This window comes from Lampetra fluviatilis, chromosome 16 (assembly GCF_964198595.1).
Source record: "Lampetra fluviatilis chromosome 16, kcLamFluv1.1, whole genome shotgun sequence".
In the NCBI taxonomy this organism is placed as follows: Eukaryota; Metazoa; Chordata; class Hyperoartia; order Petromyzontiformes; family Petromyzontidae; genus Lampetra; species Lampetra fluviatilis.
This window is the reverse complement of record NC_136290.1, coordinates 10139891-10211979: the sequence shown is the minus strand read 5'-3', so window position 1 is coordinate 10211979 and position 72089 is coordinate 10139891. Positions and strand designations below refer to the sequence as shown.

General features: G+C 46.7%; 1 protein-coding gene and 1 long non-coding RNA gene across 2 annotated transcripts; both read left to right on the top strand.

Annotated features, from left to right (window-relative positions):
* Positions 1 to 27198: 27198 nt before the first annotated feature.
* LOC144936442 (F-actin-monooxygenase mical1-like) lies at positions 27199 to 71718 on the top strand. The gene is made up of 23 exons (XM_078863493.1): positions 27199 to 27462; positions 32814 to 33021; positions 35236 to 35343; positions 36693 to 36797; positions 38322 to 38477; positions 39404 to 39504; positions 41542 to 41799; positions 42842 to 42957; positions 43731 to 43857; positions 45762 to 45849; positions 46458 to 46632; positions 47396 to 47598; positions 48553 to 48647; positions 50351 to 50410; positions 51797 to 51922; positions 53633 to 54031; positions 61182 to 61842; positions 62736 to 62818; positions 64497 to 64595; positions 66324 to 66411; positions 68037 to 68136; positions 69724 to 69797; positions 71106 to 71718. Exons 1-23 carry the CDS (start codon positions 27199 to 27201, stop codon positions 71270 to 71272), a joined length of 3861 nt encoding a protein of 1286 aa, XP_078719619.1. The 3' UTR covers positions 71273 to 71718.
* On the top strand, positions 56432 to 57817 carry LOC144936404 (uncharacterized). Its single transcript, XR_013637427.1, has 3 exons — positions 56432 to 56644; positions 57332 to 57479; positions 57784 to 57817. It is a non-coding gene; the product is annotated as an uncharacterized LOC144936404 (long non-coding RNA).
* Positions 71719 to 72089: the final 371 nt, after the last annotated feature.

Genomic DNA, 72089 nt, shown 5'->3' with positions numbered 1-72089 from the left:
TTAACCGTAACAACTCCCACGAGGCCCTCATCCAGCAGTGGATTGACAAGAGGGCTGTGCAGCAACAACAACAACCACCATTCACCACTAAGTAGCGGTGACGTTACCATGGCACTTGTGCCAGTCTACGTGCACTTTAAGGCTGAAGCGTCAAACGCCCGCTGGTAGGAGGCCTCGGGACAGGCCCAGGTGCCATGGCTTGACCGATTGAGATGACCGCTAGATGCACCACCTGTGGCCCCCTTACTACTGCGCCAACTCGCTGTGTTTTATCCGCCCGCCGCTGACGCGCAAGCACGCACTCCGATCGCTATGGGCGGCAGGTCACCACGCAGCGTACCAACGCAAGTGCTCCGGTCGTCGCCCAGGTAGTAGCCCGGATCACAGGTGCACACGAACGAGCCGATGGTGTTGGAGCAGCCTTGCTCGCACCAATGCTGGCCGCTCGTGCACTCATCCAGATCTGGGGACGACGGGGAGGAGGAGGGAGTCACGGCGATGGTGTTGTGAGGTTAAACGAGCGGTGGGACATTGTGGTCGAGGACACGGCCCACGATGTCAACGCAGGTCTTCCTGGGAAAAAATGCTGCTCATCTCAAGGTTTAATTTGGACCGGTTAGGCAGTGTCCTTTATTTAACCTAACAGATCGGGGAGCCAAAATGAGATGCATGATATAATCTTGGCTTTTTTGCAAGAGAGACCTGGGTTATTATCAAGACATTTAACACAGAATGTAAAAAAAAATGTACACCTCTAAACTGAAAAAATAATTGTTTATTAGAAATTTGAAGAAGGTTATGTATAGAAGGTCAATAGCATTGCACGATTTTAAATATATAAGAAATATGTCAATTCTGGAAAGCAAGATCAATTGACTTGGAAAAGAGTGCCAGTGGAAAAAAATTGTACAAACTCAATCAAATTTATGGCAGCTAGAAAACATGAAACCAAAACGCGGTTTATAATCAAAACTATTTACAAAGGTTTCCATGAAGCCTATTAAGCCTTTTTGTTTCAAACTCGACTTTGGTCCGAATTGAAGTTCCACTCACCCTGCTCCAGATTGACTCGTCAAACTGACGTCTTTAGTTCTCAGAGCTGTGGCTCAGCCAAAGCAAGTGCAAGACAACATTTGATGTGATTTAAATCTATATTTTACGTATATATACAGTTTAACGTGTAGACTTTCATTTGATGTGATTTAAATCTATATTTTACATATATATACAGTTTAACATGTAGACTTTCGCGACCAATATTATCCATAAGGTGGGTGCCTGGATTTTGAGCCAGGACCAGGTGATTTCTCCGACCCATGAGCTACACACACGCCAGCCACATGCCATCAGAGGGCTCACCGTTTTCGCACGCGCCTCCCGTGTAGCCCGGCATGCAGGCGCAGGTGTTGTTACTGATGCAAGAGCCGCCGTTTAGACACTCGTTCATGCAGCCGACTGCAGGTCACAGGGACAGAACGAAAACGCTCAAAAATACCACCAAAGGACAAAGATCACTCGTATGAAACTTGATTTGAAGCTTTCCTGACTGCAGGAATTACTCTTTGGTTCTTTCGGTAAATTATTATTTGGTTCTTTCGGTTAAGTCACGTCTAAAGATAAAATAATAAATTAAATTAAATAATAGCATACGACGTTTCGATTGCAAGTTCTAAAATTAAGATCTTTCGGTAAAGTCACGTAGAAAGAAAATAAATTAAATAATAGAGTACGACGTTTCGATTGCAACACAAGCAGTCGTCATCAGGTAGAACTAAATTTGAGAGAGAGACAAAACACAGACACGGAGACACACAGACAGACACACAAGCAGAGAGAGAGACAACACAGAGACACACAGACACACAGAGGTGTCTGTGTGTCTCTGTGTTCTCTTTTTGCTTGTGTGTCTGTCTGTGTGTCTGTCTGTGTGTCTCCGTGTCTGTGTTTGTCTCTCTCTCAAATTTAGTTGACTGCTTGTGTTGCAATCGAAACGTCGTATTCTATTATTTAATTTATTTTCTTTCTACGTGACTTTGCCGAAAGAATAAAAAAGTAACTCGTATGGCCTCACGCAGGCTGTAGGGGCAAGTGCTGTTAGCGAGCACCTATGGAAGCTGGCACGGTACACGAGGGGATGGGTGGCTAGCACCACGCCCGGCCACCTTTGTTTCCTCAGTGGTGATGTTTACACACTGCACCAGGGACTCATTTAAGGCTTAGTCGTCCTAGGGGAGGCCCAGGACCGGTTCAGATAATCGTCACTGGGTGTAAGTAGGCAGGTCATCAGGCTCACCGTGCAGTGCACGAACTCGTGTGCTACCGCTCCTCCCTCGGTCATTGGCGAGATGTTAACTACCTCGCCCGGTATACAAGAGCATGCGGGTTCGATCCCTACCCTGACGCCAGCTGTATATTTGGAGTTTGCGCGTCTCTCTCCCCGTGGTCGCGTGCCATTTTCTCCAGGTCCTCCGGTTTCCCCCTCGACATTTAGAATCGACAAATGCGTCCAGTGTTTTGGGCTGCTATACATTTCCACTTTGTCGGGCTATCACTTGTGGCCCGGCCGCTTGTGAAAAATAGCTACGTAGCTCAGTGGGCCTTAGCTGGTTAACTAAAAAGTAGTCAAGTAGTTAGTCATTTCTAGATTTGAAGTTTTCGTGACTGCAAGGATCCATACTCTTTGTTTTTTTCGGTAAAGTCACGTAGGTGAAAACAAAATAAAATAAAAAGAAGTATAAATAAAATAAAATAAATTTAGTTGTTTTATTTGACTTTGTTTTCACCTACGTGACTTTACCGAAAAAAACAAAGAGTATAGTTAGCAGAGGTGGGACAAAGTCATTGTTATGCAAGTCCAAGTCGAGTCGCAAGTCATCAAATTCATGACTCGAGTCTGACTCGAGTCCAAGTCACATGACTCGAGTCCACATCTCATAGGTGGGACAAAGTCATTGTTATGCAAGTCCAAGTCGAGTCGCAAGTCATCAAATTCATGACTCGAGTCTGACTCGAGTCCAAGTCACATGACTCGAGTCCACACCTCTGATAGTTAGTTATTGTGGAAGTATGCACGTGCAGTACCATACGGCACAATTCTGAAAGATAAAACGTGCTCACATATCGGGCACTCGTCCCCGCTCTCAAACCACCCCACGCAGCACTGGTAGTCAGTGATGCGGGTGATTCTGTACATGATCCTGGATGTCAAGGTCCTGCGTAGATGGAAAAAAAAAAGACACCACACAAATTACGATGTGCCACTTACAAACATTGAGTGGCAATTAACAACAACATTAAGTGACAGTCCTTTATCAAGCCACTGCTGTGGACGAAGGCCTCTGAAATGCGTTTCAGTTATGGAGTTCATTTGATCATACTTCGCACCCACACTGGTCAGTGTGAGAGAGAGGAAGGCAGGTTCGGTTTCAGTTACACGGACAATCCCGCGCGGCCAGTTACCCGGATAGTTTCGGTGGCACCGGCCCGCAGCCACTGACAACAGAATTATTGTTGGGGTGCAGAGGAAGCCAGCCAGCAGACAGCCAGGAAACACGAGGCATAGATTATGTTTAATAGACCTATGATATTTCTATAAAAGAACACCTGATGCAGGCAGCGATGAGAAGGAAACTGGCACTATTTAGGATGGACAACAGCAGGAAAATTAAAAGTGTTGTTGTTCGGAAAAATATAAAGAACTGGAAAGAGAGGAAGACCTCACAGAAACTGGCTTGACGACGGCATAATAAGAGATTCAAGGCCGTAATTATAATATATATTAGGGGGGACACATCCCAATATGGTTAATACGTGTGCACCGATTGCATTCAATAATCAAATCTGCTCAAAATGTCCCCCCCCAAAATATTGCTCTAAAATATTTTTTTAAAATAAAAATTGCGATGCTATGTAAATAATAACAACAATTTTCTAAGCCTTAAATTTCGATTTAAAGCTTTCGTGACTGCAGGGATTCATCTTCTTGGTTCTTTCGGTAAAGTCACGTAGAAGGGAAGTAATAAAATAATAAAAATAAAACATAATAAAACAATTCTCACGACGTTTCGGCCACAACGCAAGCAGCCGTCCTCAGGCGAAGAATGAGAACATTATCAAGCTAGGAGCTTATATAGGTGTAGCGAGGAGGAGCGCCTTAACAAAAGAATGTGCATATGAAGAGGAATTTAGCATACCAATGGGCAATGCATAGGAGGTGGGCGGAGGGGTTTCAAAGTCCCATTATGCCCATGCATTATGCAGGATCAACAGCACCACGGGGGGGCGCAAGGAACAGCGTTAATAAAGGAGAGGAATGTTAATGATATGTAGCTGCATTTGCCAAACAACCACGTAGAAAACCAAAGTGAAAACTACATAAAAAACTAAAATATAAACTGATACTTACTATACTCTACAATAAGCTGAGTTACTAACAACAAATAATAAATTACAATTCTACGTCGTAAGAAGTATATAATATACTTCCATCTAAACTTTATTCTCTTAGCATATACAGTACTATATACTGCCATAGATAAACCCAACATTAAATTATATACTGTATTGCTGTAAACCACCCTATACTTTATACATTTTAATATACCACTATGTATTATTCAACTCACCCTAATGTGTATCGAAATGGTTTATTACGTCCTTCCAATGATTGCTAAGCCTGAATCCATCTTCTCGGTTAAAATTGTCTCTGTGTTTGTATATGTGGATCGCCTCATGAACGAATCTCTCATGATAGCCAGATGGCTTGCAGAGAACCTCCGTCTTGGAGAAGTCAATGTCATGTGAGCCCACTGAGTTGTAACAGTGGTCTGCCACGGCTGAGGTGTTTGTCCTACCGTGTTTTAGATCAGCTTTATGTTCACGAATGCGGTCTGAGACGTGTCGTTTGGTTTCCCCAATGTAACTGCTACCACAGAGGCAACTTAGTTTGTAGACGCCAGGGTACTGTATGTCTGGAATCACATCTTTTACAGACGGTACCAGATCACGGATTTTATGTACTGTGTTGAATCGGACCTGGATCTTGTGTTTAATCAGGATTTTGGAGATCTTTTTTGTGACCCCAGCAATGTAGGGTAAGGTGATGGTCTTGAAAGGCTCCTCAACAGGATCTTTCTTGATGGTTGGAGTGATGGCTTTGCGGATTGTGTAGTCGGAGTAACCATTAGCTTTAAGAGCTTGGAGTACGTGTTTGAGTTCACTGGAAATGTGTTCATGGTCGGAGATGCATTGGGCTCTATGATATAGAGTCTTGATGAGGGAATTCTTCTGGGATGGATGGTGGTGGGAATCCGGTTTTAGATAAGCATCCGTGTGGGTGGCTTTCCTGTAGACAGAGTGGCTCATTGAACCATCAGGTCTCCTTTTGATTAGGACATCCAAAAAGGGTAGCTTGCCATCATTTTCGACTTCCATGGTGAATCTGATGGCTGGGTGTATGGAATTGATGTGGTCGAGAAATTGGTCTAGAGCAGGCCGGCCATGTGGCCAGATGACAAAAGTGTCGTCTACGTATCTCTTCCATAAGGTCGGGCGTAGAGTGGCAGTCTGGATGGCGTCCGTCTCAAATTTCTCCATGAAGATGTTGGCTACAACCGGAGATAGGGGGGAGCCCATTGGGGTGCCCTCAATTTGCTTGTAGAAGGTTCCATTCCAGGTGAAGTATGTATTGGTTAAGCAGTGTCTCACCAGGGGGGGTACCCCAGCATTTAGTCCTTGATGAACCAAGTCTTCAATGATTGCGATGGTGTCAGGCACAGGCACCTTGGTGAACAAGGAAGCAGCTATACAAAAATAAAAAGAGACCCCACCAACAGCCTCGTCTCCAAAACCAACAACATAATTTCTGCTTCAACCGCATTAATTGATCAGACCAAACAGTTCTCGTTGAAACCTTCTGCAGCCAGGCCACCAAGATTGTACGGCTTGCCAAAGATACATAAAGAAGATACACCTCTTCGTCCCATTGTCTCTACTATCAACTCCCCCACTTACAAACTGGCTCGTTTTTTGTCCGAAATCCTACGGCCTTTCACTGGAAAAACCACCTCTGCAGTACTAAACTCTTCTGACCTGGTATCGACAATCAAGGGGATTGCCCTGTCCCCAGACGACCTGCTTGTCAGTTTTGATGTGGTTTCCTTGTTCACCAAGGTGCCTGTGCCTGACACCATCGCAATCATTGAAGACTTGGTTCATCAAGGACTAAATGCTGGGGTACCCCCCCTGGTGAGACACTGCTTAACCAATACATACTTCACCTGGAATGGAACCTTCTACAAGCAAATTGAGGGCACCCCAATGGGCTCCCCCCTATCTCCGGTTGTAGCCAACATCTTCATGGAGAAATTTGAGACGGACGCCATCCAGACTGCCACTCTACGCCCGACCTTATGGAAGAGATACGTAGACGACACTTTTGTCATCTGGCCACATGGCCGGCCTGCTCTAGACCAATTTCTCGACCACATCAATTCCATACACCCAGCCATCAGATTCACCATGGAAGTCGAAAATGATGGCAAGCTACCCTTTTTGGATGTCCTAATCAAAAGGAGACCTGATGGTTCAATGAGCCACTCTGTCTACAGGAAAGCCACCCACACGGATGCTTATCTAAAACCGGATTCCCACCACCATCCATCCCAGAAGAATTCCCTCATCAAGACTCTATATCATAGAGCCCAATGCATCTCCGACCATGAACACATTTCCAGTGAACTCAAACACGTACTCCAAGCTCTTAAAGCTAATGGTTACTCCGACTACACAATCCGCAAAGCCATCACTCCAACCATCAAGAAAGATCCTGTTGAGGAGCCTTTCAAGACCATCACCTTACCCTACATTGCTGGGGTCACAAAAAAGATCTCCAAAATCCTGATTAAACACAAGATCCAGGTCCGATTCAACACAGTACATAAAATCCGTGATCTGGTACCGTCTGTAAAAGATGTGATTCCAGACATACAGTACCCTGGCGTCTACAAACTAAGTTGCCTCTGTGGTAGCAGTTACATTGGGGAAACCAAACGACACGTCTCAGACCGCATTCGTGAACATAAAGCTGATCTAAAACACGGTAGGACAAACACCTCAGCCGTGGCAGACCACTGTTACAACTCAGTGGGCTCACATGACATTGACTTCTCCAAGACGGAGGTTCTCTGCAAGCCATCTGGCTATCATGAGAGATTCGTTCATGAGGCGATCCACATATACAAACACAGAGACAATTTTAACCGAGAAGATGGATTCAGGCTTAGCAATCATTGGAAGGACGTAATAAACCATTTCGATACACATTAGGGTGAGTTGAATAATACATAGTGGTATATTAAAATGTATAAAGTATAGGGTGGTTTACAGCAATACAGTATATAATTTAATGTTGGGTTTATCTATGGCAGTATATAGTACTGTATATGCTAAGAGAATAAAGTTTAGATGGAAGTATATTATATACTTCTTACGACGTAGAATTGTAATTTATTATTTGTTGTTAGTAACTCAGCTTATTGTAGAGTATAGTAAGTATCAGTTTATATTTTAGTTTTTTATGTAGTTTTCACTTTGGTTTTCTACGTGGTTGTTTGGCAAATGCAGCTACATATCATTAACATTCCTCTCCTTTATTAACGCTGTTCCTTGCGCCCCCCCGTGGTGCTGTTGATCCTGCATAATGCATGGGCATAATGGGACTTTGAAACCCCTCCGCCCACCTCCTATGCATTGCCCATTGGTATGCTAAATTCCTCTTCATATGCACATTCTTTTGTTAAGGCGCTCCTCCTCGCTACACCTATATAAGCTCCTAGCTTGATAATGTTCTCATTCTTCGCCTGAGGACGGCTGCTTGCGTTGTGGCCGAAACGTCGTGAGAATTGTTTTATTATGTTTTATTTTTATTATTTTATTACTTCCCTTCTACGTGACTTTACCGAAAGAACCAAGAAGATTTCTAAGCCTTGGCCACAATATCTGGACTTGTCTTCATATAACAATGCATAGATTTCTGTTCATATGATTGTGGTTATGGTTGTACTTTATTAATCCCTCATTTCTGCCATTACATACAATGAAACAAGAAAAGGTAAAATAGAAAAAAAACAGAGCATTGTAATACAATACACTATTAGACACTGTTAAAAATACATACAAAGTCAATCCTATGTGTTAGTGCATTTTTTAAATATTTTACGCAGGAAATTTGTTTTCAAATTTAGATTTATTTTTTCTGGTAGGGGGATCCCAGAGCCCCTGGAAGATTTGCCCCCCCCCCCCCCCAATGTTGATTCCATGGCTACGGCCTTAAAGAGATTGATGCCAGAATAATGTGGCCGCTACTTGAGCATTGCGGCACAAGACAGAGAGGAAAGTGGAAACAACTGACGAAACGTGCAGTGGATACCTCCGGGCTATCTGCCCATGGATCGTGATGATGACGATGAGATATGCATTTCAACTGTATACTGTATATATATATACACTTGGTACTTCAAGTGCAGAGTGTGTGCATAGGTGACCGCGGTGTTCTCCTACCCGGTCGACAAGTAAGACATGATAGTCGTGGTGTTCCGAGAGCAGACTCCTCTCCTGTTTGCACACCCACAGCACACGCACAGCACCCGAAGCAGCTTCATCAAAGTTCAAAGTTCATTTATTAGGTATAGCCCTGTGAGCCATTCGGCTCTTGAATCGGGTGCAACCGCAACAAACAAACAAACAAAAACATGAACAAGAAAACATCTTAAAGCGACTATGTGCAAACAGAAAATCCAAGAAAAGACATCACACACAGCAAGACGCTATCACTACAGCAAGATGCAAAGACAGAGATTCCCACGAGAGCCTACGCAGGCTGTCGTGGGGCAAATGCTGTCAGGAAGCGCCTCCATCAAGGAGGTGGTGCAGCGAGCGACCACGCGTGACACCCTCTGTGTTGTACACATACCAGCAGGAGGCCAAATATTCGCCACGGTTGATTATTCGCGAGCGGGAATCGAACTCATGGAGTCAGAGTTCATTGCGCTAAACCGCTGTAGTCCACTCGCGATGAGGGCACGGGCACATTGAACTACCGTGTTTTTCGATACAGTCATCACTTAGATAGATGCACACGTTACATCATACAGATTTAATGAATCCCAGTGTAATGATATTCATTTACAGCAATTTGTTGATGGATGGTTTCCCCACGTTGTCGGTTATAGCGGTCGTTTGACCATACTTCACCACGCTGGTCAATATGATTTGGAGAAGGCGGGGGAGGGGGGGTGTCCAGGACCGGTTCAGAGATCACTCGATACTGAAGTTTGACTTTACCGGCAAGTCAACCACTGCATCACTGCTCAACTCGTTCTTTTAGTGAAGTTAGCTCTCGACTATTTAACATCGCATTCACGAATCTGTCTGGCCACCTAACACAGTCTATAATAAACTAACAGTCTACAATACAACAACAGTACATGATAAACAGTGTGTAATGCGCCATGTATACCCACAATATACATTTCACGTTACTACGTGGGCACCGATTGCATTCAACTTTGTGTGTACAGCGACTGAGCTATTCAATATAGAGTGAGCACAATGCAGGATATGGTGATGATGGTCATGGTGACACTGGTGATGCTGGTAATGGCGATGACAATGACGACGACGATGACGGTGATAATGGTGATCACGCTGATGATTACGATGGTGATAATGATGGTGGTGATGGTGATAACGCTGACGATTACGATGGTGATGATGGTGGTGGTGATGATGGTGATCACGCTGATGATTACGATGGTGGTGATGATGATGATGGTGATGACGCTGATTCCGATGGCCTCTTACCCATCGGGACGCAGGTGGCATTCCACCACAACACTGCAAAAGAATGCACGTAATCAATGAATTAGCGCCATCACCAACAGCAATGATCTACCCACTGCTGGATGAAGGCTTCCACGAGGCATCGAAATCCCCCACGGTCACGCGAGGCAATATTCCATCGAGTGCTAGAAGCCGAACGGATTTAATTGAAGGATCCCGTTTGGCGATGCTGCGTTAGCGGTGGTGCACAAAGCACTGTTCACAAAATAATGAAAATAAAACTCACATTCGTCGACAACACTGTTGCCTTAAAAGAAAAACAGTATATAATAGGCGACGTTTCGGACAAATGGCCCTTCCTCATAGCGCAGAACTGAAGAAGGGCAGTTTAACACGTAGGCTTTCACGACCAATATTATTCATAATAAACGTTTTTGGGTTCGATCGCGTTATTTATAAATGCATCGTAATCCTCCACCACCCGACACGGCCAATCAGAAAAAAAGTGTCACGTTGACAAAAGACAAATAGTTCACTACTTTAGCCCACCGGTGTGTTGAAGAGTGAATCCACAACATTTAGAAAAATATTTTTTGAAACGTCGCCTATTATATATCTAAAAAAACTTTTTTTTACAAATGTAATGGTAAGTTTATTTATACTCTTAGTTCTTTCGGTAAAGTCACGTAGGTAAAAATGAAATTAAAATTAATAAAAATAAAACAATAAAAATCGTGACGTTCACCTGAAGACGGAAGCTTGTGTTGCCTCCGAAACGTCGTGATTTTTATTGTTTTATTTTTATCAATTTTAATTTCATTTTTACCTACGTGACTTACCGAAAGAACTAAGAGTATGAATCCTTGCAGTCACGAAAGCTTCAAATCTAGAATTAGGTAAGTTTATTTATTTATGTAAACCACACGATTAAACAACGGCAGCCGAGTGCATGATTACAAACCAACGAAAAATAAAACCGCCCATAGCGTAAAACACTCAAAAGCGAACTCACCCGAGACACAAACACACGGAGGCGAACAGACGCAGACTCCTTGACCACGCCATGTGGCTGATTCCTGTCGAGTCTTCTCTCCGCAAATGTTCAAATCGGAGTTCTCCGCGTGCTCTGCCCTACCAAGAAAAATTGTCAGATTTCTTCAAGACCAGAGAGCAATAAGCGTTTGAAAAAAAAGTGGGGTGGGGGGTTGTTGGTGGGGAGGGGGGTAACACACATATAGCTTAGCTACTCGAGAACCAACCACGACCTTCAAATGCGCACAATCACCCGCAACGGCTGGGTGCGTACGGCCCCACCTATGCTGACGGATTTCACAGCTGAATAATGCCCCAACTTTACCTTTAAAAGAAAGAAAAAAAAAAGAACTCGCTAGCGTTTAATGTCCTAAAGCTCGCACGCTTGTCATCCTTCCTCCTCGTGGTCCGGAGTAAAAAAATAAAATAATAAACCTTGCCTACGATTAGAAGGGACGTCACCATCGGCTGCCGTTAACGCCACCGGACATTTCACGCCGATAGACAATTAATGACACCACGGCGGTGATGCAGCGACGCAGTGGTTAGTAACACCGTGGACTTGCAGTGCAGAAGGTGACATTTCCATTAGATCTCAAGTTAACAACAGGAAACGTTTCTTAACCCCTCCCCGTCCCTCTCGCCTCTTTCGAGCCAGCAGTAGAAATGGGAACGCCGCAGTCAGCCTGTTGTCAGGTCGCGTGTGGTGGGGTAAAGTGTGGGCACTGCCACCGCTTCCGAGACGTCGGGCCAGTTTAGAAGAGTAGGCCAAAGTACGCTCGATTGGGGCGGACTGCAGCTCCCTCTGGTGAAAACCGACCACCAAATTATTTGGCGATACTGCGATGCAGCGGTGCACAAGCACAAATCATTTTCTTTAAAAACTCAACAAATTCGTCAATTACTCAATGGCCCTTTTCCACAGATTATAAGAGGCCACCAGGAGTTCCACCAGCAGTGCAGCGAGAAAGGAATTGCAGGGCTGCACCTTTACATGAAACGCTCGTCTGTTAAACGCATTGCTGATACAAATACTCGATAGTACTTCTTATTTTTCAGCCAATCTAAATCCACCTATGACGCCTTCCCACGCCATCTCGGTCATGGGGGTTTTTTTACCATACTTCCCTATGCTTGTCAATGCGGGTTAAAGGGGGCGAGGGGTGGGGGTGATATAGACGGGAACATAGAAGTACAGGACAGCAATGCATTATGATGCCCACAGTGTAATCCCCGCCGTCCTGTGTACAACCTGTTTGTGGGTGGAAGGGAGTTCAGAGCATGGCAGGAACCAGTTCATATCTAATTACGTGCCCACTGATGTCAGCCATGACCGGTTATCAAACTCGGGTGGCCGGGGTCAGAGTGAAGCGCGCTAACCACTGCGCCACCGCTCCACTATAAATGGCGGTAATCAAGCGTAGTTGCTGCTGTCGGCTCATGCGCAAGTGAGCACGGAACGGGTTTTGCAAGAGGCGGCCCATGGCGTCGCATTGTTCGGAACAAACTATGGCCGTGTGTGTCAGCACGGTGCGTAACACATCGGAGACACGACTCTGTCCAGAACGTGAAAAGTCAACACGCGTCGTTGCGTCGAGCGTTGGACATTCGCCGTTTCTTTTTTTTGTCAAGCCACTGCTGGCGGAGGGCTTCGCGCCCCGCGGGCTGTGTGGCGTCATTTGACCAAACTTCACCTCGCCACCAAACTCGAGCACCCATCCAACTTGTGGGACCGCGCTGCCATCACCATCCTGGAAACTCGCCCAGATCTGAACACAGCGGAACAACGGAGTGGAACAACGTGGACGCCCAGAATGAACGTCGACTGGCCCGATACACACACACACACGTCTCCTTCATAAATATAAAATTAAAAGACAAGCCGCAGAAGTGCGATTGTGGCCATGCAACCCAAACTTTGGACCATATCGTAAACCACTGTGGCCTGCGCTCCTTCAACAGAGGAATAGCAAAAACTCCCCCATGAAGCCCTCTGACGGCTCCTGAACATTTTGCCATCAAGAGCAGAACCACGCCGGTCAGTTGGTCTAGGAAGAGGGCCCAAGATCGGTTTTGACCTGACTTGTACCGCCAGTGGTCTTATCCGTGGTTCGATATCAAACCGATGTGGCCGGAATTAATAGCAAGGGCCGCAGTGCGTTAGCCAACGAGTCACCGCTCCACCCCAGTTTCTCCCATTGTGACTCTCGATCCGACGTGAAGTGCTGCTGCACAATGAAGAAGGGCGTGGAGGTGGAGACGGTGTCAACACTGTGTAGTAGGGGCCAGACTGGTGACAAACTCGGGCTGCTATAGAACGCAATTATTCTAAGCAATCAGGGGCGATTCTTCGCTTGGGTGTGGCAATGCCTAGGTCACAAAAGAAAAAAATGGCAATATTTTTCCTCCCCATGTACGCAAGCGTGCTCCATTGTGGCTGCATTGCATAGGACATTGTCTAGAGCAGTCGCCTGTACGTGTATAATAACAAAAGACTACTTCACATAAGAAGAGGCTTTGTGAAAAATGGATATAACCTTTTACATCCGTTTGTCAATCCATACTGGATAAATGCCTGCACAATTATGCCTCGGTCCATGAGAGTTGTTGGATCATATTTCTCCATGCTGGTCAAGGGGCTGCCCTGTTCAGATGTCACCGAAGAGCCTTCCCTCCTTCTCCGGAGGCCGTTAACAAAATGTAACCGATAACTCTGGCGGAATGTTTCCAGCTCGCGGGGGTTCAGGCATTCCTCCTCTTTGTTCAACGAATCCGGTTTCCCGGTAATCTTCTGTCTCAGCCAGCCATCTCGTTTTCTGGCCACCGAGAGCTCGTTAAACTTTATTACTCGTCGCGTGACCAATTTCTCTGCAGGTCGTTTCCAGTTCTAGATCATATCTCCGACACACTTTAACTTTCCGTGAAGATTTTAGTTAACTAAGACCTCTGTGTCTCCAACCTGCACCAGCAACGTAACTTCCTCTTTCAGGTCAATAAAACCCGCAGAGAATGTCTTCAACACCATAATGTAAATTACTTAATTGTTGACATGTCCATTTACTTACGTGGCCTGGTTTCACATCCATAAACCGCTCCTGAGAATACAAATATATCATTCAACCACATCAACTGTGTTGTTTCCATTTGGGGCTGAGTGAGACAAAAGCTGAACTTACCATCCCCAGCTTACTCTGAATCTCTTTCCCGCTTCACGGTCCAAGAAAATATAATATCATTCTAGATTTGAAGCTTTCGCGACTGCAAGGAATCATATTCTTAGGTTAATAAAATAAAAACATTTTATTTTATTTTATTTTCATTAATTTTGATGTTTTACCTACGTGACTTTACCGAAAAAAACCTAAGAATATAATATCATTCTTTAACTGTGTTATTATTTTCACCACCTGCTGTGATGTATCGCTTTTGTTTCCGAACATCGTGACGACTTTTGTCTTTACCACATTTAGTTGTGGCCACGCATTCTCGCTAGCCACCTTAAATATTTTAATTGCATCTGACTGATAACTGATCATTTCCATTAATATCGTATCGACTCCATATCATACATTGTTTATCTTCACTCCAACAATACTAATTCCTTAATCAGAATCAGAATATGTATTTATACTGGAGGAATCCGATAAGCTATAAAGCTCTTTTTCACAGATGTCCAGTCGGGGAGGGTAAGAACGTTACAACAACAAACGATATAAAAACATGACAGCAATGCGAAGTACAAGAAAGGTAAACAAAAAAAACATCCTCCATTTAGCCTTAACAGACCGTAGGGGCAAATGCTGTTAGCGAGTACCTATGAAGGCCGGCACGGCACACGAGGGGGTGGGTGGCCAACACCACGCCCGGCCGCAATTGTCTCCCTAGTGACGATGTTTACGCATCGCACCAGGTACTGATTTGAGGCTGAGTCGACCTAGGGGAGGCTCGGGACCGGTTTAGATAATCGTCACTGGTGTTGACCGTGATGCGGGAATCGAACTCGGGTCGACAGGTTCATAGCGCAGCGCGCTAACCGCTACACTACCGCTTCCCAGAAAGGTAAACAAATCACCCAAACGAGTACAAGCAAAACTAAACCATCCCCATCCTACCAGACAAAGCCCACTGAGGTATCAACTTGTTTTTCAGAAGCGACCTGGCCACAGGTGATAGCTCAACAAAGTGGCGTATGATTTGGAAATGTATGGAAGCAAAATTATCGAAATTATTAGGATTTGCTATGAAACTATAAACTAAAATTATAAATTCATAATATAGGTTTTTGGGTCAGATCGCGTTATTTATAAATGTGTCGTAACCCTCCACCACCCGACACGGCCAATCAGTAAAAAATGTGTCACGTTTTTCAAAGGATAAAATAATTCACTTCTAAATAACGCGATCTGACCCAAAAATCTATATTATGAATAATATTGGTCGCGAAAGCCTACGTGTTAAAATTATAAATCTTTTTTTTTTTACCAGGGAAGGCCCACTGAGCTGTATAGCACTTTTTCAGCAGCGACCTGGTCACAAATGACAGCTCAACGAAGTGGCTAATCAAGTGGACATTTAGAGCAGCCACATACTCTAAACGCCTGCTTCTAAATGTGGAGAAAAAAGCCGGAGGGACCCTGGATAAAAATCCACGTGACCACAGGGAGAACGTGCAACCTCCAAATATACAGCAGGCGTCAGGGTCGGGATCGAACCCCCCACCTCCTGCATACCAGGCGAGGTAGTTAACATCTCACCACCGTGACGCACCCCTCAAATAAATAAACATATCACCCCTATTCTTAGGTTTTTTCGGTAAAGTCACGTAGGTACATTTTTTAAATTAATAAAAGTAAAATAAAAATTAAATAAAAATCACGACGTTTCGGAGGCAACACAAGCTTCCATTTTCAGGTGGAACCGTCACAACACGATTGCTGTATCAAGTAAGAAAAATTCCAAGAAAACAGTCCTTGTATATATACTGGTTGAGGGTGGGAGGAATTTATCTTACTTGATACAACAATCGTGCTGTGACGGTTCCACCTGAAGACGGAAGCTTGTGTTGCCTCCGAAACGACGTGATTTTTATTTTATTTTTATTTTACTTCATTAATTTTATTTTTTACCTACGTGACTTTACCGAAACAACCTAAGAATATGAATCCTTGCAAGTCACGAAAGCTTCAAATATAGAATATCACCCCTGTTGAAGATATCACTCCTGTTCTTCCATCACTTTGCTAATTGCCGGTTAAATTCGAGATTTATCTCAGAGTCCTCCCCCTCGCATTCAAGGTCCTGAGTAATCTCGAACCTCCGTGGATATCTAAACAGCTTTAGGCATGACCGCTGATCCAAAATTATCTAAAAACGTCACAAACTGCGCGGGAGTGAGGTCATCAGCTCGTCCGATTCGTAAGAATTCGTTTCCAGGGCGAACCGTGACAGGTGGTCCATTGTCTCAACGTGTTGCGGAAAATAACGCCATCTCTGACGCGAAACGGTCAATGAGTAACTAGTCCGAGTTGCCTAATGCTTCTTGAGCAATCCATACGTCACATCTCAAAATTGGCTGTCCCGCACAAAGAGTGGTTGTCCACGTTTGCTATGACGAGCCCAGTCCATCCATGAGCAAGCCACTGACCCTGAAAGGAGACAATGAGCCAAGCTGAACATGACGCAGGGTACGAACCCTAAACGAATCACGCTCCCATAGTACATCCTTCTTCAAATGAGTATTGGCAGCCCCGAACCAGCTGTGTGAATTCCATGTTCCCATGGCAGAGACCAGTTTGTCCCGTTTAGATAAAGTGGCCGACCACTTTGTCTAAACAGAGGTCACTGCTCAGCCCCTAATGATCCATTGGTAGTGAGAGGTCATGGATCATTATGCAGAATCAGAATATCTATTCATACCTGAGTAATCCGATGATCTATGAAGCTCTTTTTCACAGATATTAACAGAGGGCTAAAGCTTTGATGCATATTCTATTAAATATCGGACATTTAATTTTTTCGACCCTACTGTTAGGCACTGTCACTGCCTCAAAAATACAATGTTGTCCTGTACTTCTATGCTGCCACGTTCACTGGTCAAACTGACGAGCATGGTGACATATGGGCAAATGACCTCCAAATCCTCCCCCCTACGAGTGTGCAGTTCATCATCTAGCAGTGGATAACAAAGGGCTGCATGTGGACATGCACGAACAACTTTGTCCATCCTATCGATATTACAAACTAGTTCCCATGAAGCGTGACGACAAGAATATCATCACACAAGTAATTTGAGCATCTGATTCATTCCCTCATGAAACATGTTCCCTTGTACGATCCTGTATCAATTATCTGACCCTGTGTCTCACACACACACAGACATACTAAAGTATACTGAATCTCTTCATATATTCACTTCTAAAACATTTAAACACATTTTAAGCATGTTTTAGGTTTCATGGTGTATGAAGTTTTCAATACGTTCACTTAGCCGACCCTGTTCACATATCCGACCCCCCGCACACACAAACAGTATTCTGAGTCTCTCATAAATTCACTTAAATAAAACTCCCCAATGTTTAAAGATAATAGCGTTCACGGTCACAAATATTTGTTCTGTGGGTGTTCACTTGTACGACCATGTCCACTTATCCGCCTTCATTATACACGCAGCAAAATATTCGTAATCTCTTACACAACCTCTCCTTAAGCTGGATGTTAAACTCGAGTGGGTGTCGCAGCACTGCCCTCTACCGCCCTCCACAAACACGCGGTGGCAGCCGTGGCCAAGCACTGAGCCCAGGCTCCTTCCTGCTTAGCTTCTGAGCTCTTGATGACACTTGGCACATTGAGGGACCGTCCAGAAATGACGTCACGCGATTTTGTACGATTTTTGACCCCCCCCGCTCCATCGTCACGCCGCGTCAAAAAAAGTCAGATCCACCCTCAAATATGACGTCACAAAGCTCTGCCCCCCCCCCCCCCCCAAATAAAACATGCTTCAAATCGCTTTAAACTAATGTCATTGTAGTGCGTATTTATTGTGGCACTGCACTCTGATGTTGTAGGAGAAAACATTTATTAAAAAGTCTATTTAATTAAGTAGAACGTGATAATTGATGTTTTACCCTTTTATCTGGCAACAAAACTGACAGATAAAAGGGTAAAAAAAAACAATTATCATATTTTTTCTTCTGGCAAATGAGGTTCCAATGGTGTAAATAGAACGTGTTGTCTATATTTATATAAAGTTGCGCATTTTTATGTGACGTCACATTTCTACAAACCCCCCCCCCCCCCCATCGTCACACATCGTCACAAATGTCTGACCCCCCCCCCCCTAGGTGCGTGACGTCATTTATGGACGGCCCCTAAGGTGATTTGGTCATAAGCGGTCACCTCTCCAATATTCAGCAAGAAGACGCGGCAACAGCTTGAGGAGGCCTTCATCCGGCAGTCGATTAATATCACTGGTCAACAACAACAAAAATGCTGGCCTGGACTTTTGCAGCTGTTCTAGACTAATTTCAGGGTGCTGATTCCAAATCTGATCTCAAATTTGCTTTATCACATCATTTTTATGCTATCGGCATACCTCATTTTCATTGATTTTACCCGAAATTAACTCTGTCACTTATGATTGCAAGTTGTTGCGAGTCAGTGACTGCTTTAGTGTTAAAATATGGTGCTGTATTTTTAGGATAGTGTGTTTATAATATCATTTTATGTAGATATCCACATTTATTTAATATTTTTCTTCTACAGTTTTTATTGAAAATGCAATATTTGATATCACAAAAACCTGATGTGATAGACAAAAACTGATGCCAGATTTGGATCAGCACCCCAAAATTACATTAAAAACCGTTGGAATACCTTATGCCAGAAAAAGTGTGTTGACCAGTTTAATGTCTGATGAGAAAAAAAGGATAGTTGCATATTACCTCAATCGGATGCTGCTCAGCAATTATGCCCCCCCCCCCTTCCGTGACAATTTGGCAGGTCCCCCCTGAAATGAAAGTCACGAGACGCAGCGAGGCTTTTTTCTGAGTTAAACAAGCATACACGAGGGTTCTGTGAAAGGCAATTTGTAGTCGTGGGAGGAGAAGTGGGTGGTTAACCAAAGCAAGGGGCGTATTTATAAAACCCCTACCCAGATATACAAGTGGACCCCGGTCAATACAAACATCTGTACACACGATACGATGAAAACAAATAGTTGATGTTTTACCAGGTAAGGCCCACTGAGCTATATAGCTGTGTTTCAGAAGCGTTCTGGCCACAAATGACAGCTCACCTAAGCGGCTTATCCCGTGGAAATGTTTAGCGCCAAATACTCTAAAGTGTCTAAACACATGTCTCTTGTTGTGGAGGGAAAAACCGGAGGACCCAGAGAAAAATCAATGCCAAATATACAGTTTAACACGTAGGCTTTCGCGACTAATGTAATCGATGGTATAGGTTTTTTTGGGTTAAACCCGCACACCACCCGACACAGCCACGTAAACAGAACATGCCAATTCGTTACTGGTACAGCACACCGGTGTGTTGGAGAGCCAAGCCACAACATTTACAATCTGAGTACGACGTTTTGCCAGTAATTTCACCAGCTTCATCAGAATCCACGACCTCCTGCATACCAGGCGAGGCGGTTGAGAAATGTGACGTCACATCAAAATGCGCAACTTTAAATAAATACAGACAACACGTTCTACTTAATTAAATATACTTTTTAATAAATGTTTTCTCCTACAACATCAGAGTGCAGCGCCACATTAAATACGCACTACAATGACAATAGTTTAAAGCGATTTGCAGCATGTTTAATGTTTTTTTTTTGGGGGGGGGGGGCAGAGCTTTGTGACGTCATATTTGAGGGGGGGGGTCTGACTTTTTGTGACGCCGTGTGACGAGGGGGGGGGGTCAAAAATCGTCCAAAATCGCGTGACGTCATTTATGGACGGTCCCTCACGGCTGCTGCTGCGTTTTCAGCGGCGCACAAACACAAACAGCGAGAAAAACAAACTCAACGCGTTCGTCAACAGTGCCTACAAAGGAAGACACGTGGCGTTTTCAGGGAATAGCCCGTCTTTATGTACTGTACTTTGAAGGGCAATTGCCCGAAACGTCTAGTGTTACGCGGCATTCCCCATTATCGAGAATGGGGTGAATTTTGACTTACAACTTTCGTGACTGAAGGAATTCATATTCTTTGGTTCTTTCGGTAAAGTCACGTAGATAGAAAAAAAACTGAATAAAAATATCACGACGTTTCATTCACTTTCTTTTTCATTCAACATTTTTCCCACCTACGTGACTTTACCGAAAGAATCAAAGCATGAGAATGGAGTTTTTTAGTTCAGTCTTCTCTAAAAAAAATCCACTCCCGACCACGTGGCTACAGTGCCTCCTAGCGCCGCATCGCCGCAATAGCCGGCTCGCACGTGCGCACGCATGAATGAAGACAGTGTGAGTCAGAGGGCGCAACCGGGTACCCGATACCCGTACCCTACCCGATACCCGGCTACCAGTACCCGGCCGGGTACCCGTTTGCGACCCTGGTGCGGTCGGGTATGGGTACGGGTAGGCCGTGAGTGACTGGTGAGTAACCGTTTGTCACTCATTTCCCAACGTCTTGTCTCTTCTCACAATTCAAGTTCCTAGAATCAACCCACTCGCGCCTGCAACATGGCTTAATCCCAGAGGTCGCAAATCAGGTACCAGATACCCGTACCCTACCCGTACCCGGCCGGGTACGGGTAGGGTACGGGTACAGCCGGGTACGGGTACCCGTTTGCGACCCTCGTGCGGCCGGGTACGGGTAAGGAATCAAAACCCGTTTGCGACCTCTGGTGTGAGTGTGTGTGTAGGCGGTGACAAAGTAGCATCAGCGCCCATTGGCTGACCGTGCAAGCAGAGGCTGCTGCTGCTGCTACTGCCGCATCGATGCCCCGTCGAGTTATTTCTGAGCAGCGCACGGAGCAAGAGAGGGAAGGAAGGAGCGAAGTCTGTCTGGAGTTCAGAGAGGCCTGGTGCCAAACCCGGAATTCAGGTAAGGCGTTCGTTTCGCTCTTTACAAGCAAGCGCCAGGCTGTTGTAGAACCTATAAGAGCAGAATACTGTTAAACTTTCTCCTTTGGTTACCATTCTTACATCCTTGAAATCATCTTTTGTAAGATGAAATATACTAAGGTGTTAGCATGCATAGACGGAACATTCATTACACACTGTTTCCCAAGTTGCTGCTTCGGTGAACAGATGCATACAACAGCATTTTTAATACATATTCTACTTCGTTGATGAAAAGTCAGATATCGACGTTTCGGGAGACTGGCCCGTGTAAACAATATACTTTAGTAATAATGGACGGTGTTTTGTCAGTCTGCTGCTGGATGAAGGCTTGCCCAAGCCATGCTTTTTTTTATTACCATACTTCACCTTGCTGGTTAATTGTGCGGGTTGGCATCATTTGCCACTGATGTTAGCCGTGACCCGGTGATTCGAACTCAGATGAAATATACTAAAAGGTGTTAGCATGCATGGCTCAGCGCGCAGTTACTGCACCACCTGCTCGCATATAAACAACGCTTGTTCACTCTGAGACCTCCTTTACCAGTGGCAAAATATAGTGATGGGTTTTTTACCCTTTCAACTGGTACAAAAACTGACACCTTTATACAAGGCATCGTGTTTGCAATAACCACAACACAAGCAGTCAAAATGCAAACAAAAAGAAACAACTCTGATAAAGATAATGATATGCACTGTCCTTGAAGTTGATTGGTCCACACCCGAGACAGCTTTTCTTAGAGCCTAGTCTCCATTGGTGTTGGACCAGATGACGCTTGTGTTGTGGTTATTGCAAACATGATGCCTTGTATAAAGGTGTCAGTTTTTGTACCAGTTGAAAGGGTAAAAACCTATTACTAACGCTTATTCACTTAACGTCCGATGTCTACGTGATTTTAGTCGCCGCAAATTGCCGTGTGACAAATTTACACGTGATCATACGCCACTTTGTTGAGCCATCATCTGTGGCCAGGTGGCTTCTGGAAAAGAGCTGCGTAGTTCAGTGGGCCTTACCTGGTAACATCTTTTTGTTAAAATAATTTTTATCCAGTAAAACAATTTAGGTGTACAGAGCAATTGCGTGTATTTGTAGTGCTGGCGATACGCACCAAGTAAACGTTTCCAGCTGCCAGCGGGGTTCTGATTCGTGGATAAAATAGGAGTGAATATTGCCACGTCAGCTCAGTATCAAATCCTAATAAACTTAAGATAATTAACATAAGAAACCAATTAATCTCTCATTTCTAGCATGTCTGCATCTCACTTACAGTTCACACCTCCATGTGTAAAATGTATCTTATTTCGCTACATCGGTATCTCTCTAGGATTCAATAAGTTGAAGGGGCCCGGCCAACACGACCCTCGTGTATAGGACAGCTTGTGCATCTCCTCGTCATGCACTCGTGTTAGTGGCGTAACTCGGGCGGGACAGCCAGAAGGTGCCTTGCCACCACCACCCTCCCGTGGCGAAAGCTACGAGTTGGGGGGGGGGGTAGGGGGCAGAGGTCGCAAACAGGTTTTGATTCCTTACCCGTACCCGGCCGCACCAGGGTCGCAAACGGGTACCCGTACCCGGCCGTACCCTGGTACCTGATTGCGACCTCTGGGATGAAGCCATGTTGCAGGCGCGGGTGGGTTGATTCTAGGAACTTGAATTATGAGAAGAGACAAGACGTTGGGAAATGAGTGACAAACAGTTACTCACCAGTGACTCACGGCCTACCCGTACCCGGCCGCACCAGTGTCGCAAACGGGTACCCGTACCCGGCCGGGTACGGGTAGCCGGGTATCGGGTAGGGTACGGGTATCGGGTACCCGGTTGCGACCTTTGGTAGGGGGCCCTTGACAACCACCACGAGATTGGTGTTCTACAGCCAGTGTAAAAGAAAAACGACGCGTCGTTAAAACGCGGTTTACATAATTTTATTGCCGTGCAAAATGCTTTCATTTACAACGCGCGTTTTATTTCCCGTTCAAATCAAATATTGGGGCTCCACCTTGACCGATTAGCGCACCCCCCTGGGGCTCACAATGCAGTTGCCCCACTGACTGATCCATCGGGGCTACGCAGTGACCTGCTTCCTCTTTTATACAGGTGGCCTTAGTTTGGTTCACGTGATTTGCATTGTTCCGCGATACTAAATCTGAGAATACTCTTTGTTTTTTTCGGTAAAGTCACGTAGGTTAAAAGAAAACAAATACATTAAATCACGACGTTTCGGAGGCAACACAAGCTTCCGTCTTCAAGTGAAACCGTCACAGCATAATTGCTGTATCAAGTAATTTTGCTGTGACGGTTTCATCTGAAGACGGAAGCTTGTGTTGCCTCCGAAACGTCGTGATTTAATTTATTTGTTTCTTTTAACCTACGTGACTTTACCGAAAAAAACAAAGAGTATGAATCCTTGCAGTCACGAAAGCTTCAAATCTAGAATTAAATCTGAGACGTTTCCACCACCTAATGCAAACAAACCTTCGCTTCACCTTTCTCGAGGTTCATAAAAGTTACGGCGGTGCTGCCTTAAGCGGCACGTGACCTCGTTTCGCCTCGCCTGTTGCGGCGCCACTCTTCTCTTACACTGGTCAACACACTTTTTCTGGCATGAGGTATTCCAACGGTTTCAAGGTAATTTTTGGGTGTTTTTGAGATATAAAATATTGCATTTTCAATAAAAACTGCAGAAGAAAAATATTAAATAAATGTGGATATCTACATAAAATGATATTATAAACACACTATCCTAAAAATACAGCACCATATTTTAACACTAAAGCAGTCGCTGACTCGCAACAACTTGCAATCATAAGTGACAGAGGTAATGTCGGGTAAAATCAATGAAAATGGTGTATGCCAATAGCATAAAAATGAGATGTGATAGAGAAAATCCGAGATCAGATTTGGAATCAGCACCCTGAAATTAGTCTAAAACAGCTGCAAAAGTCCAGCCTAGAAAAAAAAGTTTTTTTTTTGTTGACCAGTGTTATAGACACACCCAACACTCTCAGCAATCTCATCTCTCTCCAATGTCATGTGTTCTCTTGCGTCTCTATCTGAATACTTATCGTTTTATCGCGCGCTCGTATTTATGTTCGCTGAATAACTCTCTCTTCCCTCTCTACTCTCTCAAACAGGACAGGACTTGATATTTACGTCATATTATTTCGGTTTGGGGCCAACAGCTCAGTATATCGGCAAAATCTGGTCCTTGACACAAACACACATTTTGATCCCCACTAGATTCAGTCTTTACCCAAACAACCTCAATGAACACAGCTTGGCAACACGGAACACGAGGAGTAGATTGCTGGTTGAACCCCCGCCCCCCTCCATTCTCGCTCCCAAAGACAAATACTCCCCATGAACCCGTTCACAGATTGTTCGGCCAAGTTCCGTTGGCGAGCATAGAAGTACAGAACAATAATGGACATTTCCTGTAACTGGCCTCTAATGCCCACCACGTAGCTCCTCCGCACACCGCTGACGTCCTCTTCCATGCACGGCGATCACCCCGTGCAAACACCGCCCACGTTCAGAGTCGCTTATCACCTCCCTGAGAACGGATAAGATCGGGTGCATTCAGAGAGCTTTGGTCACTGGCGTGACAATGTTGCGTGCGGGTGATCTATTTTAACTTTTGGTGCAAGTGCTGTTAGCGAGCAGCACCTATGAAGGCCGGCACGGCACACGAGGAGGTGGGTGGCCAACACCACGCCCGGCCGCCTTTGTCTCCCAAGTGGCGAGATGTTTACACGCCGCACCAGGTACTCGTTTGAGGCAGAGTCGACCTAGGGAAGACCCAGGACTGGTTCAGATAATCGTCACCGGTGTTGGCCGTGAGCGGGACTCAAACTTGGGTGACCGGGTTCCTAGCGCAGCGTAGCGCTAACCACGGTGGCAAGATGTTAACTACCTCGCCTGGTATACAGGAGGTCGTGATTAGAACCCAGTATATTTGGAGTTTGCATGTCTCGCTCCCCGTGGTCACGTGGATTTGTCTCCGGGTCCTCCGGTTTTTCCCTCCACATTTAGAATCAACGTTTAGAGTATTTGGCCGCTATACATTTTCACGTGATAAGCCCACTTCGTTGAGCTTTCATTTGTGGCCAGGTCGCCTCTGAGAAAGAGTTATGCAACTCAGTGAGCCTTACCTGGCAAAATTCCAAAATAGTTTAAATAGTTGTTTATACCCAACCTTCTCACACTCCATGCAAAGCAGTCTTGTTTTTTTCACCCGTAACTCATTCTTCAAACATCACTAACATCGCTGGTCGCCCGTGTCAGAACAAACCGGATAACTTCAGCTGTTTGCCCTTCCTTGCGTGCACACACGAGTACAAGACAAATACAGTCGCATAAAGCACTGGGATTCACCTCTGGCCAAAATCAAAAGTACAGATCAACTGAATTGTTTCATACAGATGGTGTCCCATCAAGGTGTCATCCATGATCAGAGCATTCAACACAATCTGGATGAGACGATCTGGTGCAACGAGTCCTCGATATGAGTGGATTAAATACAACTAAATATTTTAAGAGGTTTATTTTTTTCCTTCCAAAACATACACAACCTTCTGAGCTGCAGGTATTTCTTAGCACAGCACCAAACTGCAGCAATGCGATGCAGGCATGCAAAACACCCACCAGGTCACTCTTGTCAAGGTTGACTATCCTCGTTCCTTGAGTTGTGGTTCAAGAGACACGTAAATACACTTGTTATTGAAATACAACACACGACCTCAGAACTCGTATACAGTTCGTGCAGGGGGTCAAACACCGTAAGCGAACGATTACAAAGTCCGTACGCGTTGCTGATCTCGTGGGGGGAAAAAGAGCTGCGTGTGAACGTGGGAAAAGTAGATTCGAAGCTTTCGTGACTGCAGGAATTACTCTTTGGTTCTTTCGGTAAAGTCACGTAGAAAATCAAATCAAATAATAATAGAATACGACGTTTCGATTGCACCACAAGCAACCATCAGGTAAGAATAAATGATAAAACACAGACGTGAACAGCATAGGCAGACACACATGCAGAGAGAGAGAGACACGCAAAGACAAACGTGGGCTTAATTGAAAACAGTCGAATGACAGCTGCTCCTCAACAACATCAACACAAATATTGATCTGTCTAGTAGTAGGTTTTTACCCTTTAAACTGCTACAAAACTGACACCTTTATACAAGGCATCATGTTTGCAATAACCACAACGCAAGCAGTCAAAATGCAAGCAAAAAGAAACAAATCTGATAATTATATTATAATGATACAACTCTGATAATTATATTATAATGATATTATCAGAGTTGTTTCTTTTTGTTTGCATTTTGATTGCTTGTGTTGTGGTTATTGCAAACATGATGCCTGTATAAAGGTGTCAGTTTTGTACCAGTTTAAAGGGTAAAAACCTACTACTATATTTTGCCACTGGTAAAGGAGGTCTCATAGTGTAAATATCCATCTGTTTACTTGCATTATTAAATAACTCTTTTTTTGTTGCATGGAGAACAAACACCAGCACGAGTAGAGCATCACAGTGGCTATACAGGCCTTTCCCGGAATATAGGGTGTGCACGGTTCTTATTTACCCACTCGTGATGCGGAACTCACTATAAATGTCACCTTTGGTAACTCATTAACAGCTCGAGGTGTGGAAGGGACTGTGTATATAAAGGGATGCTGGGGTACAGAGTTCTCTCTCTCTGTTGAACGTTTGCAGGGTGAATTACAGGCGAACATAGCCTACGTCGGCTTCGGTGAGGAAGTAAGTTCGTGCCCAATTGATTGCGTTGGACGATAAGAACCGGAGTCGCTTTTGTTTGAGGTTAACTGCTGATTGCCACATAAAACTAATGCTTGCGGTTTTCACATTTTTGCTGAGAGATCAACTCGTAATTTCAGAAAATGTATTTTTATCAGAAACATATTTGCTGGCGCATGCTTTCACTGGATGGAAAAGCTATTTGAGAGTTATTTCACTTCCTTAAAAAGAAACCAGTTTTTCTGCTTAAAGGATATGCATTTTCCTGTTCCTGTGAATACCAATCTTCTTGTAAAACTGGATGGCATTGTCACGTGATCATGACAGCGAACACAACCGCGACACTGTAAGTCAATCCGGTTTGTGTTTTTTCATTTTCTTCACAGCAATCTAAATTGTGCGGTGAACCTTCAGATAAGCGGACACGTAACAAGCACACAGAACCCCTTCCCACCCATCCCCACCCCCTGAGTTCGTTCTTTCACCGGTTGCCCCTTCATCGATCATGTCGGAAGACCAAATCAACGTCGCTGAGAACAAGCTCCTCTACGAGGAATTCAGGAGCGCGAGCACATTGAAGATCATTCGAAGTTCCTTCGCCAAACTCTGCAAACAACTGGGGGTAGATCATCAAGAAGAAAGCCCCTTTTATCCACGCTTTCGCGACGCCCTTCAGAACGTGTGGCAGGCCAAGGAACTCTTTAAACATGTGGACAAACGGGCGAACATGGAAGAATACGAGCAGGGAAAGGCATGTAGCGGAGTTAAGGTAAGTGTCGGGGCTGGTGGGGAAATTAGTTGATTGTTTATTTTAGAGCGTAATGCTTGCTGTGGTGGTCACGGTTATCACGCTGAACTTGCAACGCAGAGGGCGCCAGTGTGATTCGATTGCGGCGGTTGAAACGATGAGGGGAGCGTTTCTTAATTCCCCATTCGTCGCTCTCCACCCAGCAGTTCACATGGGTAATACCACACTGTGCCGTTTAGAGCAGTGGCTCTTAACCTTTAATATTCTTGCACTCCGTTGGTTCTAGATTTGTATAAAGTTAATACAGACGTAGGTGTGATGATGATACGAAGTAAGTGACACGTGCCTTTGCTTAATGTTTCTTTCTATGATTTACCTTTAAAAGAATATCTGGCCATGTCTCACACCCCTAGAAAGGGCATCTCGCACCCACATAGGGTGCATGCAGCGCAGGTTAAGAACAACTGGTTTAGAGTATTTGGCTGCTATAGATTTCCACATGATGGTAAGCCACTGAGTTAAGCTGTCATTTGTGGCCCGGTTGCTTCTGAAAAAGAGTTACCTATATAGCTCAGGTGGGTCTTACCTGGTAAAGTAAAATGAATAGTTTAATAGTTTCCAATATGTCTGGCCAGCTTGAAATCTTAGGCCAAATCCCCTCTAGAGGGGCTCTCTGATAGCTCCCTCTAGTGGAGGATCTTCTGCCAGCAGTGGTATGAGCAAGCAATTGCAGGGCGCTGCACACTTTTCCTTTTACAGAGTCAACCTTCAGCTGCAGAACACATTCTGAGGCTATGCAATTCGTATTGGATGCGCAGCTCATGTCGTGATACCCACATTCCATAATGCAGTCCCAGCATTGAGTTCTGATAATTAAAAAAACACACGATGCCTAAAATGTCACGTTGTAACGCTCGCTCGGTGTGCGCCGCCGTAGTTTCCCCATGCGGAAGCAGCAGACTGATGCCACGTGGAGGAAGTTGAGAGATTATGGTTAACGTTCGCAAGAAGCCTTGCAGTATCGGCTTGCCAACATCATCAGCTTGACTTACTCCGTAGTTGACCAATGCGATGCCTATGATGAAATCATCTGAAATGTACCCAATCTTGCGCGACCGCCGAAGCTAAGCAGGTTTGAGCCTGGATATTGCCTGGATTGGGTGACCAACCATGAATACCAAGTTGTCATTGCCATATGAGGCTCTGGGGGATACGTGGGTGGGGGGGAGTAGAAGGCAGTGCAGCAAAATGCATTGTTGTACAGTACCGTACTTATATGCTGCATTGTCTATGCTCCCACACCGTCAAACATGCACTGGTCCATTCTGGTGAAGTATGGTCAACTAACCCCCATAACCCGCACGGCATGGGGAGGCCCTCATCCAGGGCGGTGACGCGGGCCCCAGCCGGGAGCAAATTCACCGCTCGCTGTGGAGTTTCGGGTGGTTCGACTCAAGTAGGCTATCCTGGTTAATGCCGCGCGTGTGTTAACCGTACAATCAGTGCCACGTGCTTCATGGTCGACGTTCAATATCACGACAAGGCTTGGCCATTGTGTGCTGGCGTCATGGTCCAAATTCGAAAAATCACCTGCCGAGTCACTCAATAGGGATTACGCGTCACAACATCCCCCCATGTTTTGAAACTGCTGCACACAATGCATTGTATGTTGAACTTCTTCGGAATCGTACGGAGCTAACCTTGCATTGCACCTTCATGATAGCCCTGCGCTGTAAGAATGCCGTGAATACCAAATTAAATACATTATTATTATTATTCAGCAGTCGATTAACAAAAATCCCCGCTCGTACACCCTTGCCATGGAATGGAGGTAGCAATCTATATTATTGATGTCAGCTGCACAACAGGATTTCGGCCTGATAGACTGATTGACTGGCAAGGCTGGTTGGTGGAGTATATACATCAAAGCTTTACAGGCAGAAAGTGATTTACTTCAAATGGGCAGGAAGCACAATACTGTACATTGCCCAGTCAAAATCCTGTTACCTTGAAGCTCAACACCGTTAATGATGACTCACCTGCCATAAAACTTTTCAACGTGAACTACAGTCTTGATTTAAAGCTTTCGTGACTGCAGGAATCCATACTCTTTATGACGATTGCCTGCGTTACCATCGAAACGTCGTGATCTATTATTTTTTCTACCTACGTGACTTTACCGAAAGAACCAAAGAGTATGAACTACAGTGTTCAAGGCTTTTAAACGAGTGTGACGGTGCGGTGATACGACTGAGAGGGCATCCGTCTTGGAGATGGAACAATTACATAGGATCATTTGTAGGTCGCGGGTGGGTTTCTTCGCGATCGCAGGACCGTGAGAGACGGTAACGACTCGGGGAGGCCTTCATCTAGCAGTCGATCGCTTATGGTTGATGAGTGTGGATTATATAATGTGTGGTTAGGAATATCGCAATATTTTTGTTCGCAGCAGCGCACTAATTTTCATCGATTCAAACAAAACTTCCTGTACGTTTTCATTAACCTGCAAAACTTGCAACTGAAAAGAACGTGTTTTGAAACAACGGAAACAAACATTGCGCGCAAGCATTATGCGGCAACCCAACACGATGTCCAAATCTCTGTCAAATTTAGAAGTTGTGGCTTGGAAGATAACAACACAAGTTAATGTGCAGCAGTTTTCCCAAACAGAACAGCTTGTAAATTTCCATTCTTTAATAATTTACGGAGCACACTACTGTCACTTAAGAATGCTCCCAACTTGCACAAAACGAATTAAAACAAACGAGTAATGTTGTTATTATGATCGTAATCCCATTGTGTCTATTTCGGCGTAATCGATGGCAATGCTGTCGAGGCAGTGGATGAATTTCTCTACCTGGGATCTGTACAGACCACTGAGGGACGATGTAAACTGGATGTCATGCACCGGATCGGCTTGGCCTCAGGAATCATGAACGGTCTGAACCGTATTGAGTCACAGAAACGTTCAAGTCTGGGCACCAAATTGAGAGGCTGCCAGTGCTGTGTGTTTATAAGTTTTTCTTCATGCTGAAGAGGCCTGGACATTGCTCCAAGCTGATTTGGATTGGCTGCAGTCCCTTCCACACGCGATGCCAAAGACGCCTTCTTTGCATACGATGGTTCCACTTTGGCAGAAATGTCACCGTTACCATCTGCGACCGGTCTCCTAAGCGATTGAGAGCTTAGTTGGAGGGAGACGGCCGTCAGTTCGTGGACACGTCCCCCGCCCCCGCCTTGATGCGCAAACTGCAGAAAATTTCGCTCGTTTCAGTCGGCGGTGGACTTTCGCAGTGGGGACTGCGACTCTCAAAGGGATGGCGTTGACATCGTGGTCACCTCCCCCTCTCCCCCTTCCCCGTGATCCGTGGATCAAACAAATCACTCGAGACACCTGTGTATGGCAGCAAGAGCGGTTTAGGTGAACGCTGTCGCAAGAGGTCCTTCTCTGACTATGCGTGATGAATGAAGGAATTGATCTGTTTCTATTTGCCTACTATACACTTCCCTCCGGAGGTCATGATGGAAGAGTAAATGGTCACCTCCGCCTGTCAAGCATTTGATCTCCAAATGTTTTGCTTTTGTTGCAGCCTTCCTCAAATAACCTATTCAAATAGAGGTGTTAACACCTATGCACGTCACCTTTGTGTCACCTTTAGCAGTGGCGTGATCAAGCAATTGCGTTAAATATATGTTAAAGATGTATGCTCTCGTTCACAACATTCCCCCATAATTATCAAAGCCAAATTCGCGAATGTGAAATTCACCCGCCGATAAGCAGCAACAAATGCTGGCACGTTGAGTTTGTAAGATCGTACTCCTTACACACAAAGTGTTTGCCGCAACATGAACTGCGACACCTTGCTGATCTTATCAAGGAGCATCAACCATCACGCAAACTCGGGTCATCCTCACAGCGACTGTTGGTTACCCATCGAACAAAGACGGTCAATGTGTCACGCGCTAACAGATGCGCTTCTGCGGACGTCTGGAACGCTCTTCCTTCCGATATGAGGAAGCTGCTGGAGCTATGCACTTTAAAATCTGGATTGAAAACTAATTTCTTTAGAATTCCTTTTTCGTGTTTAGTTTGTTGTCCTTCACCCGCACCTCCGATTAGCACGGTTGGCTACGTACGGTGCAAGAGAAGTTCAACATACATCTATATTTAATCGTGACAGAATATTTACACATTCTGTTATCTCTGCGACTCGTGCCAGGGTTATCATTGGTCTCTTCCTCTGACATGTGAGCTGGCCCCCACGTGTGTGCCTTAGCTTCACAGAAATAAGCACACCCACACGTGCAGCCTGCTTGTCAGTACGCTGCTGAATGAGGGCATCCACACACCACGCCACGCCATGCCGCGAGGGTTTTTTTGACCATTCTTTTATGCTGGACGGTATGGGATGATTCAACATACGTATACATGGGGAGGCCTCCTCCAATGTGTCGTTGCGGTATTCATGTTGAACTTCTTTCGCACCGTACGTAGCCAACCGTGCTAATCGGAGGTGCGGGGAAGGACAACAACAAACGGAACCATTACTCGAATTTTAAATGTTGTGGGTTTATTCTTCAACACACCGATGAGTGCTGTACTAGTAACGAATTGGCACGTTCTGTTTATGCCACAACAAACCTTACTAATTGGCTGTGTTGGGTGGTGGTGAATTTAACGACACATTTATACTATGAGACCTCCTTTACCAGTAGCAAAATATATTAATAGGTTTTTACCCTTTGATCTGGTACAAAAACTGACACCTTTATACAAGGGATCATGTTTGCAATAACCACAACACTAGCAGTTATTGCAAACATGATCCCTTGTATAAAGCTGTCAGTTTTTGTACCAGATAAAAGGGTAACAACCTATTACTACGACACATTTATATTTACGTGATCTAACCCCCCAAAAAATTAACCCGTAAAAACAAAGTTTTTCACTATAAATCCTTTATATGCGTGGCATCGGTTTTATTGTATTATTCATTTCTGTTTTTCTTGCGTAAGAGTTTCATTTTTATCACATTGGTATTTTAAATAAAATATGAAAAAAATTTTTTCCTAAAAAGTGGAAAATTTTGGAAAAATGTTTTCACGAAAATAAATTGTCACACACAACGAGTCTGTGTGCAAAATGTCAGCTCGATTGGATCACGGGAAGTGGGTTAAAAAACGACCGAAAGATTTGCACGGTCGTAAGCGCGCAAGCAAGCAAGCAAGTGAACTTAATATAAAGGATTTAAAAAACCTTCTTATGGATAAAACCAGCAAACGCACCACTTGGAGACCTGCAGATAGGTGGAAGGGGGGGGGTGGTTGACGGCCACCATCAACGAGCGGCGTGGCACGTGTCCGTGTGGCAGAGCCTGGTGGTGGGCGCCGGGCCGTGCGGCCTGCGCGTGGCCGTGGAGCTGGCGCTGCTGGGCGCGCGCGTCGTCCTGGTGGAGAAGCGGGACGTCTTCGCCCGCAACAACGTCCTGCACCTGTGGCCCTTCACGGTCGACGACCTCGCCCAGCTCGGGGCCAAGAAGCTCTACAGGCAGTTCTGCACCGGCGGGTTGGATCACATCAGTACGTGTGTCCCCCTTCCCCCCTGTTTTGGCCCCACGTCTTTTCGACTCAGAGGCGCCTCCGCGCATGACACCGGTTCGCGCCGGTCGACATGGGCTGTGGCTCAAGGGGGCGCCGAGTCGTTTTTTGTTTTTGTTTCCCACCGCGGAAGGCGGACCGCGCGCAGTTGACGAGTTTGGGACGCGTGGGATGACGCGGGGACGCGCAGCGGAGTTCGAGTGACGGGCGACGCAGTCGCGAGATGTTAACTCCCTCGCCAGGTGTGCAGGAAGTCGTGGGTTCGATCCCAACCCTGACTGACACCTGCTGTATATTTGGACTTTGCGTGTCTCTCCATGTCATCGCGTGTATTTTTCCTCCGGGTCCTCCAGTTTTTCATTCCGCATTTATAATCCTGCGTTTAGAGTATTTGGCTGCTATAGATTTCTATTTGATGAGCCACTTCATTGGGCTATCATTTGTGATAGCCAGGTCGCTTCTGAAAAAAAGACCCATACAGCTCAGTGGGCCTTACCTGGTAAAATATGAAATATTTGTTTTCACCGTACCGTGTGTAGATATTTTTGTTTAGTTTTTAATTGACGGGTGACACGCAATTGACGGGTTGTTTGCCTTGCCCCTGGCCCTTGGCCCCTAGCCAAATATACATGATGCCAAAATATACATGATACCAATATTGGTTTTGCAGATAATTCCTGGGCTACATCCTGAGATTAAAAATGTAATGCAGTAATAATAACATTGTTATATTATCCATGCCTTGCACACATAGTCTGTTCTCCTATAAAGCGTGTTTTCAGCACGCGAATTGGATATAACGCGATGCGAATTGGATATAACGCAATTGAGTGAATGGAACTTCGTCACGTGAGTAGGAATAGGTGGTTGTGCGTCTACCTCGGTGTCGCATGCTTCTAGATGCTACCCACACGCCTCACTCTTTGTTCAGACTGCGTATTCGTCTCACGCATTGTCGCAGACTGTGCTATACCACGATGTTATTATATTATTCATCATAACGCGATTTTTCCTTCGTGCGGTATTCATAAGGAACGCAACTACTACGTTATAGGAGACCAGACTGTACAGTAGTACTGTATAACAATTGGAAAGGCAGCTTGCAGGAAAGCCGACACCTCCTGCCAAAAAACGTTTTGCAGCGTGCAAATAAATAAACTATCTCGCAAAACAACTGCACGGGCATAAAAGGTGCTCAATAAGCAAGCCACACGTGTGTTTGTGTTGCGGTTGTTGTTGCCTTTGCTTTCACATAGAGAGGCGTGCAGTCGATTATGTTAAAAACAGAAGTTGGTATTTGCAGTGTTCAAGGTTGGAGTTGGTGAATGGATATGTTGATGTTTATATATCCTGAAACACATGCCAATTCTCAACAACATAGAGTAGTACTGAATACGAGCTTTGTCCACCACTGTACAAGACACAAATCTCGTTTGCAGCGTTGCAAATCCACCGCTCCAAACTAGCTTTTGTCACCATGGGGAGGTTTTAATGAGTGGCGGTAGCTAAATTAAATAATTATTTTTATTTTCGTTCATGGCCAAGTTTTCAGCTCTTCCAGCCGGTCCACCAATAATCATCACATTTTAAATACTTTTTTTATGTTTCGGTATAAATTGAACCTCAAAAGTATTTTTTGTATTATTTGTTTCATTTTTTGTGCGCTATAATGCTCTGTGATGTAGTTTTTTTCCATTGGAAAAGAGATTCGCATGAAATTTATAAAAAAAATAATTTTTGGTATTTAGTTGCAGCCATCAATGGACGGAGAATGATCCACCGTGTTGCCCTCAACAGACTGTTGGGGCAAGTCCCAACTATGTTCTTGTCATCCGATTAGTCGACTAATTGAAGTGATAATCGGTCACACAATCCATAACTTAGACCAGCGCTCTTCATTGCAAGGCCACGGGCCTCGGCCGAGCCCTGGTGGCCTTTAGTGCGGCCCCCGACAATACACAACACGTGACAACGCCCCCCCCAATCAAACCCCAGTGGTTTCAAATGTGTGGCGGCCCTCACACTGATGTCTTATCGGTGAAAGTGGCCCCCTTCTGAAAATTCGTAAAGAACACCGACTTAAATCATTGCGATATCCCAGCACTGCTGAGTTTTTGCGTCGTTTTTTTGTTTGTTTGTTAATTCTGCTCAATGTTTACAATAACAAAAACACACAAATGCTGGGATCCCTGGCAGGTATTCGACAGCTGCAGCTGATCCTGCTCAAGGTGTGCCTGATGGTGGGTGTCGAGGTCCATGTCAACACCGAGTTCGTCGGCCTCGTGGAGCCCACGGCGGACAAGAGTGAGTAGTAGGCCGCTCAGATATCCCATCTTTCTACAGAAAGTCCCGCACGGTAATCGCTCCTTTTTTTTGTTACACGTTCAGCCTCTTCACCGAGGTCCATGCATTTCTGCCAACAGCAGCAGTCCTCCCACTGCTGGTGATCATCATCGTCATCATCATCATCATCATATCCCGGATGCTGATGATGTGTCAAAGTCATTCCTCTCCTCTTCTGGTACATAGGTCCATCATTCTCTTCCTCTGTTTCCCTCCACTCGTGTTGCCATTGCTCTCGCTGGAATCCAGTTTGGCGGCATTCTTTTGACACGACTAGACAATGGCACGCTGCACATTACTCAATTTGTTTAGATAATTTTAATCCCTGCAGACTACAAACTTGTAGACCGTGTGTGCTCTGTTTTTAATCAAATTCTAAAGGTACAGTATTCAATCAATGCATTTCCTCCCTACTTTCAGTTGTGCGAGTGTTACGTGTGACCTGTATTTTGCAAATTATAAATATGCGTTTGTTTTTAAACTGCGCTTGGGTGCATAGTGTATGCGAATACATAGTCTGGTGTTGTACATGTATAGCCTGTTTTTGTCAATCCGCTCTCCATGCCGTGTGAATAGTGAGGGTTATACTGGTAGGAACCTCCTGGTTACACCAGCCCACGGGATTATTGTGTCCGTCCGTCGTGCAGGGAGGGGCTGGGTGGGGAGGGTGGGGCTGGGTGGGGAGGGGAGGGTGGGGAGGGGCTGGGTGGGGAGGGGAGGGTGGGGAGGGGCTCAGTGGGGAGGGGCTGAGTGTGGAGAGGCTGGGTGGGGAGGGTTGGGGAGGGGCTGGTCACCCCGTGGTGCCTTCACAGTCGGGCTTATTTGCGGAATACACCATGCCGCCGTTGACCCTGGCCATTGACCGAGCAACCCAACGTTCCTACCAGCTCCCTCCGCAGGAATGTGTTTTGACAATACTTCGCCATGCTGGTAACTGTGGCTCGGTGAAGGTGTGGTGAGGTACAGAACAGCAACAGATTTTGCTGCACAGGCCTCTCCTGCCTACTGTGCTTGTGGCAGTCGCCCATCTAAGTTCTATCCAGGCTCAACCCCGCTTACCTTCCAGGGTTTGATGGGCTCAGGAATATTCCCGTTATTATTGCGCAATGAATAAATACACAAATGGCATTGCATGGCTCAATGTTTAACGGGCTTTGCAGTAATATTAACGCCCTGCGCAATATGTCATAAACACGCAGTTTACAATAAGGGGGAATTGATCTGACAGCTGTTAACTGTGAATCTTTTATAGAGTCAACTAGAATTGATGCAAATAATTAGCACTTCCAAATTTTTTTTTGTTCTTTTAGAGCACGGATGGAGAGCTTCCTGGAAGCCCGACAACCACGCCGTGTCTGCATACGAGTTCGATGTCCTCATTGAAGCTGGAGGAGCAGGTGGAAAAAGACTGGACGGTAACATTCAACAAATAATATTGTTCCCCCATTGGAATCTCATTTGCCAGTAAAAAATATGATAATTGTTTTTTTACCCTTCTATCTGGCAACAAAACTGACACCTTTTTTTTTTTACCCCGAGCTCTCATGCTCTGATGGTGCATTGTCTTTGAGTTGTGCGCCTTTTGGCGTCATCTGGTCCAACCCATGTGAGACTAGGCTCTAAGGAAAGCTGTCTTGGGTGTCGACCAATCAACTTCAAGGACAGTGCATATAGTATCAGTTATGTTTTTTGTTTGCATTATGGCTGCAGGTATTGTGGTCTATGCAAACATGACTCCTTGTAATAAAAGTTGTCAGTTTTGTTGCTAGATAGAAGGGTAAAAAAACAATAATCAAACAATATTGTTGTTGAAAATATACTTTGTTTTAATCATTGGTCCAGATACCCCGATTTTTTTGGCACTGCTGGTATGTGGATTTATCTGTCGTCACCAGCAGCAGCCGTGATCAATCCACTGCTTGATGAGGGCCTACCCAAGTCGACAGACTCTCTGATGGGGTGTTCGGTGTAACAATCCAATATTTCTATTTATTTATCTTTTGTTGCACGTGAGAGGAGATGAACGATTTTAGACATACATCTCGGATGCTGTAAGCATCTGGGTAATTGTTAGAGCAGTATAATAGTGAAGCTGCTATTTGTGTAGGGCTGTAAGTCCGATAGAAATAATGCGTTCACTTTTCTTGACCGAGGAGAAAAATACTCATGTACCGAGATTAATTGAATTGTTCATCCATCCTGCATACATTTGTGTCCGCGTCAAACCACTGGCTCATTTTATAGTTTCTAAAACTATAGATAAGTTTCCTCAAAATGACACACCATATGCTATTCAGACGATTTTAAATTTTAACCATGAGGTTGCCGACTCTGTGGGCCCATGGCCAGGTTCAGTTATTTACTGGGTTTCCAGCTTCAAAGTAGCAGCATAGAAGTACAGAACAATAATGGACATTTCCTGTAACTGCCCTCTAACGCCCACCACGTAGCCCCTCCGCACACCGGTGACGTCCTCTTCCATGCACGGCGATCACCCCGTGCAAGCACCGCCCACGTTCAGAGTCGCTTATCACCTTTCTGAGACCGGATAAGATCGGGTGCATTCGGAGAGCCGTGGTCACTGGCGTGACGATGTTGCGTGCGGGTGATCTATTTTAACTGTTGGGGCAAGTGCTGTTAGCGAGCACCTATGAAGGCTGGCACGGCACACGAGGGGGTGGGTGGCCAACACTACGCCCGGCCGCCTTTGTTTCCCCAGTGGCGATGTTTACACATCGCACCAGGTACTCATTTGAGGCTGAGTCGATCTAAGGAAGGACCTGGACCGGTTCGGATAATCGTCAGTGGTGTTGGCCATGAGCGGGAATCGAACCCGGGCCTCCAAGTTTGTAGAGCAGCACGCTAACCGCTACACTACCTCTCCCTATTACGGGGGATGTTGGTATTTTATTGAATGTATTTCAAATTCTCATTTCCAGGGTTTAAAGTGAAGGAGTGCCGCGGGCAGCTGGCTATCGGCGTCACGGCAAACTTTGTGAACCGCAAAACCAAAGAAGAGATCGCGGCAAAGGAGATCAGCGGCGTGGCCTCCATTTACAACCAGAACCTATTCAACGAACTTCACGAAGCCACCGGTGTGGTGCTGCTTGTGTCTTTTTTTTCTATTCGTACAACATTGATCAACCTCGACTTGCCGCACGACTGGTTTAAAAGAATGGCGGGGAGGATGGGGTTGGGGCGAAGCTTTTCCCTCACCCGGAGCCAAATTGGAATTTTGAATACCCTCGGCAGGCCACACATCAGCGTTGTCCAACAACAACAACAATAATAACAATAGCAGTGCGATGAATAATAATTAGGGATCGCTTTTACGGGTGACTGAGCACGACACTAAAGTTTCGAATCGCGGCGCTGTTTCCAGGTTCAAAATATTGCCCTCTGGCACCCGATTGTCGCGGCGATGACGCGTTCGGTGACAAATCAATCGATTTTCGCAGGCCTCGTATCGCTGCGGGTCACGTTAAATGAGGTGAGTTGTGGGCCGCATGCAGCCTGTGTGCACCGTAGGTCGCCCCCACCCCCCCGATGTAAATAAGCGCTTGTGACTGGGCATTTGCGAGTGCCCACTGACGGTGGTTGTTAAAATCTTCCCCGCAGATTGCCCCATGTCTCCCTTCCGTGAATTTCTGCGCATATTTGTTTGGTGCATCAGTGCAGAATATCCAATGATGGTAAATAATGTGGCGGCGTTCATGATAGATCCGTATAGGCCTTGGCAGCAACCATAGCCATCGCTGTTAGGCTATCTAGCCATGTACTACTAATACAGCCATTGCTATTAGGCTTGATAAATATTACTCATAGCTGTGGGTACTTTGCAGGCTATACAAAAATCGAATGCATGCTATTGTCTAGTATAAAACGTTATTTATTTTACAATTAAATGTATATTTTGCCTTACAAAAAACCTTGAGATTCGGTGACGCTTCCTGAGGTGCACACGCGGCGTTACCATCGCCATTTTGCGCGTAAATAATCGCGCACTTGTACAATTGTGCAGGCATCAGCTTGGAGAACATCGTCTATTACAAGGGCGACACTCACTACTTCGTGATGACGGCAAAGAAGCAGAGCCTGTTGGAAAAAAAAGTCTTGAAGCAGGTGAGTACGCCGACATTTCACTCGCGTTGAAGCTTTGGGATGTTTTCTCATCGCACTTGAGCATCTCCAATCCCTCCTGCACGCTCTGATTGTGAGCGGCACCCAGGTTGCTACGGTAAGAAAACGCCGATACCGGACGTAGGGCTCTGCACTGCATGCACGTGGGCGGCTGGCGTAGCGTTACAGGACACAGAGCAGCAGCTACAATAGTCGCAGAGCTGCTATTGTTGCCGTTGTTTTATTACTGACCATTTGTAGATGTAACGCTGGGCCAAAGTCTGTTAAACAATAACCGCTTGGGTTGTCACGAGCCATTGAAATAGGAAATTGCTTTCTCATGCAGCAGCAGTCCCCACGGAGGACTGTCTCGTCAGTACGAACGCGACATTCACCGCGTAGCCCCGGGGAAGTTGGCAATGGCGCAGGTCAGAGGTCGCAACCGGGTACCCGATACCCGTACCCTACCCGATACCCGGCTACCCGTACCCGGCTGGGTAAGGGTACGGGTACCCGTTTGCGACCCTGGTAAGGCCGGGTACGGGTACGGGTAGGCCGTGAGTCACTGGTGAGTCACCGTTTGTCACTCATTTCCCAACGTCTTGCTTCTTCTCACAATTCAAGTTCCTAGAATCAACCCACCCGCGCCTGCAACATGGCTTTATCCCAGAGGTCGCAATCGGGTACCCGTACCCTACCCGATACCCGGCCGGGTACGGGTAGCCGGGTATCGGGTAGGGTACGGGTATCGGGTAGGGTATGGGTAAAGAATCAAAACCCGTTTGCGACCTCTGGCGCAGGTGCAGTAAAATACATTGTTGTCCTGTACTACGCTCTGACGTCTATGCTCCCTGCCGGTATGGCGAAGGGACGGTCAAATAATCACCTTGAGCCGCACAGAGCGGTGCGCACCTCATCCAGCAGTGAAGGACAAACGGGCTGTACATATGTAGTCCGTTCATATACAAATATCCCCCATATAGTCTTCACAGACAGAAGCGCTGTTGGCGAGAACCGACGAAGACTGGCATGGCACATGAGGGGGTTGCTGGCACCACGGTGGCTGCCTTTGTCACCCAAGTAGCCATGTTTAAACACTGCACCAAGTACTCGCTTTAACTAGGGGAGGCCCATGACCGGTTCAAATAATCGTCACTGGCGTTGGCCATGGGCGGGAATCAAACTCGGGTTGCCGGGTTCGTAGGGCAGTGCGCTAACCGCTACACTACCACTGCCCAACATTCATATACAAAGACAAAGATCATCCGTAAAGCCTTAACCGACTGTTGGGGCAAGTGCTGTTAACGAGCACACACAAATGTCAAAGTTAACAGGGTGGTGGAGGTGGGGCGCTGAACAGCGCCGTGAACCCCATTTGCCTACGTTAGATTCCTGAGCGTGGCTCATGTCAGTGGCGAGTGATGTATCAGTCCTGCAGCTGGTTCCCCCTTCACCAGAAAGTGGCCGGGCAGAAGGGACGCGTGACACGCACGCGCCTCGTACGCCACCGCTCGCGTCGCTTCGCGGGCAGTCAAATCGTCGCCCTGCGAACATCGCCTCCTCGTGTGCCGTGCCGGCCTTCGTCAGTTCTTGCTCGCAGCGCTTGCTCTAACGGTCTCTCACGACTATACGGGGGTGGGATCTTTGTATACGAATGTACTGTGCATGCACAGACCGTTTGTCATCCGCTGCTGGATGACGGGCTCACCGCTCTGCGCGGCTCGCGGTGATTGTTTGACCGTACCTTCACCATGCCGGTCAATGTGGTTGGCGAAGGCAGGGAGCGTAGATGTTGGAGCATGGTACAGGACAACAATGTATTTTACTGCACTGCCCCCTTGCTGGCAGCGTATGCACTTTTAAATCTAGGTTTAAAACTCATTTCTTTAGAACTGCGTTTTGTGTTTAGTTTGTTGTCCGTCCCCCACACCTCCGATTTAGCGCGGTTGGCTCTGTACTTTGCGAAAGAAGTTCAATGCACACGCACGCGCACACACACGCCAACGTAAACCCACGCCCGTCGCGCGGCCAAATTCGCAGGACCAGAAGGACGCCGGCAAGCTGCTGTCGCCCGAGAACGTGAACAAGGAGGCGCTGCAGAAGTTCGCGCTCGAGGCCGCCAACTACTCGACGGACAACAGCCTGCCGCGGCTCGACTTCGCCAGGAACGGCCGGGGCGACGCCGACGTGGCCGTGTTCGACTTCACGTGCATGCGCCAGGGCGAGCACTCGTCCCTGGTGCGCGAGGTGCACGGCACGCGGCTGCTGCTGGGCCTCGTGGGGGACAGCTTGCTGGAGGTGAGTGACGCAGAGCCGCGCGAGTGCGCGGCTGCCCCACCAACGACGAAGAGAAAAGGTCCCCCGCGTAGGCCCCAGACCGGACCTTTCGGGGTGGGTGGCCAACACCAGTAGCACCTAATGAAGGCCGGCGCGGAACACGAAGGGCTGGATGGCCAGCATCACACCCCGGCCTGCCTGTGTCTCCCCCCCAGTGGTGATGTTTGCACACCGTGCCAGGTACTCATTTGAGGCTGAGTCAACCTAGGGGAGGCCTATGGTCGGTTCAGATAATCGTCACCGGTGATGGCCGTGAGCAGGAATTGAACTTTACAGCCTGCTGACCACTACACTACTATACTCATTGGTTCTTTCGGTAAAGTCACGTAGGTATAAAATAAAATAAATCACGACGTTTCGGGCGCGACACAAGCGTCCGTCATCAGGTGGGAAAGCGTGGTCTGCTGCTGAGGCAGACTGTTTACTGCCAAGCCGCATGCTGCCCACCACCGCCACTACCACCAGCGTCATAATCATCCCCCTGTGGCAGGAGACCCTCTCCGCCCCTTCCCCCCACCGTCCTGTGGCAGCTGTCCCTACGAGGGTAAAGGTTAACGCATCAGTGACCTGCGATTGGGCAGTTTGCCAACCGCGGGGTGGTGATGTTGCTGCGTGGCTTCTCAATGAAGCGATTTACGACTGGTCCGTGGAATTTGGTTTCACGAGGCCCGCACACGCTGCCTACCCTCTGTCAAACAACGGGATGTTTTAACGTACGCCGCAAAGCGAACACCACGCGCTTCACGGTCTAGGAACTAAACAGGGCGGCCGCTGACCTTGACCTGCAGTCACCCCCTGCTGTCCCACCGTACTTGACGCGCCACCGTGCCACACAAGATGGGCATCTCACGGAGACCCCCCCCCCACCCACGTGTCTGTGCGCTCGCCTTCACGTCACCCTCGGGGGCATCTTCTTCGTGTGGCCTTCCGAACGTGGGAGGGGGGCGACTTCGCTTAACTTGGCACCCGTCGTCGTTTCTCGTCTCGCCGTCGATGCGCGCAGCCCTTCTGGCCACTGGGCACAGGCTGCGCCCGCGGGTTTCTGGCCGCGTTCGACATGGCCTGGATGGTGGTGGGCTGGGCAAAGGGGAAACCTCCTCTGAAGCTGCTGGCTGAAAGGCAAGGCGGCTTTTTTGGTTCATGTCACAACCCTTACGATTGTATTTCTTTTTTTTTAGTGTGTTTTTTAAATCTAGATTTTTAAAAATCGCATTTCTCTCAGAAATGCTTTTTTGTGTTTAGTTTGTTGTCCTTACCTGAAAGAAGTTCAGCATACATACTTAAAGATGATTGAATATAAATTAAACGTTAGAATAAAGTTGTGTTGCAATTAAGGACTTTCCTTCAAGAAAACATACATACATACACACACGAATGTGTAATATGCAGGTAAATACAACAATGCTAATTATCATGTTTTTTAAATATATATTTATGGTGCCATTCATGCAAATTTGCATCTCAAAATGCCTTAGAATTTGTAACGCGCGGACAATCACAGACGAGTGGGAGCGAGTCCAGAACCGATGCCAACAATGTTGCCCAAGCTCTGTGATCCTATACTCGGGGATGTTTGGCCAACTCCGTTCACGAGTATTTATAAACGTGGGAGCAATCCGGAGTGCCCGGAGAAAACCCACGTGTGTACGTACGTCCGTATGCATGTACAGCTCGGTTGACACCCACCTGGGAACCTCAGAATACAACTTATTTATATAATGGACTGAAACGGTCTGAAATTGTACTTGAGTGGCATTGCAAATCGAACGTGTAAGTTTTTAATTCTAGATTTGAAACTTTCGTGACTGCAAGGTAGGTAAAAAATTACGTGACTTTACCGAAAAAACTAAGAGTATGAGTGTGTAAGTTGTTGTTTCTTCTGACGCCTTCAGGGAGAGCGTGTTCAAGCTGCTGGCACAGACATCTTCGAACAACATCAAATCAAGCACAAAGAACTTCAGCATCAACCCAGCGACGCGCTACACCAACCTCAACCTAAACGCCTGCCGACCCCAGCAGGTCAGAGGGATACCCACGCAAAAGTGCGCGATCGGTTCATCTTTTACTTGCTCGTCAATTACCCGGGGTCGCGGATCAAGGGCGTCCGTGCCCGTCTCCTTATCCTATTGGCTGCTCACAACTCGTCGGGGGGTCGAGGGTCAGCGACTCGGATGCCCAGCTGACCGCACGACTCTCGGCAAGCAAGCCGATTCTTTGAAGACAAATGGCAATATACTCTTAGGTTTTTTCGGTAAAGAGTGTTGACATCCCCAGCGTTTAACAGTACTGCTTCCTTTTATGCTTATTATCAGCTAACACTGGCCACAACCCTGAGTCGATGTGCACCATTGTTCTCTTTTAGCCCCGCCCCCCCCCCACCGTGCCATTCCCTGGCTACCACATTCAGATAAGCCCCTCCCCCCTCCCCCTTAACTTGTATTTAAGAGCTTGTCTCTTGGATTTGTCCTCACTTGATACAGTAAATTTAGCTGTGACGGTCCCACCTGATGACGGAGACTTGTGTTGCCTCCGAAACGTCAAGATTTATAATTTTATTTCTATTATTATTCCTAAACATTTTATTATTTATTTTTTTCCTACGTGGCTTTACCGAAAAAAACCTAAGAGTATGAATCCTTGCAGTCACGAAAGCTTCAAATCTAAATGGCAATATATATATGAAGAACAAATAATAAATAGCATTCGGTGAATAAAAACTGGATAGATGAATAATATCTATTGTTCGTACGCAATATTTTGTATTTATTGTTAGTAAGAAATAAATATGAACTAAATATATTGCAATAGCCTAAATGACATTTGCTTGAAATTCCATAATAGACGTTTTTTGGGTGAGATTGCGTAAATATAAATGTGTCGTAACCCTCCACCACCCGACACGGCCAAACAGTAAAACATTTGTCACGTTTACAAAGAACAAAATAATTCACTTCTTTAGCCCACCGGTGTGTTGAAGAGCGAATCAACATCATTTAAAATGTTAGTACGACGTTTCTCTGGTAATTACATCCAGCTTCATCGGGCGATTTGCCAGAATGGTGAGGCTCTCCTCTTGCTCCCGGTCTTAAATAGAGCAGCAGCAGGGTGACGTCATCATTTAAATCGATACAAAACATGCCAATTCGTTACGAGTTCAGTACACCGGTGTGTTGGAGAGTAAACCCACAACACTGTCAGGTGGTGGCAGGTTTAACGACACATTTATGTTTACGCGATCTAACCCAAAAACCTCTTCTGGATATTGGTCGAGAAAGCCTACGTGTTTAAATTGCTTGAAATTATTAGTGTTTTTGTATTACCACGTCGGATAATCGAGGGTTGACCTTCTCTCCACTTGTGGATGTGTCTGCTTTTCAAGCGAGATGGAAATGTCTAGAAACACGGCCGTGATGGTGTGCAACGGTTTGCAATCTCCATTGCGTGCGATTTATCTCAACCAAATGTGATCACAAGTCGGTGCCGCGTGAGTCTGAGGTGATCCGAATCATTAACTTTTCAGAGCCAGCACATGGCCCTCCGGTAGCGCGTTCGCCCCCTGTTGCGGGGATTCGTGGTTCCAGTCCAGCGGCCGCCCTGGTTATAACTGCGGTGTGTGATTTACTGTAATAATACTCAGGATACTACGTGCCGTCTGCTTCACGGTGGACGTTAAAGATCCCTTGACGCCAGTCGCGAGAGTGGGCCACTTGTGCGCCGGCGTCAGGGTCCAAAGCACTTGACAAAAAATGTGTGAATTACAACTGCAATTTACTCCATTGGGGATTATACACGTAGCAGCAGCAATCACCGCCTCCTACCGGCAGACAAATGCTCCATTTCACTGGCAAAAATGAGACTCTCTCCTGCTCTCTCGTTCTCGGCTGGTTCAAAAACGACATCAGAGAGTTCCCCGTTGTCTGTAGGTCGCTCCTCTGTACATCGGTCAGAAAAAAACGCAAGGCACCGACAAGACACTGAAGAAAACTGAAGAACCAATACCGGCCGAAAGCGGTGAGTAAAAGTCTTCCACTCCTAGGTTAAGGCCTCCTTAGGCCGTATGGTTCCTGGGAGTTGTATGACCACACTTCATCTTGCTGGTTAGGTGCGGGTTGGTGAAGGTTGGGGTCGTAAACGTGGGGGGATTGAAGTATATTTCCCACAATGCAGTCCTGCGGCAGCCTGTAACACCAGTTATGCATGGTGGTCAACAATTCATTCTGGGCACAAATCTGCTTAGCTTCTGAAAAATGACGAGATCGGGCACATTATGGCCGATGTGACCTTCGGCTATTCATTTGTGCTTGTGCATTATTATATTTAACAAACCACCCGAGCTAAGATTAGCTGCCACACAATTGCAAACATAAATTCTCTGGGTTCTATTAATCCACTCGTAACTACACGGTTAAACCTCCAACTTACCGATTGATGCCCAGACACCTCGAACAACGCACCTTATATTCCACCACTCTTGTCCAAAAGTTTCGAGCAGCCCAGCTTGCTCTTGATCTCAAGCCGGTAGCTTTTCACACCCGCTGCTTCCACTCAAAAAATTGCACGTCACATTCATTCCTTTCACGGCTGCCCCCCACCCCCGCCGACTCCTCCCACCGTCCCAGTGTGCGACCCCGCGAGGCCAAAACCCGTGCCGGCTTTGCGGCGCGACAAGCTGATCAGGTGGTGCCAGGAGTGCACTCGGGGCTACCCGGGCGTGAACATCACGGACCTCACCACGTCCTGGCAGGACGGCCTCGCGCTCTGCGCCCTCATCCACAGGTTCCATCCCGACCTCATGTGAGTGCCGCCTGCCGTTATGTTACGGAATATCCTGACGATTTACCGCCCATAATAAAGGTTTCTTGGGTTAGATCGCGTAAGTATAAATGTGTCGAAACCCTCCACCACCTGACACGGCCAATCAGTAACACAGGTGGATGGCTTCACTATTCTGGCAAATTGCCCGATGATGCTGGATGTAATTACCAGCAAAACGTTGTACTACTCAAATTGTAAATGTTGTGGATTCACTCTCCAACACACCGATGGGTTGAAGTAGTAACTAATTGGCACGCTTATGTGATAAACTTTACTGGCTGTGTTGGGTGGTGGAGGGATATGACACGTTCATATTTACGCGAGAGAGACACGTAAACTCCATATATACAGCAGGCGTCAGGGTCGGGATGGAACCCACGACATCCTGCATACCAGGCGAGGTAGTTAACATCTCGCCACCATGGCAACCAGATGATGCAGCCTTCTCGTAGGCCCCACGTGGGTGGTGCAGTGGTAACACTTGTGCCTCACAACAAGAACTGCCTGGGTCTTTGATTCCCGACTCGGGGTTGCCTTTCCGTGTAGAGTTTTGCACGTCCTCTCCTTGGGGTTTCTCCAGATAAAAAACACGAGCATAATATCCCGCACCTCCGATTAGCGCGGTCGGCTACGCACGGTGCGACAGATAATTCAACACGTACGTACGCACGTTGGCTAAAAATCAGCGGCAATAAAAAATAACACCCCCGTCCCCACGCCCCCCGGCGTTTCTCTCCCGCAGCGAGTTCATCAAACTGGACGCGGAGAACGCCGTGGAGAACAACCGGCAGGCGTTCGAAGTGGCGGAGCGGGAGCTGGGCATCGCGCCCATCACCACGGCCGAGGAGATGGGGTGCCAGGAAGGCGGGCCCGACCTGCTGGCCATGGTGGCGTACATCACCCGCTTCTACAACCTGCTGGGCAACACTCCTCCGCCGACGGCAGGTCTCTTGAGCTCACGCCCGCCATGGGCCCCTACACACCACCCGAGAAAAAACGTAACTCTTTGCCGTTCCGGGACAGCTATACATCACGGGGTGCGCGGTGTCTCGTTCGTTTTACTTAGAGGGGCGCAGTAACGCCGTTGTTTTTAAAAACATCGTACTCACCGCAGAGAACTGTAGCGACACAACCGCGCTCTACGATAGCTGGCGCCAAACTGTGCCGCACGCGCTCCCGCGTGGCCTTGTGGCAGCCTCGGCACCGATAAAGTTGTTTTCTGTCAGTTTGTCTTCCGGTTTTGTGTTTGATGATGTACACCTACGTACGTCACCGGAACAGAATCGGAAGAAAAACCGATGACGTACACGCACGTCATCGGAACGGGGAAAGAGTCGGATCATGTCCTGCGGCAGCCGGGTCCACATCTGAGCGAGGTGCAGTCGCGCAGCGAGGACATTAAACGGAGAGGTCGCGGTCGCGACTGTGCTCGTCGCGACGAACCGCCGAGCAGATCGATCGCGAGGAGAGGCTGTTTCTACTGCAAGAGACCGGTCGCTGGCAACCGGTTGCATCGATATCCGCATCTTAGCGATTTTTTTTTTTCCTGGGTAGTAAGTGTTATTTTCTAAATGCTTATGCCTCAAAAGTACGGAAAATGGCTATTATTCCTCGCAAACTTTGCTTTTGTGACCAGGACAGTGATATTTTGAAATGTCCCTATTTTCAATCAAAAAACGTGTGCATTTGTGTTATTCCTTCACATAAAGTCCTGGTATTTTCTATACTTTTGAGGCATAAGCATTTGGAAAATAACACTTACTACCCAAGAACAAAAATCGTGTTACATAGTGTATAATCGGTGTGTGAATAGTCCAGGAAGTGCCGACCACAACGGCTGCAAGTGTTAACGATTTGTGTTGTGCGTCTCTGCACGTTGTTGTGCCGGCGGGTTGCCAGCCATCAGCAGGAAGCGCACCACCATCAAGTCCAACTCACCGCTCGTCCTCGCCAGCAAGCTCAGGCAGACCTTCTACAAGAGGCGGAAGTCGTTGGTAAGGCTAGGTCCTCGTGACCAACACGGCACAACAACGCTGGTGGGTAAAGTAGTCATCATTCCCAATGGTTGTCGTAGTCTCAGTCTGCGGATTTCATTAGTTTGGTTAGTTTGGTTTCCACGAGTGAAGCGGTCAACGATGCAGTTCACTCTCAGTTATTAAATGTCGGTGTGAGGGGCACGCATTGCTCCTGCCCCATCCCAGACAATTAGTAAACTCGGTAAAAAATGTATGATGTACATCCGATGAAAATGTTTGGTCATTCTCTCAGCGCCATGCAGTCTCTGCAAACTTGACCAAGTTATCTCGATCTGCCGTCTTGATTCGTTAATTTTGTCTCTAACTTTTGCTCGCGCTTTCATCTTCGCTCGGTAGTTGCATTCATCGCCAGCCTTGATGATGTTCATCCACTCGCAGTCACCGTTGACTGTAAAAAGAAAAAGCTCACTCCGTCGACGAGCATATTCATCACTGATTGCGTGAAAAAATTTAACAGCGGAGCGCATCCACCACAGTGCCCAACCAAACATTAATGGCGAGCTGTAAATATCCCTTCAGCCATGGAAATCTGTTTACATGGGTGCACCTGCCCACTGTGACGAAGCATTGTGAGTCTGCGGTGTGGATTTTGAGTTGCGTGTTAGGCGTGCCATGTGAAAAGGTCAGATGCGTGAACATCCATTGTAAATGGCGGTAACGCCTTGCACAAATAGGATTGCTGGACAAAACCGAAAGCGCAAACCGTTTTGAATGTGGCAAAAAGCTAACGAAGAATACTGTGTGGTTTGCAATACAATTATTAAGAATACTTTGTGGTTTACAATATAATTCAATCAGCCTTCTGTAAAAGATAAAAAGGTATATATGAAAAAGCGACATTAAGTTACATTTCAATGGCTTCTTGACTCTTCAAGAAGTCGTTCATGTGCTTTGCGTGAAGAATCTCTGTGGTGTTGCAGCCACGTTAACCCACGACGGGACGGAGATGTTCGTAGTGTTGGGCCTGCCTCGGGCTGCCTGCTGCCTCTGCGTAGCTGCTGCTGACGTGGCAGGACGCCATTTTCCCAGAACTGTGTTGAGGGGCGGTTAATTGGTCGGATGTGTGGTAGTCGGATTTGTGGCGGTCGGATGTGTGGCGGTCGGTTATGTGGTGGTTTAATCGACGTTATACTACAGTGATCCATAATAGAGGTTTTTGGGTTCGATCATGTAAATATAAATGTGTCGTTAAATCCGCCATCAACCGATGTAGCCAATTATCAAGGTTTGTCATGTAAACAAAACATGCTAGTTCGTTACTAGTACAGCACACCGGTGTGTTGGACAGTAAACTCGCAACATTTACAATCCGAGTCCGATGTTTCGCCACGAATTACAACCTAGCATCATCAGGCGACAGCCAGAATTGTGGAGAAAACCTCCAGTTTCGATTGGGTGGTGGCAGGTTTAACAACACATTTATATTTACGTGATCCTACCCAAAAAAAACTCCATTATGGATAATACTGCATTGAGTTTTCAATTATAATCATGCACTTTTAATGAGACCACCAGGACAGCAGATTTGCCACGAACCAATGCATGACTTTTTTCCCCTCTGTTTTTTTTTTACTGTTCGCGATCGGATGCAATTGGACAAAGCAGCAGGCTAGAGGGATATCGTGGAGATACTGAATTCCTATTGATGTTGTCTTTCCCAGGAGGGGTCACGGAGGAATGCCGTGAGGAAGCCAAAACGTGGCGAGGAAACTCCAAATAAGGTATGCAGGGGCGCCACTCCCAATTTCAACGGGGGAGGTATGAATCTTGACTTAAAGCTTTCGTGACTGCGGGAATTAATATTCTTTGGGTCTTTCGGTAAAGTCACGTAGATAGGTTCAAAGAAAATAACAAAGGTATGCACGATAACACTGTGGGGCCCCCTTCCTTTCTCCCGACTCACTTTTACCGAAATAGCTACGGATGTTTTTAACCCATGTACAATAATATGTAGGCTATGAATATATACAGAATGCTTCAAAAAAATGTTAACTCTTATATGTGACTATCGTTTTTAATGGAAAAAGAACGGAACATACACTGTAACATGATAACAAATGTGTGTGAAGAACTTCAAAAAGTCACAGAGTCTTCACGTGTTCGCCTGGAATCTTGTCCAGGTGGTCTCCAGAGCCTAGAGGCACATTTATTGTGGTGTTGTTGCAAAATGTATTTTTTAAGCGCCCTGTATATAATGTTAGTGGCACCGTGTATAGGGCTTAGAGGAAGACACGTCTCACAGTGACAGGCATTAATTAAAAAAATATTTAAAGGTAACAACTCAGAATTAAGTTATCGTGCATCTTGCATTCATGCTGGCCCCAACGGTCTAAGATTGTCTCAAAGGGGGTGGATAGCGCAAATGTATGCTGCTCTATTGATACGATAGCCAGATGGGTTAATCGGGCTTGGTCCATAGTAGACCGCAGGTTATTTTTGATGAACACATGTTTTTATATTTAAAAAAACCTTTTTCTTCAATTTTGTTTTATTTTGTTGATTCGGGGCCCCCTTGTGGCCGACTGGGCCCCTATGCTCGCACAACGCTGCCACATACCCCCAACCATAGTTGCACCCATGAAGGTACAGGTGGCGTTTTAATTGTTAGATCATTCGTAACGGCGCAGCCACGAAATTAATTGGTCCTCCACTGGTCGGAGCACGAGAGATTCCCTCGGGATTAAAGAGCCCCCCCCCCCCTCCGATGGGGAGGGAATTCTATCGGAGTACACCATTAAATGCCTTTAACACATCTTTTTTTTCAACAAAACTTTCAAGTTTTTACAAAACGTGGGGGCTAAGTCGTTGTTTGAGGTCCTCACATCATTATTGTTCTGTGCAATGTTCCGACATCCACGCTCCCGGCCTTCACCAACCCCACCTGACTAGCACGGTGAAGTACGGTCACGTAACCCGCCGCACGACTCTCGGGGCGTGAGCGATGCCCCCTCATCGTCCCAGCAGTGGATTAACAAACAAACAAACGCGTCGCGCAGTGCACCCTTTTGACAAAACGTGAACGTTATTCGCGCGACGCTACCACAGGAGTCTAACCGTTCGCTCGCGCGCGCGCGTACGCACGCATGCACTTGCGCTGTTGCGTAAAGGATGCCATCGGCGCGGACACATCGAGCCAAACGAAGGACAACGTGAAACCTGTCCCAGCGATCCGTAAGAAGCTGCCGTCTGCCTCCAGTCAGGCTGGAGCCACACAGGACAACGACTCTGGCGAGGTAGAGTGTCACACGCCACACCTCGCTGCCTGAGACAGCCAGGCAACCATTGTTTATTTGGAGTTCTCTTGCAAATAAACAATTTTTGTTATATCAGGTAAGGCCCACTGAGCTATATATGGCTTTATTTCAGAAGTCACCTGGCTATCACAAATGATAGCTTGACGAAGTGGTTTATCATTTGGAAATTTCTAGCAGCCAAATACTCTAAACGCATGATTCTAAATGTGGAGGGAAAAACCAGATGACCCGGACAAAAAAAATCCATGCGAGCATGGGGAGAACACGCAAACTCTAAATATACAGGCATCGGGATCGAGTCCACAACCTCCTGTATACCAGGCGAGGTAGTTAACATCTCGCCACCGTAGCGCCCCTACATCTGGTAGTCCAGCAGCAATTGCCTAACAACCCTGACTGCTGATGAGATACCGAAGACGGGAAACTGGTTAAAGAGTTTGCTTGCTTAAACACGTGGTGCTTGCTGATATTGTTCTGGAAAGCCAATAGGCTGCTAGGCTGAGACATTTTCATTTATATGTGGAGGCAAAGAACAAAGTTCTGGCTACGTGTGCTTTTATCCTTGGTGTGTGTATAGGGCAGATTGTGTTACTTGTAACGTGTGCTTGTAGCTGGTATTGTGATTCGAATGGACATGGTGATGATGGTGTTGCTCTCAGCTGCAGCTGCAGCAAGTGAAACCAATTGTCAACACGTGATTTAAGACCGTCTCTGAGCAGTATGTATGTTGAACCTCTTTCCCATCGTACGTTACCAACCATGCTAATCGGAGGTGCGGTGTAATCAACACACCGCACCAGCGGCGCACGATTTTTTTTTTGCCACTCTGTCGTCCGATTTAATGCGGTTGGCTACTTACGGTGCGAAAATAAGTTCTGCATACGTTAGTCTCAGCCACCGGCCATCGCTCCTTTCCCGCGACTCGTTCTGCCCAAGCCCCCACTTCCTTTTCTTTACGGTTCATCCGATTGTCTCTAACCCGTCGATGTTCCCGAAGCGCATCCTTGGACAGCATCGCTTGTTCCTTGATGACGTGTCCGCTAAAAGCACCGTGTGTACCCCCTCAATTTTATTTTGACGGATGTTGCGTTGGCTTCGTAAAAAGGTAAAGGTGGAGCCCAGAAAATTGCTCGCTCACGCCACTGCTGGTCAACATACCTCCAATCTAGAGAGGGAGCCCGGGGAAGCCCTTTGAGAGGAGATTTTGGCCCACTCTTCCTCACTGGCCAGGCATCTCTAATGGCAGAAGTGGGAGTTCAAGTTCGTTTATTAGGTATAGCCCTGTGAGCCATTCGGCTCTTGAATCGGGAGTAGCCACACTTTACCCCCACTGCATGCAACCTACCGATCGAGCAACTGTGCTTGAACCCATTTACGCTGCCCGGTGGACAGAGGCTGCGGGAATGGTGGTGGGGAGGGGTGGGTACCGACCGGGGATTTAAGAAACTTTGACCATCATTTGAATCGCTCCTCCGGGGGATCGACTCGAACCGGCGACCTCCGGAGTGAGTGCAAGTCCAGTGCGCTGACCGTTAACACCGCGGCAAGCGTCACCCCCTTTGGCTTTGTGTTGAGAGAATAAGTTGACCCCTCTGTGTGGCGGGGGCGGCGGGTGGATGATGGAACATAAAACAGCGCTCGGTGTTTTTTTTTTTAACTCGAGCCCTTTTTGCTCGGGTGCTACCACAGCCGCCGCAGCAGTCCTCCATCGAGCGGTCGTCATCGTCGCAGAAGACGTTGAGGAGGGAGCCGCAGAGCAGCGTGTGCTTCTTCTGCGAGGAGCACGTGTACGTGCTGCAGCGACTGAGCGCCGAGGGGAAGTTCTTCCACCGCGAGTGCTTCCGGTGCAGCCACTGCGAGGCCGCCCTGCACCTCGGAGACTTTGCCTTCGACGACGAGGAAGGTGACCTCCTTGGACGCGGTCCCGCTCTAGAGGTCCCCAGTCTCATCGCGGCATCTTCGCGGTTGATACCCCGCCCTCACCGCGCTCCCGGGCGTGTTCCCTCCCTTGGCTTCCACTCCCTCGTTAGTCTCGGCCACCGGCGATCATCGCCACCGCTGGCCCTGACGTGCCCTGCCCAAGCGCACGTAATTTCATGACGCCAGTCTTTAAATCTCTTGATGGCCTTGCCCCCACCTCATCTTGCCTCTCTCATCTCCTTCCGTGTCCCCTCTCGTCCTGTTCGTTCCCAATCTTCTCTCTCTCTGTCCCTCCTTCTCCCTGTACCAAATCACGTGTTATGGTGCTTCTCCCTCTGTGCCACCCCTCCAGTGGAATCAACTTCCCCTGTACATTAAGCAGATCACATCTTCCATATTGCCCATTTAGATCACATCTTCCCTATTGCTCATTCTCTTCCTCTTCCCTCGCCCCTCCTCCACTCCTCCTCGTCCCCCCTCCCCCACCATTTCATGACCCCTAAGTATCCCTCTATGGCTGTCACGCATTGTTCAATCCTCGTATGCTCCTGCCAACTACATCACCATTCCATTCTGTCACCGTTTGGTAAGCCATGTCAAGCTCCTTGAGTGAAGTCACTCTATAAATATAAATTGGATTGATATCTTGAATTATGTCTTTGACCTACGTATGCTGTCTAAGCCACTTGTTTATATTTTTCTCTCTCTCAATGTAATTTCAAGCAAGTATCTATCCATGCTACTTTTGCATGCTTCTCAGCTTTTGTATTAAAAAAAAAAACCCTCATAATTGTGAATGACCATGTTTCTGAACTATGCCGTATATCAGAGCAGCATCCTCATTGTCATCCGTACGATGTCTAACTGGCACGTGTTCTATAAATGTATCCTGCACAGAATTCCTCTTGCTGGTATATTCACCAAAGCACCGTCGTTATGAGCGCGTGTATTTCACTCGGCGTTTTCTTCGCGCTTTAATTGCACAGCTGTGTGGGACGTGCATTAGCCCTGCTTGTCCTCCGTCTCTCTGTAACGTGCGATCACAATCGCGTTCATGAACAAGATGAAATGTAAATTAAACGTGAGTGCAAAGTTGCGTTGGAATTAGGGACTTGCCTTCAAGAAAACAATGGAAAATTCATCAAAAGCTTATCCAAAACTTGATGATAAGTAAAATATAAACCCAGTAATGATGAAGAAGCGTCTGCTACCAATGCGACGACATCACACACCATGCTCGCGCTTCATCACCGATGACGCCACTTTTTGTCGCGGCATTTTTGTCACGTCTAATTAAATACTGGGGGACAAACGCACGTTTGCAAAGTGTTACGGAAGCCATGCCTGTGCATGATTTTTATTTTTTGTTTAAACCTTCACATTGCCACAACTGAGCCTTACTTCATTTACTTGATGTTTGTGTTTCTTTCTGGACAAGTTTTTACTTTTTGTTTTACCACAGAAAAGTTCTACTGCAAACCACATTTCTGCTTTCGGAAGAGTCCGACCTTCAGCACGAGAAAAAGAATGTTTGAGAAGATGCGGCAGACTGTGGTACGGTATTTAACATTTTTTGTAAGAATGTTTGTGCACTGCAGATACTGGCTTGGGCTGCAATGTCCAGCAACCTTCGAGTGAGAAAACTCGACAGAGTTGACCAAACTTGAGTTGACCAAACCTGTTATTTTTTGTAAGAGTGTTTGTGCACCGTAGTGCGGTATTTAACATTTATTGTAAGAATGTTTGTGCACTGCAGATACTGGCTTGGGCTGCAATGTCCAGCAACCTTCGAGTGAGAAAACTCAACAGAATTGACCAAACTTGAGTTGACCGAACCTGTTCTGTGTTTTTGTAAGAGTGTTTGTGCACTGTGGTACGGTTTTTAACATTTTTTTTTGTAAGAATGTGACGCATCTGCCCTGATGTTATCTTGAGTGGAATTTACAGTTTAGGTCAATGCAGCCTTTAGTGGGCCCACATTCACAATTGAGAGGGGAAAAGCTGAAATGCATCACATTGGCAATTTGCCCCATTGTTGTTGACTTTTAGCAAATCCCAGAAAAATCAAACAGATTTCATGCAGCTAAATCAGTCACGTACTTTCTAGGATCGTATTGGTTCTAGGAAGTATGTTGCCTGAATATACTTCGATTTTACTCATATACTTTAATTTCAAGGTTATGAAAATGCTAGAAATCATCAGGATGACCCGGCAATGATGTAATCATTTAATAAAGGAGGAGGCTGTATAATATTAATGTATTGCCTTCATGAAGTTATTATTGACTCATGAATAACTTAATTAATGCAGAGATTGACAATGACATATTAGAATTACAGTACACTCAGCTTTTAGAACTGTTTAATTTAACACGTAGCCTATGGCGATTCGCGTTATGATTCGTAATTAAATTTTACGTTGCGACACTGAAAATCCATTCTGAATCGCGGTGTCATTTGTTGACATGCTCCCTAACCAGAGAATGTTTTTTTTGGGGTTTGTTTTTTTGTGCAATACCAAATAAAAGAAAATATCTCTGGACAATAAGAAGAAAAAGAAGGAATCTGAGAAAAGTGCAGAAGAGTCGAAAGAAAAATCACAAGCAGAATTAGAAAAACCCAGCGAGCAAAAAACACTTCAGGGAACGGTGAAGAACGAGGAAAACCTTCCGGTGGGAGGTGACCGCCTGACACCGGAACAATCTCAACCAGAAGATGAAAATTCAGTGGGACAAGGATCCGTTGAGAAGACGACAAAAGCTGAGGAAAATGCAAAACCAGGTATTTAATTATTCATCTTATTGGTTCTTTCGGTAAAGTCACGTAGAATGGAAATAATAAAATAATAAAAATAAAACATAATAAAATAATTCTCACGACGTGAGACTCTGTCTTCTCGACAGACCTGTTCTCCACCTGGGGACGGCTGCTTGCGTTGTGGCCGAAACGTCGTGAGAATTATTTTATTATGTTTGATTTTTATTATTTTATTATTTCCATTCTACGTGACTTTACCGAAAGAACCAATAAGATGAATCCCTGCAGTCACGAAAGCTTTAAATCGATATTTAATTATTATTATTATTATTTGTAAACACTCCCGAGGACCATCAGGCCATACCCTGGCTACCACATTCAGACAAGCCCCTCCCCCCCTCCCTCCCCTCCCCCCCTTAACTTGTATTTAAGGGCTTGCCTCTTGGATTTTTTCCTCGCTTAATACAGTAAATTCAGCTGTGACGGTCCCTCCTGATGACGGAGACACTTGTGTTGCCTCCGAAACGTCGTGATTTATTATTTTATTTCTATTATTATTTCTATTATTTTATCTACGCGACTTTACCGACAAAACCTAAGAGTATGAATCCTTGCAGTCACGAAAGCTTCAAATCTAGAAATAAACACTTCTGCTTCTTTATTTGCAGAAAGTATGTTTTTGTTTTTCATTATTCGCATTCATCTTTTTAGATGTCCCACACCGACCTGACACACGCGTCACAGAGGAGCCACAAGGCAAGGACAACGACACAGTCCCCGGTTCAGAAGATGCTGCCGATGATGTGGAACAACCAAAGAAGTCGAAGAGCATTTGGAAAAGATTTAAAAGAATGTTCAGGCGAGTGAATGATGTTAAGTTCAGCCTGTTGTTTTATCGTACCGCGCATTCTTCTGCATGGCGCCTGACGTTTCGCTCCATCTGCCTAGAGCTGCTTGAGGAAAAGAAGCTTATTTGGTTCTTGGAGATGCTGTCGGCACGTGGAGTGACATGTCAGACATCATGCAGAACAAAATGTGGTACAACCGCAAAAAAACCACAGCTATTTTAGAGCATTCTGCAAAAGATGAAGGTTTGTGGTCTAGATCTTGGTGTCTCTGGAAACGTAAACTCACTCAAGCTTTTCCCTTCTTTTGCATTCCAGATCGAGGTCGCTGACAGATCTCAGAGACCACCAAAAGATGCATGATACATCTGTTTGTTCTGATAACGAGCAAGATGAACAAGTGAATGCTGACAAAGGTAAAAAAACATGTCAGGAACGTAATAATAGCAATAATTTCAACTTATAAAGCACAGTCATCACTCTCGAAGAGAGATAACGACTTGGAGGCTTGAGCAGGGCTGTGTTATCCAACACTGGTCAACAAACAAAACACATTTTTTTCTGGCCTGGACTTTTGCAGCTGTTTTAGACTAATTTCAGGGTGCTGATTCCAAATCTGATCTCAGATTTGCTCTATCACGTCTCATTTCATGCTATCGGCATACCCCATTTTTATTGATTTTACCCGAAATTAACTCTGTCACTTATGATTGCAAGTTGTTGCGAGTCAGTGACTGCTTTAGTGTTAAAATATGGTGCTGTATTTTTAGGATAGTGTGTTTATAATATCATTTTATGTAGATATCCACATTTTTTTAATATTTTTCTTCTGCAGTTTTTATTGAAAATGCAATATTTGATATCTCAAAAACCTGATGTGATAGACAAAACAGATTTGGAATCAGCACCCCAAAATTACCTTAAAACCGTTGGAATATCTTATGCCAGAAAAAGTGTGACCAGTGCTGCAATAGGCCACAATAGGCACTGTGCCTAGGGCCTACGGAAACTAAAAGGGCCTACGAAAAAAAGTGTTTTTTTTGTTTGTATGATCAAAAATTTATCCAAGATATCTTCTTGAATAAGTATTTTTATGCAGCAAGGATAGGCACAGTGTTTCAAATAAAATCTGCTTCTCTGCGGCACAGAGCACGGACTAAGTAATGGACGTATCGGCAGTAACGACATCGGTCCAGCGGCTGGACGAAATACCGCGTGAAACAAGGCCCTACAAGTACCTTGATCCGGCCCTGGGCATGATGAACCAGATAGGCAGGAAGGCAGCAATGACCCAGCGTCGAAAATTTCCAAAGCTCTGCTGTGCTCTATATGTTAAGGTGTTGTAATTAGCCAATGAATGACTGTTTACATGTGAGAGGAAACCGGAGCACCCGGAGAAAATCTATGCATGCGAGGGAGAAACACTCTATCCCATGCAGATGGAACAGGTGTAGTCCAGATTTTTACGGTGCCGCACCCTCACTGCCTCCACAGTGCCGGATTGCAGGCGTGCGTAGCAACCTCCCCGGATTGTATTCTAATGTTGTTCATAACAAAACAAAAGGCTGTTTAAAAAAACATTCACTCAACACTTTACAATATACTCTTTGGGTCTTTCGGTAAAGTCACGTAGGTAGAAAAATAATAAATCAAAATAATAGTGATCTTTACCAAAAGACCCAAAGAGTATGGATTCCTGCAGTCACGAAAGCTTCAAATCAAAATTGGACTTTACAATATATCACTGATGCATTGGTTCATAAACAGAGTGCTTCACACACTGCGTGATAATTGGATGGGAATTAATGTATTAATCGTCACCAAGTGCCGGGTTCGACTCCCAGTTCGGGCGTCTTTCCGCGTGGAGTCTGTATGCCAGGCGGTGGTGATGCACGTGGTCTGTACTCCAGCACTGTGGATGCAGCGAGGCACAGATGTCGTGAAACTCCCTTCCCATGGGCATCGGGATTCCCCACTCTGACTTACCAGAAGGCAGTACAGCAAGTTGACTAATCTCTATCTAGTTTTGCAGCCTCGCGCGTGTGGCTGTAAAACTTGGGTTATAAACATTCCGTCATTATGTGGCTCAAAACATCTTAAAAATAAAACGCCCCCGCGCAGGACCCTGCTGCAAAAAGAGTCCTACGACCCAGTGTGGCTTTCCTGGATACATAAGCAAATGTTAAAATGCTTTCCTGCTGTTCTGCATGGGTTTACCCCCCTAAAGCTAAATAAAACACAGACAATCTAACCGGTTGGCCAAACATCGGAATGCTGAAACGTGACATCATCACTCATTTGGGCTTACAGGTAGGCAACATGTAGCAACATCGCCCCCTACTGTGCAAAGCATGGCAGGACCCTGCTGGGTAAGCGTGCATAATATTAATAATAATTCCGAATGATGAATAGACTTGTTCCTCATCAAGTAAATTATGTTGATTAAGACAGATACTGTGTGTATGTGTACGCATCTTTTTAACGCATGTGATCGGTTGTTTTCAGGAAAAAAAGTGTGTTATTGTGGGGAGTGGTGGTGCAGTGGTTAGCGCACTGCGCTACAACCCCGGCGACCCGAGTTCGATTCCTGCTTAAGACCAATAATAGCGTCGAAAATCTGAACCGGTCGTGGGCCTCGCCTAGGCCGACTGAGCCTTAAATGAGCACCTGGTGCAGTGTTTAAACATCGCCACTGGGGAGACAAAGGCGGCCGGGCCTGGTGCTGGCCACCCACCCCCCTCGTAAATGCACGTGCCGGTCTTCATAAGTGCTCACGAACAGAACTTTCTCCAACAGTCTGTTGAAGGCTATACGGGGGATCTTTGTCTTTGTGTTCTCAGAAGCTAAGCTTCCACGTCGGTTTTCAATGCGAGGGACACGGAAGAGGTTGCGTGTAAGTGACTATTTTGTAATAATATTCACACCTTACAGCGACACACTCGCCGACAACAAATATTTTATTTGATTGTGTTACTCATCTTGGCTCGAGCACACATGACATGCTGTGGTTTAATATTTCTACCATTAAACTCGGCGATCCCTTGACGCCATCTATACAAATAGTTCACAATTAATGTAGCAAAGCTTGCGATACACTCTTCGTGCAGGCGCAAAGGCATTAAAAGGACAATCACTGTTTAGTCACAACCCGTGCGTAGGTTTTCGCAGTTGTGGCCGTACAGCTCTCCTCTGTGTTTTCGGGTTGTACCACGTGCTGTTCGGCGCGGTTTCCGACGTTTCGCTGCCCTCGCCTGGAGCCGCCTTCAGTAGCTAAGGCTCCCGGCAAGGTGGAGCAACAGGCGGCACAACCCGAAAACACACCGGGGCCACGTAGTCGTACCTCCCCGGCAGCACAACTTACATTTCATGTCGGCGCGTGCACAAAGTAACCTTTTGGCTCGGTGCACCGTGCGTGTGTGTGCGTGTGTGTGCGTGTGTGTGCGTGTGCGTGCGTGTGCGTGCGTGTGCGTGCGTGTGCGTGCGTGCGTGCGCGTGCGTGCGTGTGTGTGTGTGCGTGCGTGCGTGTGCGTGCGTGCGTGTGCGTGTGCGTGCGTGCGTGTGCGTGCGTGTGCGTGCGTGTGCGTGCGTGTGCGTGCGTGTGCGTGCGTGCGCGTGCGTGTGTGTGCGCGTGCGTGCGTGCGTGTGCGTGCGTGTGCGTGCGTGTGTGTGCGTGTGTGTGCATGCTTGTGCGTGCGTGTGCGTGTGTGCTCTCGCAGCGGACGCTGTCCCTGCCCTCTCGCCCCTCGGCGAGAAGATCGGAGGCGCACGCCGGAATGTCGGGAGCGTCGCCGCGCAAGCCTCCGTGGAAGGCGGTAGAAAGCGACAGTTTGGACGCAGTGAAGCAGTCGGTGAAAGATGCCCAAGAGCCGCCGAAGGAGACGCGGCCTCCGGGAGAGGAGCCCATGTTGCCGGCGAGACCGACGCCGCCTCCGAAACCCCCCCGCAATCTGTCGTTGGCGAGTCCCACGTCGCCCACATTTAAACAGATCTTGGAAGAAGCGGAGTCGAGAGACGCAGCCGCGGGGAGGGACGCGGAGGAGCACGCGAACGCCGTCCCAAGAAAGGTGGAGGTGGTGGCGGACGTCTGCAAGCCGCTGCACATCCCCGCCGCCGACGACGACGAGCAGGAGAAGAAGAAGAAGAAGCCGCTGTCGGTCAGCTTGCCGCGGAGCGACGGCGAGAGGGACGCGGAGGAGAAGAACGGCATGAAACTCAGGGCCGGGAAGTTGTTGGAGGAGGAGGGCAGTTCCGCGTGGAAGCAATCGGCGCGTCAGTCGGCGTCCGGGCTTCGCCGCAAAAATGCGACGAGGTCCAAGATTTTTCTCAACCAGGACAGCGCGGAGATGGATGTCCTCCCGCCTGACGTGAAAGAAGAAGGTGATATACCGAGCGCTGCTTTTGAGCAGTTTTTTCCCTATTCTACCTCTACATAACAAAGGCGCAGTCCCATTTACAGCAGCCGCACCTTTGCATCAGCTGCACCTTAACAACTCTTGGAACCTCCCAGTTCAACCAGTCTACACAACAAAGGCTCATTCCTAGCAGCGGCTTTAGCCGCACCAACTTCTCAATAATAATAATAATATCCAGGGGCCTGCCTTGGCTCCTCCCACCCTCAACCAGTATATATAGAAGGACGGTTTTCTTGGAATTTCTCTTACGTGATACAGCAATCGTGCTGTGACGGTTCCACCTGAAGACGGAAGCTTGTGTTGCCTCCGAAACGTCGTGATTTTTATTTTATTTTTATTTTACTTTTATAAATTTTAATTTATATTATTTACCTACGTGACTTTACTGAAAAAACCTAACAATATGAATCCTTGCAGTCACGAAAGCTTCAAATCTAGTTTTTTTCTATCCAAACGTGTCGCATTGTCGCGATGAGGCGTGTACCGATGCCATCGATTCGACAATTGAAAGAGGTTTTCGAGGCTCACGATGCTCACGTTGGATTGCGAGCATGAGCATTGGTAATGAACGAAATATGCAAATGATATGTTCATATTACATTTAGGCTAATTGGGCAGACGTCACTGGAGACGAGAGACAAGGTGAGAAACGATACCTTACGAGATGGTAATGTCCCGAAATATCGATTCTCGGTTCGAAAAACACGACCTTACGGGATTCAACTTTTAGTGAACCGATGGGTACAATTAATTATTTCGACCCTAAACCTTTGCCGAACTGCATTTTCGCAAGAGCGGTGCGCTTTAAACTTTCTCCCGATGCTTAATGCACACGCGGCCGTTGCTTGACTTTCGCAGAAGCTTCGTCTCTCTCGCATCAAGACAGCGACTCGATGGGGACCTCCGAGTCGGGCGACGAGCGAGAAGACAAGAGACCGCAGGTAAACGCCGCCCCCCCCCCCCCCCCCCCCCCCCGTTCGTAAGTTGCGCAATCGTTTTGTTCTACGCGGATGTATGCACGTTGCACGCACGTATGTCCGTTGAACTTCTTTCGCACCGTACATGGCCTACCGTGCTAATCGGAGGTGCGGAGAAAACCAATGGATGGCTTTCACGCCCCAGTGTTGTTATTGACAGCAGTGATGTTCGTTATTTACGGGCTCTTTTTGCAATCCCGTTTTCGATTGTGCCGTTGTCCGTGTCACTGTCCCCACCCCCCTGCCCCCCACTTCCCCCCCCCCCCCCCGCCGCCTCCCCCCCCCGTTAGTGTCTGCACTGTGCCGTGTCACATGAATATGCATGGTGGCTGCTCCCATGTTCACGCTAAAACATTTATGGGTTATTGGGGGCATTTAATCATGACTTTGGCGAGGTAAAAAAAAATCGCACATGGCACTAATTTTAATTGAACAATGATTTTCAGCCGAAAAGCCGTAAAAAATAAATTACTGCCGGGAACTTACAGATTGCAAAAAAAAAAGTGGACAAAATAAATGTAATGGCCTTTGGCTTAATAAAGTTAATATAGATAGTCTGTGTTGATTGTTAATGGAAAATGTATTATAATGAAGTGGAATTGGTAGTTAAATGCTCTTTAATCTCATTATTTCGCTCTGAGACTAACAGTCCAGGGACAGCAAAGAGCCATCTTTACAGTGAATGATTTTACGGAGCCCTTTGTGATGCCTATTTGTATTCTACACATTTCATCATCGTCAGCCGTGATCAATCCACTGCTGGACAAAGGCCTCCCGAAGTCATTACCGTCCTTCACAGTTACACGATGCAACAATCCAACTATAGCACCGCCTTCACTCCTGTTGATTTCATCGCTCCATCTCCTCGCATGTCATCCAATGCACACATAACATTCCTTGGCCGCCGCTAATCTTAAACATCGACCCATCATTCCTACCAGCAACGTGTCATGCTCAAGCCCCCACCCACTTTTCTCAGCATCTTGATTCATATCTTGAATCTGTTCTCTAATCCACATGTTCCTATTTGTCTTCCAATGTAATTCCAAGGACATCCACCGGGATGGATGTGGCAATAATTGTCGTTGCGCTTCAGTGTGGGAGATGGCGGTGGCTTGGGGGCAGAGGTCGCAAACGGGTTTTGATCCCTTACCCGTACCCGTACCCGGCCGCACCAGGGTCGCAAACGGGTACCCGTGCCCTTCCCCGGCCGTACCCGTACCCTACCCGTACCCGGCCGGGTACGGGTAGGGTACGGGTATCGGGTACCTGATTGCGACCTCTGGGATGAAGCCATGTTGCAGGTGCGGGTGGGTTGATTCTAGGAACTTGAATTGTGAGAAGAGACAAGACGTTGGGAAATGAGTGACAAACGGTTACTCACCAGTGACTCACGGCCTACCCGTACCCGTACCCGGCCGCACCAGGGTCGCAAACGGGTACCCGGCTACCCGTACCCGGCCGGGTACGGGTAGCCGGGTATCGGGTAGGGTACGGGTATCGGGTACCCGGTTGCAACCTCTGCTTGGGGGGGGGAGGCTTTCATCCGACAGTGGGTTGATTGTGGCTGCTGACGATGACATCGACGATGACGCCTGGAATGGATGGGGTGGCCAGTGAAATGTTTGCGCTGGATTTTCAGAGACGGCTGACGAAGATGGAGCGCCAGCACCGGATGTCGGTGTTGCAGTCGGTGCGAAGCTCTCGGCATCACGAGCAGCAGCGGCTTAACAAGGCGCAGGTGAGCAACGCAGACGCTCGCCTCGTACGATTCGCCGTGCCGCTCATCTAATATTTACAGCCCTGAGTCGGTGGCGGGGAAATTCCACCTTCCTATGGCTACGATGAGTCTCGACATAGGACCACCCACAAAAGTGGTGTACACCCCCCCCCCCCCAACCAGGATGTGAACTCGCAACCTTCCAATTGTGAGCTGCTCACTCCATCGCTGGGCTACCTGGCTGGTTGAACGGGGTGCGTGCGTGCGTACGTTGAACTTCTTTGGCACCATACGTAGCCAACCGTGCTTAATCGGAGGTGCGGGACGCAGAGCACGACGCACAGGGTTCGCAGATCGCATAACGCGAGGGGTGACATTTAGAAGCACGAGATGGGACGGGCGCTGTTTATACAGGCAGGAGATGCTGACTGTGGTTACAGTTGGTGGTGAAACCAGTGGCGGTGACGAGGCGTTCTCGCCGCTTGTTGCAGAGGTTTACGGTTCGAATGCAGTGCCCACCCTGCTTGTACGTATATGTATCTATGTTGAACTTCTGTCGCGCCGTACGTAGCCAACCGTGTTTATCGGAGTTGCGGGGGAAGGACAACAAACTGAACACAAAAAGCAGTTATAAAAGAAATGAGTTTTCAATCCAGATTTTAAAGTGCAAAGCTCCAGTGGCTACTGCGGGTTACACAGTGGACATCAAAAGATCCCGTGACGTCAATCGCAAGAGTGGGTCATTGTGCGCTGGCATCACGTGCTGGGTTTGCCAAAAAACGTCAAAAATGTACCGGCAAATTGACTCAATTTTGATTGCTGATTGCACCCCACCACCCCCACTCCCCCCTGCCAATTCCAAAAAACTTAGCAGGACCCTCCTGAATAAGCGCCATGAGACTCCGTGAGGCTTTCCAGGGGCAGACGAGCATAGCAATCACAATAATAATGATGATGATGATGAGAAATAAAACCCGTGGGGAGGATTAACGGAGCCACAAGTTAAATGGTGGCCAGGTAGGGGTGTTGTCAATTGCCCACTCAGCTCTTGCTGATAATAATAACAACAACAACAACAACAGGGGTATTGCAACAGTCGTATTGGCTGCACATGCAGTACAGCATTGGCACGTACAGATGGGTCTGTACAACGTTACAACCATTTAACATTCTGTAACAAGAACTTTGGATGTTATTAAAAACAATAACTTAACAACCCTCAATCACGTTCGACTCAACTCGTGAGAAGGGCAATCCGTTACAGTTACAGCTATTCACGTTCAAATGGTCATCGATGCAATGTACGTTACATCAAGCGAACGTCGGGCAATCGTTTGAAGTTGCAACTCTCCTGCAGCTTATGGAAATGTATGGAAATTAAATTGTTATTGCTTTGATAAATCATCAGATATTTTGTAAGAGCTTCAGGAAAATAACACAATTTATAGCGCTCCTCTGCAGGGGATGATGGCTTACCCAAACCGTGTCTTTCCTGTGCACTGTTTAACCAAACATCACGAAATTGATCAACGCGGGTTGGTGAAGGGAGTTGGCCAGGACCAGTCCAGATATCATTTGCCACTGGTGTTAGCCGTGGAAGGGAATTGAACTCGGGTCGCTGGGCTCACTGCACAAATGCACGAATCGCTGCACCACTGCCCTACCCATAGAGCTTCATACACTTATGATGCGTTTTCTTTTTTGAAAAAGTTTTGTAAGATCTCGTTTTTTTTATTTCACCTTTCGCAGATGATGCAGCGCGAACTGCAGGAGTTGGAGGAGAAGCAGAGAATCCTGGAGGAGGAGGGGGTGAAGATAGAGAAGACATTAAGAGGAGGTGTGCACAATTACAATTGTAAATGTTGCAGGTTTACTGACCATCACACCGATGTGCTGAAGTAATAGCTAACCGGCACATTTTGTTCACGTGACAGACCTTACGAATTGGTTGTGTCGGGTGGTGGTGGGTTAATTCTACATTTACATGTACGTGATCTAACTAAAAAAACTTTGTTATCAGTATAATATTTATTTTCATCTTATCTTTGTAATATGTATCACTGGCAGATATAACAACATGTGACAACGAGCAATTTTATACAGCTTAATTCACGCAAACTTCACCTCCGTGAAATACAATCCACAAACGCGGAGGTACATATATACGTATCAAGATGTTTTCAGACAACTCATTAAGTGTTTATACGTGTGGGATGGAACCGGATCACTCTGAGAAAACCCATGGAAGGCGAGGGGACAACACACAATATCCCATACCGAAGGGAGACTTTATATTTGTCCTCACTTTGCTGCAACGCCTTCTCCTGGCGAACCAGGGTGTAGCACCATTGGAACCTTATGTAACAGTAAAAAATATGATAATTGTTTTTTTACCCTTCTATCTGGCAACAAAACTGACACCTTTTTTACAAGGAGTCATGTTTGCATAGACCACAATACCTGCAGTCATAATGCAAACAAAAAACATAACTCTGATAATGTGCACTGTCCTTGAAGTTGATTGGTCCACACCCGAGACAGCTTTCCTCTGAGGAAAGCTGTCTCGGGTGTGGACCAATCAATTAGAGGAAAGCTGTCTCGGGTGTGGACCAATCAACCTCAAGGCCAGTGCATACATTATCAGAGTTATGTTTTTTGTTTGCATTATGACTGCAGGTATTGTGGTCTATGCAAACATGACTCCTTGTAAAAAAAGGTGTCAGTTTTGTTGCCAGATAGAAGGGTAAAAAACCAATTATCAGGGTGTAGCACTTCAGCGGCCATGGGAACGGAGTTGCACGACATCTCTGCGATCCACCAACACTTGCCTCCACATTGCCGGGTTACAGGTGTGCATAGCCATCACCGCCTGGCGATGCTGTAGGGATGGCTTTTTCCGAATTTTTGAAAATCTGGCCTGGGTATAACAATTCGGACGATCCAAAAAATAAGTGTTGCAGACTGATCCGAAAAACATGTTGTCCCACCTAACGTGGCATCACGTGGCGTTTGTGACATTAGTTGTGTCAGCGCAAATACATGTAAAATGACTGCATCATATTATTAATGATGATGCAAAAATTCTCCAACATCAAAGAATACGAAATTAGATTTATTATTACTTTTAAAACCAGAACTCATCCTTTGTATGATGCTTACTCCGTTAGAATGTCCTTCACTTTCCGTAACGTAATGGGTGGGATGTAGGTCAGGTGATAGAGCAGGAAGATTCCCAGTCGTGAAAATGACAAGTTCGAATCCTGGTAAGTCAGATCCATCAACCCCCCCAGCGTCAATAAAATCGGCGTACACCACAATCGCAACCGCGAAAGCCTACGCCGTCATATCTCGTCGTACCGCGTAGCCGCATTCGCTAACGTCGAGAGTCGTGGTACTGACTGTGCGAGTTCTCTCCCCCTCCCTCTCTCTGTTGTCACACTCGCGTTGTCTGTGTGCGTGCAGACGGGGTGGACAATGACAACCCCGTGCTGATGCAGGAGTGGTTCAAGCTCATCGGTGAGAGGAACCTGCTGCTGCGCAAGGAGTCCGAGATCGTGATCATGTGAGTTTGCCGTGCCGCTCAGTCAGTCCCTCGGGAGGGTGCCACGTCTGCGTTGATTTGTCACTTCAACGTGTGTACGGGGATGCCAAGAGGTGAACCCGTTCGTCTCTTGGCATCCCCGTAGCTGGGATGGAGGGGCGAAGAGCGTCAGCTTAAATAGTCGCTCCAAGCCTGGGGCGTGCCATTCAGACTCTGTCTTCTCGACAGACCTGTTCTCCACCTGAGGACGGCTGCTTGCGTTGTGGCCGAAACGTCGTGAGAATTATTTTATGATGTTTTATTTTTATTATTTTATTATTTCCATTCTACGTGACTTTACCGAAAGAACCAAGAAGATGAATCCCTGCAGTCACGAAAGCTTTAAATCGAAAGATAAATAAACACTCACCGGGTTCTAACGGCTCGTCGTGAGCTCGAATGGTGCGCTCCCCGACTCTCATTGGCCAGGAGCTATCACAGAGGGGAGCCGACACAGAGCGAGATCTTAACTCCCTCGCCTGGCATGCAGGAGGTCGTGGGTTCGATTTCGACCCTGAAGCTTGTATATTTGGAGTTTGCGTGTTTCTGTCTCGCGGTTGTCGCGTGGATTTTTCTCCGGGTCCTCCGGTTTTTCCTCTCTAGATTTATAAACACGTGTTTCGAGTATTTGGACCGCTTTAAATTTCCACGTGATAAGCCACTTCTTTGAGCTATCATTTGTGGCCAGGTCACTTCTGAAAAAGAGCTACGTAGTTCAGTGGGCCTTACCTGGTAAAAAAAAAAATAGTTTACAATAGTTTACACGATTGCATTTGAAGGTGGAGAGCCTTTGAAATCGGATTTGGTCGTCAAGGAAAACTAAATGGAAAATGAGTAGCCGGTTGGGAGACCTTGGGGATAAATGAAGGGGGGATTGGTGGAGAGTCACGGAACGTTCCAGCAAGGATGGGGAAGAGAATAGAGGGAGGGGTAGAAGTGGCTTCCAGCAAACACTCATTTAACCTACGCAGTGCATTATGGGGCAACACGGCGAGCAGTACAAACCTCGCTACCTCAGCGTGTTTCCCAATAATGGCTGACAATAGTGGAGAAGGATACCTGAACCCACGCATTACATACAGCAAAGACAAAGATCCCCCACATAGCCTTCAGCAGACTGTTGAGGCAAGTGCTGTTTGCAAACACCTATAAAGGTCAGCACAGCTTGTGAGGGGGTGGGTGGCCAACACCATGCCCAGCCATCTTTGTCACCCTACATGCAGATGTTTACACACCACACCAGGTTCTCATTGAAGGCTGAGTCGACCTAGGAGAGGCCCACGACCCGTTCAGAAATTCGGCATTGTTTTGGTCGTGAGCAGAAATCGAACTTGGTTCGCCGGGTTTGTAGTGCAGTGCTCTAACCACTAGACTACCGCTCCCCCATTGCACACAACATATACCCAGCAACGAACGTTGATGTCTTTTCACGTGCCCTTAGATTGCACGTATCCTCGATATTAATTCAATCAATATTTAATCGCTGCATCAATGCGTCATTCCACCTTCAACATTTGTGTACACGTGGCATGTGCAACAGCAAGCATAATGGGTCTGTCGGTGCTGCAGGATGCAAGAGCTGGAGCTGGAAGACAGGCAAGGACGTCTGCAGCAAAGACTTGACACCCTCAGCGCCTTAAATGGTACGCCGACCGCGCACTCCTGCGAACTAACAAACCGCTGAGGCCGACACAACGCAATAATCTTGATTCCTCTGCCTTTAATCACCTTGGACGGTGTCCAATCTTGTCGAAATCTGGAAGCAAAGCACAGCTTGGGCCTGGTTATTGCTCGGATGAGAGCCTGCCTCGGAATGCCCAGTATTGTAGGCCAAGGTTGCGGGGTGACGAGGAGATGGAAGCACACAGCGCTGCCTTCTTGAATCCTCCTGTGCAGAGCTTTTGAGTGTTCTCTCCTTGTATGAATGTATTTTTCTTCAGGTTTTACTGCTTCTCTGCACATGGCAAAAAACACACAGGAATGGAATTGGCCAAATATCTCAATTTAGTAAGTTCCTCCTAAAAGCCTTCGAGACCTGCCTGGGTAAATAAAGGGTGGAATAATAATAATTATTATTATAAATGCAGATGCTGCTGTGTTGCAATGGTGAGCTCACTGGACGTACAATCTGCAGGTCACCGGTTCAACTCGATCTCCCGGCGTGGCAGTTGAAATAAACAGGGCGAGTTACTTAAATCACCGACTTGGTCTGCCCAGCAGTATAGCTGGTTACAACACAGTCGATCGGCAGATCGTGTTTGATGGTGATTCCTCCAGTCTAAATAAAGATTGTTATTCTAAAGTGTTAGTTATTCCCATCTTTTTCCATACGTCCGGCCAGCATGGAAGAGTAGGCCAAATACCATCTGGAGACCCTTTCACCGGCAGTGGCGTGAGCGAGCAATTGCAGAGCTCCACCTTTACCTTTCATTATATCCTCTAGAGAAATGGTTCTTAACCTGGGGTGCACACCCCCCCCCCCCGGGGGTGCGAGAAGCCCTTTCTGGCAGTGCGAGACATGCATGATTTTTTTGGAAGGTAAATCATCTAAACAAATTAAGGATGGGCATGTAAGTTACAACCACTTTGTTTCATCAAACCTAGGTGCGAGAAGCCCTTTCTGGGGGTGGGAGACATGCATGATTTTTTTGGAAGGTAAATCATCTAAACAAATTAAGCGCGGGCACGTAAGTACAACTACCTAGTTTCATCAAACCTAGGAATTTATTAACATTATACATTTTTTTTGTTACGATTGAGAACCAGAGGGGTGCAAGGCTTCAGTAAAGGTAAAGAACCGCTGCTCTCGAGAGGGCTCTATCTCGAGCTTCCCCTAGCGCGGAGGCCCTTCCGCCAGCAGACGTGCGAGAAACAAATCGCAAGGGCTGCGACGTTTCCTCCAATTAGAGGTGTTAATGTCTTGGTCCTGTCTCTCTCTCTGTGTCGGACAGCGTCGGAGTATGATGAAGAGGAGCAGCAGGAGCTGGATCGACTGTTGCAGGAGAAGATCGAGGTTGTGGAGCAGAGGAACACTCTCGTGTCCCTTCTGGAGGAGCAGAGGCTCTTGGAGAAAGAGGAAGACAAGCAGCTCTCCGAGACCCTGGGCATGCCGAACTAAGTCTGCTCGTGATGAACTCTAAAACGGCAGAGAGAGATTACGTTTGGTTCCGGTGCAAATATGACGTAACTTCGTCTCGCTACCGATATCGAGTCATCCCCATAGCTGAGAATTTTTGTAACGCGGCATGAGCACGAATCACAACTGGTGGCAATGAAGTTCCTTCTGCAGGGGATCGTCGAAGGAAGGCTCTGGGGAGGGGAGTGGGTGACATAAAACCAATTGGAGCACGTTTCTGTAAATGAGGAGAAGCTCGCTAGACAGAAGAGTATATCCAGGCTGGAAGCAAATAAGAGGCATAATAATAAAACCTGCATAAGGTGATTTGTAGACGGCAAAAGGGCACGATTGTGACCATGTGATCAGTCCTCCCATCATGCCTTGCATGACACGTGACATCACCACTGTGCATGTGATGCACAGCTGGGTCTAGATGCTCCCGTTTATTTACACTTCACCTCACCACACTGACTGCCGGCGTGCTTTACGGTCAAATGACCCTCACGATCGGCACGGCGTGGGGTAGGCCTCATCCAGCAGTGGATTGAAAAGAGGGGGATTGTAGACTGTTGGAGATATTGGGATTTACATGTAGACTGTTGGAGAAATTAGGATGTACATGTAGACTTATGGAGAAATTATGATGTACATGTAGACTTATGGAGAAATTGGGATGTACATGTGGACTGTTTGGAGATATTGGGATGTGCATGTAGGCTGTTGGAGATATTTCTATCAGTGGGCAGTTATGACTGGAAAATAACTTGGATGTCTTTGCATCCCGTTGCTGATGTTGACAAAACGTACAGGCATTTAC

Coding starts and splice junctions, on each gene's coding strand:
- LOC144936442 (XM_078863493.1), top strand. CDS start 27,199: ATGTCGGAAGACCAAATCAACGTCGCTGAGAACAAGCTCCTCTACGAG. Junction 41,800..42,841: donor TGGGGGACAGCTTGCTGGAG/GTGAGTGACGCA, acceptor CGATGCGCGCAG/CCCTTCTGGCCACTGGGCAC. Junction 43,858..45,761: donor ACGCCTGCCGACCCCAGCAG/GTCAGAGGGATA, acceptor CGTTGTCTGTAG/GTCGCTCCTCTGTACATCGG.